At 39.9% G+C, this 72089-nt stretch overlaps 1 protein-coding gene across 2 annotated transcripts; it reads left to right on the top strand.

The window, feature by feature from the left end:
• The first annotated feature begins 17415 nt into the window (after window positions 1–17415).
• On the top strand, window positions 17416–58712 carry BEND4 (BEN domain containing 4). Of its 2 annotated transcripts, none has more exons than XM_037829699.1 (5): window positions 17416–18021; window positions 25803–26369; window positions 39472–39563; window positions 49044–49284; window positions 52510–58712. In XM_037829699.1, the coding sequence occupies exons 1-5, from the start codon at window positions 17529–17531 to the stop codon at window positions 52725–52727; spliced, it is 1611 nt and encodes a 536-aa protein (XP_037685627.1). In that variant the 5' UTR covers window positions 17416–17528; the 3' UTR covers window positions 52728–58712. The 2 variants fall into 2 exon arrangements, with proteins under 2 accessions (XP_037685627.1, XP_037685628.1); XM_037829700.1 differs by having other exon boundaries at window positions 49044–49213; window positions 52510–52653.
• The last annotated feature ends 13377 nt before the right edge of the window (window positions 58713–72089 follow it).

Here is a 72089-nt window from a genome sequence, read left to right as displayed (position 1 = left end):
AAAACTGGATGTGACATTAGGTTGTTTCCTTCACACAGTATGTGAGTGTGTTTGGGTTGAACATGGGACAGTTATATTATTACATTGTGATAAACAGATACATTCTTGTAACTGTATGCATATATACCAGGCAGCCACGGGATGGACTGTTGTGGACTCCTGTCACAACTACCTCATCCCTCTTCTCCTGGGAACGTACTCCCTCTTAGGTTTTTCGACTGGGAAGAGAAGAGACCAAAATTCAATCAGAGGAGCTTTATTGTGCGGCCATGAGCAGGCAGGCTGAAGCCTAAGATAGTGACAACCCCGAGCGAGGGGAGTGGTACGGCTTATATAGGATGGCTGGTGGGAAGTTCTTTGTCCAGGGACAGGGAGCTGGCAGGTCTAGGTTGGCAGTTTCTTAGTGGCTACTTTGGGAAGGGGGGTAGCTGGCAGGTTTCCACTGGCTGGCTTGAGAGAGAGAGCTTGGGAGCAGAAACTGGGGAGCGGGGACTTGGGAGAGGGAAAGTTTAAAATATTAAACATTCGCAAACTTACAGAATTCCTAAGGGTGGGGGGCGGGGGCTCATCACAGACTTGCGGAATTTCTAAGGGCAGGGGTGGGGTACTGCCTAACACTTTCTTCCCCTGACTACTGAGGTAAGCATTGGACCCAGGTCAACCAATCACACTATACACCCTTTGTCAACGGGGACTGGTCTAAGGGGTGGACATATGTCCCAAGACAGAGCAAATCGGTGTCCTTCCCTGAGATTTACGTACAAACCCAGGATAAAAGACACTGCCCCTTGCTAGGGTGCTAAACGGAGGCTGAGAGTGGCTTTTTTCCCTGCCATATGGACAGGGGACACTGAGTTCTTGGTTCTAGCTGCTGCAGCCCTGATTACTGTAGCCACTGTCTCCTTCCCAGCCATGTCAGTCAATACATTTTCTTTTCTCCTCAAGCTGATCTGAGTCGCGTTTATTGATGACACTTGCAACCAAGAGGATTCAGATACAAAGAGGCACTGGCTCCAAGCCCATGTTTCTTTGTCATAAAAGAAACCTAATGAGTTTATTTTCTTTCAACTTCATGCTGATCTTCCATAGTTTCCTGTTCTTAGTTTACCTTCAGTTTACCTTCAAGATTACAACCAAGCATCAAAGAAAGAATGTAAACATTTTGTCATCAGGCCAACCACTTAAACAACATTTCTCACAGCAACAATGGTTGTTAAGATAGACCCATGTTTCCCCTGTGGAATTCCCCGGCAACTGAACACAAATAAAGCAATCAGCCCTGGGAAGGGGGCCCTCCGCATCACGGGGCTACTGGAGTGGGAAGGGACGGAGCTCAAGGCTCAAATAGGAACAGCATTTCCTGTGCTACCTCTGAGACCCCACACTTGAGGGAGTGCAACCTTGACAAATATGCAGAGTGTAGTCTCTCACCCCAGGAATTACTAAAGAAGCTAAAAACAGAAACATGCACTGCATAATCTCTAACCTCAGGGGACAACAAAAACAGAGAATTGCTGTGTCTCATTTCCTTGTTAGGCACATTATCATAAGTGTGGGCCTTTCGCTCTAAACGCCACACTTCACTAACATTTACCCAGCACCCGCTTCTGACATATTGAATTCCACAGTAATTTTATTTTTTGCTTTTGATCTTTACTATTCTGCTCATTTATCCATAAACATGAGCTACTGAACCGGGTTTAAATTAAATAGCTAAGGTTAAAACCTGAGGCCATCCAGACAGGATTAAACCGGTAGCCCAAGGAGGACCTTGTTTGGGGGGAGTAATAATGATCAAATTAAAAATTCCTATCTTTGGATACCTCTATGTAAAATTATTTGATGATGATCCATGTCTTGATTGAACCTGATGCCCTGGTTTAGGAAGGGAAGAGACTACATTGCAGGGGGATTTTTATGGGTGTGGGTGGTAAAGGGAGTTCTTATGATGTGAATTTTATTAATCAGCTCCATATGTCAATACACTCCCTTACAGGATGGTTCTGTGAAGGGGAATCACTCTGCAAAGCAGAACTTTCTATGACCTGACTAATTTTTAAAGTAGCTCATTCAACCAATTTTGGCAACTAAACTATTTTCTGGAATCCAAAATAGGAAAGACTTGAGAGCGAGACAGGAACAAAACAGGAGACTTAAAGGCAAGTGACAGCATGGTGTAGGGTGTCTTCCATCTACTGAAACTTCACCAGTGGGTGTCGGGGGGTGAGTAGAGAATGGGGTGCAACTGAGATGGTGCTCTGTGGGTCCACCTGCCCTGTGGCCCCTCACTGAAGTGGAACCATGGACCCCGGGCAGCTGGCAAATGTGGTCTCTATAATCTGCATGCCCAGCTCAGCATGTGCTAAGTGTGATACTCCCAGTTTTATAAGTGAGGAAAATGGGGCTCAGAGGCACCTAATCTGCCCAGCGTGACACAACCTGCCCAGGGTATCACGGCCAGTAAGTGGTGGATCCTCAATTTGGTCCAGAGCTGCTGATTCCAAGGTCTGTGGTCTTCATGTGGCTTGAGGAGAGGGCAGCAGAGGAACCTAAACTTCAAAGACCTCTTCATGGGAAGTTGCCCATTTTGGATTAACATATACACAGAGGGTTGAATTTGGTTATATCTAATGAAGAGAAGCACAATGACAAGAGCTAGTTTATCTTGAGTATTCTGTGTACCAGGTACTACTAATTCCTGTAATCCCCAAAATAATTCGGCCAAATGGGCACCATTATTATCCCCCATTTTACCGATGAGGAAACCAAGGCACTAACTGGTGCAAAGACATACAGCTGGTAAGGGAAAGAGACAACATAAAACCTAGGTGTGGACTAGCTCCAGTGACCATGTTCCTCACCTCCACGGTCTCCTGCTTCTCAGTCCACAACAGCTTCATTCCAAATTGCACCACCTAGACTTTTATTCGGAAGAATACTCATGCTACTCTCCTACTGGCAAAAAATGAGCCACTTGGGACCTGGAGCAGCTTAAAAGTTTACCAAAGGAAAACTCTACAGGAAAACAAATCTATACTTGAAAACAGATCTGCATTCTTGGAAATTGGGAACACTTAGGGTGGTTTTAACAAGAGGAAAGTGCACGCCCCCACTGGTTCCAGGAAAGGACTCCTCAGGCAGGAGTAACTGATCATACCAATGGGTCCATCCTGCTCTTCTGAATTCATGGATGACTTTGCTTGCAAAGACTGGAGTCCCACTTATAAAAACAAACAAAAGCTAGGATCTTTTATTACAGGGAAAGTAACTTAAGTAACAGCAGTTGTTGTCATGCATATTACAGAAAATGCATTACTTGCTTTACAGAGCAGAGTATGTCAAGAGAGCATCAAGTCATTGTTTGTGCAGGTGTATCTCTCCATGAACAAACAAGTCCAGATCAGTCCTCCTAAATTCCACAGACTAGAAAAGAGAGATAGCAAAGCATAATAACATCCGATTACCACTTTTGACATTCAAGACACATGAAGATGGACTTCCTTTGTCCTTTTATTTTTCCTTTACAATTACAAACATGGTTTTTTACTTTATTTAGGGAACATTTTTATCCCAAAGAAATGGCTTTTTACTAAAGGTTGTAAGATGAGCTACTAGTTCACTCACTCTCAAAGATACAGTAGATTTTTGGATTATGATTTTGATGCTAGGAGAGGTCTAAGATCAAGATATCAACAAACTTGCTTTCTCCTGGAGTCTATATATTCTGGTGCTGGCTACTGGCAATACTTAAGCTTCCTTCCCTTGTATGCCTGCCTCCTGTCACATGGTGATGTCCTCTCTTTCTATATCCTCTGCTCTACTGGTTTCCACTGACTTCCTGGTTCTATATAAAGCCTCCAGTAATCCAGATTAAGGTCTGCCTCAGTTGGCCACACCTTAACTAAAAATAGCATCTTCATAGGTCCTATTTACAATGGGTTCACATCCACAGGGATGCAGATTAAGATTAAGAACATGTGTTTGTTAGAATATACATAATTCCACCTATGGCAGTGGTACATAAAATAACACTGCATCTTACAATATGTGATGTCTTAGATGGAAGGAAACAGTAGTCTGTTGGGTATAAGTATAAAGGAGGATAATATTTGAGATATTAATCTTTACTGAAAGTCAACCACATGCAAACGTATGTTGTCTCTTACATTAGTGATTATTTGAGGGGATTAAAAGAAATACGTGAAGAATTTCCTTAGTTTTTCCATCCCAAATTCCTTCTCTTCTGTGAACAGGGGCAAACCAGGGACAGACACCTGGGTTGCATAGTGCCGTTCGGGACAAATGGATCCCACCTGACTCTCAGGGTGGAACTACTGATGCTTTATCAGTTAGGGTTTGTTGGGGGATTGCATCATGTTCCCCACAAAAGACATGTTCAAGTCTTAATCCACATTCCTGTGGGTGTGAACACATTTGTAAATAAAACATTTGACCATGTTTTTATTAGTTAAAGTGTATACTCATTTGTGAAGAGAATTTTTGAAGATCCTATTTAGATGAGGCCAAACTGAATCAGGGTGGGCCTTAATCCATGAGGCTGGATCCTTATAAGCTAAGGAAACTGGAGACAGAAGTGTGGAAGTAGAAGCCAGGAGTCAGGGGAAATCAGAGGAACAGACACAAGGAGAGAGAGACGGCCATGTGACAGAGGATCACCTGAGCCCTACAGACTGGGAGAAAACAACCCTACTGATATCTTTTTTTTTTTAATTAAATTTTGTTTTATTGAGATATATTCACATACCATACAACCAACTGTTCATAGTACCATCATATATAAAAGTAAAAAAGAAAATCCAAGTCATCCCCCCCATCCCACCCTATTTTTCATTTAGTTTTTGTCCCCATTTTTCTACTTATCCATCCATATACTGGATAAAGGGAGTGTGAGCCACAAGGTTTTCACAATCACACTGTCACCCCTTGTAAGCTACATTGTTATACATACATCTTCAAGAGTCAAGGCTACTGGGTTGGAGTTTGATAGTTTCAGGTATTTACTTGTAGCTATTCCAATACATTAAAACCGAAAAAGGGTTACCTATGTAGTACATAAGACTGTCCACCAAAGTGACCTCTCAACTCCATCTGAAATCTCTCAGCCGGTGAAACTTTATTTCATTTCATTTCATTTCACATCCCCCTTTTGGTCTAGAAGATGTTCTCAATCCCATGATGCCGGGTCCAGATTCATCCCTGGGAGTCATACCCTGTGTTGCCAGCGAGATTTACACCACTGTGAGTCAGGTCCCATGTAGGGGGGAGGGCAGTGAGTTCACCTGCTGAATTGGCTTACTGGAGAGAGAGGGCCACATCTGAGCAACAAAGAGGTACTCAGCGGGAGACTCTAGGCACAATTATAAGCAGGTTTAGCCTTTCCTTTGCAGTAACGAGCTTCATAAGGGCAAGCCCCAAGATAGGGTGCTTGGCATACCAAACCATCAGTCCTCGATGTCCATGAGAAAATCAGCAACAATCCAGCCTACCAATATCTTGATGTTGGACTTCTGGCTTCCAAAAACTTGAGAAAATAAATTCCTGTCATCTAAGCCGTCTCATTTTGTGGTATTTGTCATAACAGCCCTGGCAAACTAAGACAGGACTGAAGTAGCAAAAACCCCCTTGGACTTAAGTAAATGGGGTTAATTAGAAGAATATTGGAAATTCACACAACAGTGAGAAGGCTGGAGAACCAGGATTAGAAACGGGCAAGATCCAAGACAACTTTAGCGAGCTAGGTGGCAGGGGCTACACACGTTATCCCAAAGTAGGAATGCTGTGGGGATGAATGAACTCCAACCATCCTCGCATCATTGCCTAAGATTCAGTTTGAGGGAGAGCACCCAATTGACCAAGCTTAAGTCACTCCCTGCCTGCACTTGGACCAGTGAGTGAAAGACTGATGAAAAGAGCCTATATTGTCCAACAGAGACCTACATCTAGTGTGGAAGAGAAAATTTCCCCTAAAGAAATGGATGCCGAGTGGCTACTAGGTGACCAAAACCCACCAAGTCCTTATAGAGTGAACAAAATCAGCATCCTGAGACAATTCTATCTTTAACAGTTCAGTGAGAATGGAGCACAAGGAAAAGTTCCCAGATACCCTGATTCTAGAACCCAGACCTTCTGATGCCAAGTCTATATCATCTTGAAGGAGTTACTGCACCTCTCTGAGCATCAGTTTTGGAGCAGCCCCTGGCCTGAGCAAAACAGGCCTGCAGAACTTGTTGCACCTGGGAAGCTAATGTTTAACCTATCATCTTTGTAAACCAGTAAAGAGAAAATGGTAAATTAACCTTAAAAATGTAACTTTAAAATGGGAAGCAGGCAGGAGGTGAGAAACTCTTGGTCTCACAAAAAAAAACAAGATGTAAATGTAAAGTCTTACACCCAGATTTGAATAAGCATTCATCTATGGTTCCCAGACCTCCGGCTGTCAAATGTTAATCTAGTTTACCTGCTTCCTGACTCCCTAAAATGTTATAACTCTTGTGGTTATCTACAAAGCCTCATCCTATGATCCTCCTCTCCTTCCTGCACCAACCCCCCTCCCCCATGTCACTAGACCCTGTTCCCGGGCTTTAGGAATGTCTTTGTCTCAAACCCTTATAACTAGCTCGGCCAGCTTCTTTAATTGCGTGGTCAACTTCGCTGCGAATGCGGTACCCGCCCAGCGTGAGAGAGCCCTTATGATCTCTACACCGACTTCCCACCCTGTAGGTAAGCCCTGAACAAAAGCCCATGTCTCAGAACATGTCCAGTGTCTTCTTTGGCCTCTGGACTGGCAAAGCTCTCAAGGGCTGCGACAAGTTTCATCATAGGAAAAGTGAGGAAACTGGACTTCCTCTAAGGTCCTTTACAGAAAAGGAAAGTATATGACTCTGTAGTCATTCATCTGGATGCTACTGTGATAGGAGGAAAGAGCCAGAAGTTTGAATGACCCCAAAATAATGTTAAAGAATCACTGCTGATCTTCATGAAATACATGAGATCTACTACCAGCTGCTTTTTGAAGACAAAGAAGAGAAAAAAATAACTTCCTCTTTCTTAGCCCAAAAGACAGCTTCAGAAAGCCCAGCTGCCTGGACATTATAGATGTCTGTTGGAAAATTATCACAATTTTTGCAGCAAAAAATATATATATATATTTCTATTGGTTTTCAAAAATACAAATGATCTGTTAGCAGGCTATGAAATACTCCAGGCAACAGGACACCCAAACATTTGCCTGGAGACAAATGGCATAGATTAATCTGTAAAATTCAAGCACAGTTTTATAATGCATGATGTTACAAAAACCTCAAGTTGCTGATATTTAAGATAGTAATTCACTGGCCTCATTTCTGAATCTTCTCTATGGAAGTTGGTCCCCCTGTAGAACTATGGAATAAAATCTTGACTTACACATTAATTAATATTATGAACTGGACATTTCCTTTTCCATGACAATGTCCTAATAGAAAAGTTAAGAGAGGACAGAATGGAAATTGATCTTACCGGTCAAGACTGCAAACTTCTAGAAACTAAATCACCCACAGTTTGACTTACTATTATTATTTCTTCTCAACTTTCTCTTAATGATCTTTTTTTTTCCTTTCCTTTCTACCCACTTGGCTTTTATTTCCAAATATACTATCTTAAAAATCTCAAGCTCATACATCTGCTCATGGTGTTTTCAGCTATTTTGGAGACATGTTCCTTTAGAAATTAGAGGAAAGTGAAGAATAAGGAATAAAAGATTAAATTTATTAAAACTGACAAGGTACATTCATTATTTGATTAAACAGAAGAATCCTGACTTGAGTTAAATTCTTCAGTGATTTACTTTACTTCTTTGGGGAAATTTCTTTAATTCTTCACTTTAAGAGAAATAGCATCAACATCATAATATTGGAAGGGTCAGTGAACAAATAAACTAATCCATTATCAAGACCCAATTAGTCCATGACAGTCAAAGACACTTTTGTTGGGGCCATTGGGAAAGAGGTGTTCTCTTCCCACTGCAGGTGACAACTGCTGGTGGCCAGACTGACATCATAAAGGAAAAGTCTGTCTGAGAATGAATCAATACAAAGAAAATTGTAGGAAAGAAATCGGGAGAGGTAGATTCCTCTTCAGATTAAATGAGCATCCATGCCTGTTAACACCAGATAAATCTCTAGTTTTCATGGTTACAGGAACCACTAAATTCTTCTTATGCTCAAGCCTATTTGACTTGGCTTCCATCACTTTCAACTAAAAGAGTCCTAATGAATATAAAATTCTAATAGTGAAAAAAAAGTAATTACATCAAAGATGACTGTCCTCTTTTACTCTTTAAAAAGACGGGTCCATTCCAAAAAGAGCAGCCAAGTCAGTAAAGGGTCTGGAAACTCTTGTAGGAAGGATAGAGAAAACTGTTGTTATTTCATTGCAAAGAGAAGATGGGGAGGGGATTAAACTTGCTCTGAACAGGCCCAAGGGCCAACAGGAAGAAGCAAAGTAGCATATTTGGGTTCAAGGCAAGGAAACACCTTCCACTGTTCAGAGTTGTACAAAATGGAATAGGCTGCCTTGTGAATAAATTCTGCATCTATCTACTTCCTTCCATTGTCACTATTGCTACACTAATCCAAGAAGCCTTAACTCTTACCTGGACTCAAGTTGCTGATATTTAAGCTGCCAGAGCCTCCTAAAGCCACCCATTCACTAAACAAATATTTATTGAGCCTCTACTATGTGCTAGGGACTATTCTAGGTGCTGTGGATTCAGCAGGGAACCAACAAACAAAACTCCTGCCCTTCAGGAGTTTACAAGATTCTAGTCGTGGGAAACAGACAGTAAGGAAAGTGATAAACACAATGTATAACATGACAGATAATGATAGGTGCTAGCGAGAAAAATAAATCAGGAAAGAAAATGGGGAGCATGTGGGTCGGGGGAGGGGATTGCAATTGTAAATAGGGTGATCAGGGAAGGCCTCACTGAGGTGGTAGTTGAGCAAGGACCTGGAGGAGATAATGGAGGGAGCTATGCAGATATCTGGAGAAAGAACATTTCAGACAGAAGGAATACTGAGAGCAAGAGTCCTGAGACAGGACCTTTCTGGCCTATTCAAGGAGACCGGTGAGGCTGCATTGGAGTGAGCAAGGGAGATGGGAGACGGAGAGTGGTCTGAGAGGAAAGGGATGGCTGCAGGTTTTTAAGTTGGCAAATGTATGGACTTTGGATTTTACTCTGAGGAGGGAAAGCTAATGGAGGGCAGAGAAGCAAATGATTATTCTTTTCAAGGATCACTCAGTTGCTATTTTAAAAATAAATTATCTCCCTGCTGCCAATCTTATCCTCTTTAGTCTATTGTCCACAACGTGGAACGAACCTTTTAAAACACTGTAGAAAGATCCAACAATCCACTCCTGGGCATTGATTCCTACAGAAATAAAAACTTATGTCCATATAAAAACCTATACATGACAGTTCCCAGTAGCTTTATTTGTAATAGCCCCAAACTAGAAACAACCAAAATGTCCTATAATAGGTGATTAGTTAAGTGAACCCTCATACATCTGAAGCATGGACTATTATTCAGCAATAAAAAGGAATGAACTATTGATACTGATACCGATCAAAACGTGGATATGCTGCCCAATGCGCACAATGTCCAATCCTGTGACTCTGGGGTTTTAAAGAGAGAAAGAACTTTTATTGCAAAGCACAATGCAAAGAGAACAGGAGGCATGTGAGCCTCAGATCTGTCTCCCCGAACCAGAGAGACTCTGAGAGTTGCATAACTTACTAACAAAGGCAGGCAGGTTTAGGATAATGAGTACAATGGTGCGAAATGAAGAAGTTAGAGATAGTCTAATTATTGAGCATGTGCAGACTGATTACATGCTTAGTCACAGAAGATATGTAAGAAAGTGGAGGCCTTAACATGATGATTTTAGTATTATAATTAGTTGTAGGTCACCTATAGTTTAAGGTTTAAGAGACTGTGCATGTCAGGCAGGCCAATTCTTGTTAGAACTAGCTTTGTCTATCAAGATAGCCTAGGTATTGGGGTGGGTTGGCTCTGAGTTGATTCAGGTTCCTTCATTAATAAACATTAAGGGGCTGCCTACGTGATCACAAGGCTTCCAAGTTGCAAAACAGGATAAGGAGTTACAAGTGGAGCCAGTCACGAGTTACCATGAGGCTTTATGGGTCACAAAGTAAAGATTATACAGTTACACAATAAAGCATCATCATCAAAGCATCAAGGTATCTGAGTGACAGTTCAGTGAGTTACGATCGTTACAGATATTTGCTTCTGGCTACATCAAAAGGTTAACAGACATGTGGGTTACAGTTCAGGGAGTTTCAGCAGTTTCAGGTATTTACTCGTGGCTATTCTACAATGTGCTAGAAAGTAAGAAAGTATCTATATAATGATTCAGTAACTGTAATCATTTGTTAATTCTAAATTCTTGGTTACAATACCTGCACAGTGAGGATGGACTTTAAGGACATTATACTAAGTGAAAAGTCTCAAAAGGTCACATACTGTATGATTCCACTTACATAACATTCTCAAGATGACACAATTATAGAGATGGAGGACAGATTAATGGGTGCCAGGATTAGGAATGGTGGAAGAGAGGGGAGCGGGTGTCACTATAAAGAGGTACCACAAGAGAGACCTTTGTGGTGATAGGGATAGTTCTGTATCTTGATTCCAATGGTGATTACACAAACCTACACATGTGCTCTGGACTGAATTGTTTCCCCAAAAAAGATATGTTGAAGTCCTAATCCTCAGAACTTCAGATATTTGGTTACAGATGGAATTAGGGTCATTACAGATGGAATTAGGCAAATTAACAAGAGGTCATACCTTAATCCAGTATGACTCATATCCCTCTAGGAAGAGGAATTTGAATACGAGAGACAAATAGTGGCAGAGGAGAAGACGCCATGGATTGCTGGCAACACAAAAGAAGGCTTGGAATAGATTCTTCCCTACAGGAAGCATGATCCTGCAGACTCCTTGATTTCTAACTTTTAGAACTATGAGAAAATAGATTTCTTTTGTTTTAAGTCATCCAGTTTGTGGCACTTTGTTATGGCAATCCTAGGACTGCCTGGCTTCGATATAGTACCATAGTTATATAAGATATAACCATTGGTGGAAACTAGGTGATGGGTACCAGGACTTCCCTGTACTATCTTTGTAACTTCCTGTGACTATCTAATTACTTCAAAATAAATAAATAAATAAATAATTGTAGAAAAGAAATTGTGTTTCAATGAAAAAACTATACCTTGTCTGCATGTAGCACATCTTCCCTTCAGAGTTATCTGATTCTATCCTTTCATTGTCTTTGAGCTATTTTACAACCCTGAAAGTTTAGATGACCGAGAGAGATGCAAACTGTCCTGTCTGGCAGAGTTTCCCTCCTCCCGCCCCTACCCCAACCATTCGCATCCACCCCCTCCTTATCCCCCATGGAAAAACCAGTTTTGCTTCCATCTGCACATTCAACATTCCTTTATTCCATAACAATTTGTACTTTTTTGACTCTTCCTTGAGGGCACTGAGTAAGTTCAGTAAAATCCTTAACATGTATTCATTTCTATATCCATAAGTGAGCCATGATTTTACCTTTCCTGAAAATTATCTTTTAAGAACATAAATCCAGTCCTGTCATTCCTGGGTTTAACAGCTTCTGAAGGCTTCCCATTGCATTCAGAATAAATCCCAAACTCTTCACATTGGTGTCCAAGGCCTGGCCCCAGCCTGCCTTTTGGGCGTCATCTCCTCCTGCCACCCCTTACCAGGCCACTCCAACTAGACGCCCTTCTTTCAGCTCCTTGAGAATATCAGGCTTGTTCCTGTCTTCTGGTTCTTGCTCTGTCTAGTCTGGACTGCCTTTCTCAGGGCTGGCTCTTTCTCATGAGTCAACTCTCAGCTCCAATATTCCTCCTCAGAGAGATCTTCTCTGACAACTCCATCAAAAATAATAACCCCATATAAGCCATCCAAAGTATACAATCAATGGCTCCCAGCATCATATAGTTGTGCATTCATCACCACAATTAGTTTAAAATTACATTTCCATTACTCCAAATAAATAAATAAAGCCCCCATGCTGATTTTAACTTCATCATCCTTACTATCTGAAATGATCTTGTTCAGTTACTTACTAGTTTATTTACTTATTATCCACCCCTTTTCCCACCAAAAAGCAAATTCCATAATAGTAGGACCTTGAAATCTGCTTCATCATTAAATCTCCCAGTACTTCGAAGGGTACTACCTAGCACATAGTAGGCACTGAATAGATACTTCTTGAATAAATAACTGTGTGAATGATGTTTCTGTAGATAGTGAGGTTCCCATCTCTGCAGGCATTTAAGTATGATTTGTACAGCCACTTGAAAGAGTCGTAGAAAAGCTATGGGTATAGGCTCAGTCACAAGAATAAAAGGCCACTAAGGTCCCTTCCAGCGCTATGAGTCTATGATTTTGTGGCCACCACACCACTTATGTCATGCAATGGGAAAAGCAAAGGAATATTCCTCAGTCATTTTCCACCAAATGATAGTATGCACACCCCTGTTCCTGCTGCAATATCATCTCAGCATTAAAATGTTGAAGCTAATCAGACATTTAATTTCAAAGTGGAAGGTCATTATCTTGTCACAAAATTTTATTCCAATTACTTTTTTTTTCTATTATACGAAATGAATTAAAAGTAGCACAAAACATTGGGAGATCAAACAGTCAATCAGAAGCTCATTAAATATCATTGAAATTGGTGCAATAAAAAGCATTTCCCATGGCTGCATTATTATTGAAAAGCTATATTCTGGATGGCCAAGGAACTGACATGCTGCCAATCAAAAAAAATCACCCTGTCCAAAAATAGCCACCTGACTTTAAAAGTTCACTATCATTTTTTTTAAAAAATAAGAGCAAATATCTTAAAAAGATTTAAACCATGGGTGTAATTACCATCTGATCAGCCCCTAAGAGACCCCCAAGAGCAGAAGGCAAGTCACCATCTGATAATTTAGACTATAATTTAGAAAAAAATGCTTATAGAGTGCTACCAGCAATTTTATAAACATTTCAACACAGAACATTTATGTACAATGCTCAGCTAAGTACAATCCTAGGCAAGGATTAGTAGTCAGTTACAATTTTAAAATTGAGTTCAATGCTACACTTGGAGTAAATGCTCATTTTCTGAAGACTGATTACCAAGTACTACATTTTTCTATGGACCCAGACATAGGTGACTGCCATAATGAGAATTTGAAAGCTGTTCATTTTTAATTTCTAATATTTTTCTTCTAGAAGTCCTCTTCTTTTTTTGTTTCTGTTTGTTTGCTTATTTTTAGGCAAACCACTAATTTGAGTGTTCAGTTGCACAGAAATGACCACTCTTTGATGTACAGAAAGGCGTTGATAAAATATAATAGCAGAAGTACTGTTCCCAGGCTCTTCAGGTGTTTAAGTGATGAAGATGATGCAAATTAAAAATACATAAGCAGAAGGGAAACCCCTCAGATATAGGAAATTACTTTTTCAGTGCAAGGGCTGAGGGTTTCTACCCCTAAGCCCTCCCTCTCCACCACCACCACACTGCCTTTTCAAAAGCCAGGACTTATTGGCAAATTATCTGAGAGTTAAGTGGGAAGGAAACATTTCAATGCAAAATTCAGAACTGCTTTATAGAAAGGAAAGTGTGAGGAGGTTTGTTATCATTTATTTCCTCCAATATATCATTCAATTTCAGCTGTCTCCCATCTCAGAAGTAGCTACCCCATTTCTCACTTATGTGCCTAAGAAACATCTCCCTGGCATCTCATTCTTTCTGTCTTTCAGCAGCATTTCATTATTTCTTAACTGTCCCTCTCATGCTTTCTCCCTTTCTCTCAGTGATCCACGTGTCCTCATTTAGCAGTTTTCAGAAGCCAGGGAGAAACGTTGCAAATAATGTTAAATATGATTAATATCTTGAATTCCTTGAAATATGACATGCATGAGTTACAATGAAACCTCTTTTATTTCCCCATGAAATGCTTTTGCATAATGAGAAAGAAAATGTCCTCTATGCCCTAATCAGCCCTGACAGTTCCTGGACTCCCAAATACTTTTATTTATGGCATTATTTATTTCATCTCTAATAAATGGAGGTGGGGGGAGCCACAGCATGATCTGAGGAGGCTGCAAGGGAGAGGGAGACAATCTAGGGAGGAAGAACACAGAAGCTGAAGCAGCAAAGAAGAAAAAGAAGGTTTCCAAAGGAAGGGAGATCTGGGCAAAGAGAGGCCAAGGAACTGAACCCCCAGCAAAAGAAAATGGGTTACTTTCCCAAGACTAAAAGGAAAGCTCTGAAAAGGAGACTAACTTCAGAGTAGAAACACGAAGGTTATGCATTAAGGAAGAGAGATGTAACCAGAACTCCAACAGGCCAAATGAAGACTGGAGGCAGTAATCTGGGAGGGATTATATATGCTGGTATTGGCCTTGACCTAGTGGGGGGTGGGGGTGGGGGTGACTCCAGATAGAAGGAAGAATAATCTCTAAAGAGTGGCTGGGAAAGGCCCAGATACTCCTCTAGGTTGAAGATATCGCTACCCCCTGAGGATCCTCCTCCAAACCATGGAGACCCTTCTCTCATTCAAACAGCTACTGAAATTGTGTGTCCTCCAGAAACCCTTGCCTAGTGGCCCTGATAACAACAAACACAGCTTTTTTCCAATAGAAGGGCCCGCCGGATCTGGCGCTACAAAGGAGAAACATGTCTCTCAGTGAGAAGGTGATTTATTGACAGTGTGCAAGCAAGGAACTGGAGGAATCTTTCCCAAACCAGTTGGAAGTAAGGATGTGAGTTAGGGTATTTATAGGTAAAGGAATAGCAGGTAGGGGTCAAAAACTAAGTAATGGCCGCATGATACATTCTTGTTAGGTCAGCAATAATGTTGGATCTTTGTGAGGAAGACACAGGTAAATTTCTCAATCCTGTGCTGTCTCAAGCATGTCTTGTTGCTCCAGCTTCAGTGATTAGATATAGATATTGATGTGCAAGCTCTTATATGCAGGGTCTTCATGACTCTTTTCTTAGCTGACCACTTAGGAATGTCAAACTTTTGTCTTTTGAGGAGGAAGTCACCAATTCACTGGACCACAGGGTGTTCTTGACACTACTGTGTTATCTATTCCTTAAGCAGAATTGGTTAACGTCTGGTTAATGTCCTTCTGAGAACTAAGTACAAAGAGTAGACTGCTAAGACTGGATTAATAGAAAACCAGCCCAGCTAGTGTATTAGAAGATCCAGAGCTGCTTAAGTGAAGGAATTTTTAATAAGCATATTTTCCAGCTACCAGTCCCAGCTGCAGTAAGGAGATGGCTGGGACCTGCAGCAAATGAGAGCTCTCAGGCCATCTTAGTCCTGCAATTATGCTTACAAATATATAAAATGGCATTGTTGAAAGTATCTGTCTTCATTTGCCAGGGGTACTATGACAAATACCACACATGGCTTGGATTAACAACAGGAATGGCTTTCAGTTTGGGAGGCTAGAAGTCCAAAATCAAAGTGTTGACAAGGCCACGCTTTCTCCCTGTAGTCTGTAGGGTTCTGGTGCTGGCTTGCCACCATTTTTGGGGGTTCCTTGGCTTGCATCTCTGCCTCCCAATGCATGGCAATCTCTCTCTTCTTGTGTCTTCTCTTCTGGTTTCTAATTCCTGGCTTATTCATGTGTCTTTTTCTGACTTCTGCATCTTCTGGCTTCTCTTAATAAAGCCTCCAGTAAAAGGGATTAAGGCCCAGCATGATTCAGTTTAGCTACTCCTAAACAGGATCTTAGAAGATCCTATTCACAAATGAGTCCACACCTTAACTGATCATACATCTTCAAAGGGTTCCAATTACATATGTGTTTACCCCTACAGGAACATGGATTAAGATTAAGAACATGTCTTTTATTGGGGTACATGATTCAATCTACCACAGTATCTGTGGTGGTTCACTTCATGTGTCAACTTTGCTAAGTTATGGTGTCCAGTTGTTTGGTCAAGCACTGGCCTGCTTGTTAATGTGAGTGTACTTCCAGATTGGATTTGTATCTATAATCAGTTGATTGTGTCCATAATCAACAAAGGAAATCTCAGCAGTGTGGGGAGTCACCCAATCTAAACAGATAGAGAGAGGTCTTAAAAGCCAGAACTGAGGATTTCAGAGGTCAGAAGAGGAATTCCAATTCAATTTCATCATTAGTTCTTGCCAGAATTTCCAATATACCAGCTTCCCCTGGGGAGCATCACCTTTATCCAAGTTTCCAACTTGCAGCCTTCTCTACAGAGTTCACCAGTCCCCACCATGTAAGCCAATTCGTGTGAGTGTGTGTGTGTATGTAATATAATTTTTTGGTTGTTTCTCTGGAGATCTCTGATACAGTATTTAATCAGCATCCCCATCCCCAAGGGAGAGGTCAGGTCAATTTTTCCCCCTCAATTGCACAGAGTTTACTTGCTATGAGAAGAATGGGAACCCAAATGACCTGGATACATCCGTGCGGCTCAACCACACATTCCTGACAGTCTGTCTTAGGGCTAGTCTCTTCAATCCCCGAGAACCTCGATTTTTTTATCTGTGGAATGGGGATAATGAAGCCGTTAGACAGTTCCTAAGCGTCCCTATAGGCAACAAATAAAACAATGTCAAAATCTGATGCCCTGTCCTCTTTTAGGATCTGAGCTCCAAGGCCACAAGCTCAGTGAGCGCAGGGCCCCGCAGCCTGGAGAACACCGCGCGGCCACCTGAGCCAAGACCTTCAAAGTGTTCTTTTCAGAAGGTTGCGAGAGCAATTCCCGCTTGGCAGAATTCGCTGCAATGCCTTCCAAAGGCACACCTCACGACCTCACCCGGCCTTAACTACTACCACTCCTTCTGTGCAAGCCGGAGAGTTGGGGTCACGCGGGGCGAGGGGGGGCGCAAAGAACTCGCTCCCTAACTGGACCCCGCCCCAACAGCAGAAGCCGCAAGTCCACATCTGAGGCTCCAAAGTGTCTCCAAACCCGGGAGGTCCGGGGAGCCACCTCTCCCTGCCCGGAACCCCGAGTTCCCACCCTTTTCACCTGTTAGCGGGACGCACCGCTCCCCGCCCCATCCCTAGTCCCGGGTTCCCCTTTCCCTCCCTCTGTCCGAGGCGCAAACCCGGCGGGTAGACCCCGCGGGCCGCGGCGGCGCCAGGCCCCGCCCCTGCCCCCATTATCATTAGCAGATATTACCCTAAACACTTGCTCTTTACCTCCTTTCTCCCTCCAGGCATTGGCGAGGCGGCCTGTCAATCAGCGGTCGGGCGGCAGCCCCCCGCGCTGGGGCTCGGCGGTGCCAGCCTTAGCGACAGGCGGCGGCGGCGGCGGCCACGGCACAGACACACATTCTCCGACACGCGCGCACACTGGAAGAACCGGCGAGCGGGCGACCGGGTGGGGAGAGGACGTCTGAAGGGGCACCGGCCGGGAGGCGCAGGATGGAAGAGGAGATGCAGCCGGCGGAGGAGGGGCCCAGCGTCCCCAAAATCTACAAGCAGCGCAGCCCCTACAGCGTCCTCAAGACGTTCCCCAGTAAGAGACCGGCGCTGGCCAAGCGCTACGAGAGACCCACCCTGGTGGAGCTGCCGCACGTCCGGGCGCCCCCGCCGCCCCCGCCGCCCTTCGCGCCGCACGCCGCGGTCTCCATCAGCAGCAGCGAGCCGCCGCCGCAGCAGCAGCAGCAGTTCCAGGCGCAGAGCTCCTACCCCGCCGGGCCCGGCCGAGCCGCCGCCGCCGCCTCCTCGTCGTCGCCGTCCTGTACGCCCGCAGCGTCCCAGGGACACCTGAGGACTCCCGCCCCGCCGCCTGCGTCCCCCGCCGCTTCCTCGTCCTCCTCCTTCGCCGCAGTCGTCAGGTATGGCCCGGGCCCAGCGGCGGCCGCGGGCAGCAGCAGTGCGGGCAGCGACGGCGGCAGCCTGGAGCTCAGCGCAGGTACCAACTCGGGCGCAACTTTCCTTCCTGCCACGCTGGGGGGAGGGGGCACGGAATCCGGGAAGCAGAAACTGGGGCCTGGGGACTCCCTCCCGCGCGCCCGGCCTTGGCGGGAGGAACGCTGGGGGAGTACAGAGGGAGCTTACACGCGGCAGAGAGAATCCGGGCATCGGAGCGCACCCCGAAGTCCTCCCCGCGCGGGCACCAACTTCTAGCGGATTTCCCCACACTGCAACCGCGTCCCGGGCTTTCGACGGCGCGTGCGTCTCCTAACAGGTGGCGCCGCCGCTGGGATCCCGTGCCCGGGAAGCGCAGCGGTGGCGGATTGGGGGCCGGGACTCTCGGGTGGGGGCCGGGGAGGCAGCGCTTGGTTAGGTGGCTGCGGCTGGGGTTGAGGGACCAGCGCCCTAGGGTGACAGCCGCGGCCTCTCCGAGATATCGGCGGTTTCTCGGGGACACCCTCCGTTAATCCTCCACTGCTTTACTTGTTTCCTTACACTTCTTCATTTTCCCCTCCCTTCCTCCCTTCTCCCTTTCTTCTTCCTGCACTTGTTTTTCTCTCTACTTCTCTGCCTTCTAGTGCTCGTTTTCTCTACCCCTTTGATGCACTCTCACGCTGCTCTGGTCCACTCTTGCTCGCTCTCGGGCTCTCTCTCTTTCTTTTTCTCTTCTTTCTGGGAGCTTAATGTGTTTCTTGTGCGCGCGCTGTCTCTTTCTGTCTTCCCCTCTCTCTCCCCATCCACCCCTAGTCCCAGTCTGCACTGGCCCGGTGGAATTGGCCCTCGCTTTTGCCGCTGACTTCTGGGGAGGAACAGACATACCCGCCCCTCCTCCTAACCCTGAGACCGCGCGCCACCTCGGGCCACGCCGCCCCTGCCCTCCGGTGAGACGCTAACTGCCACGCTGCGATCTCAGTCCGGCCCCTCCCGGTGCATCTGGGACCCATAGGTCCGAGACTCCTCTCCTTTTACCGGAGCCTGCAGGCGGCCCCGTGGAGAAAGTCAGCTCTCCCTGTCCACCGACCGGGAGAGAGAGATGGGCTGGTGGAGAGGCTACAGTCTGGGGCCTGTTCCTAAGGGCGCGCTCTCCGCAAGCTGGGGAAGCGCATCCACGTTTATCCCGCTCATCAGAACTAAAAGTTCCTATTCATGCCTTTTAAGGCTCTTTGGAGACCCTCAAATTACATATATGGGTGGATTCACGGCCCTTTTTTACTACTGAAAATATAACAGCATTGTTTCTAAGTGAGTTGTAGATGCCTAAGCTGATGTTCTGTTGTTTGTCAATATTTTGACACATAAAGGATCTGTTTTGAGAAAGATAATCTAATTACAGGTTATAGTGAAAACTTGTTCTGTCACATCCCTCACTGATTTGAAGATGTTTGAAGGCTTTAGTGGGTTCTTATGTGGGTGTCCTTATTTATGGGTTTTTTGTTTTGTTTTTTTTTCCACTTGTTCTTGTCCCAATATTCTAATGTGTTTTTATATTCATTGTTAGGCTATACAACCACTTCCACTTTCCTCCTTATTTTTCTTGTTTGCCCCCCTTCTTAGTGAGGTTCCCATTCTTGTGCTCTGGGAATAGGACCTTTCTTCTGTACCACTTCTTAACCATGCTCATGTTTATTCTCAGACTCTGCTTTATCTTTTTTAATTTTTATTTTTTCCAGCAATTTCAGGTCCTTTTCTTTCCCATTTTTCTGTTTTGCATTCTCCTTTGGGTAGCTTCAGTTCCATCGTGCTCATTGGTTTTTGATAATGTATTTGGTTTTTTTTTTTCCCCTTCTTTTTCTTTGAACTTTTAAGATTCTTCCCTTCCATTTTGTATTCTCTTTTTAGTCTTTGCTGACTGCTCTTCAATCTTTGACTTCCCTTTCATACACTATAAATGCCACTCCCCTATTCACATCTTCATCCACAGTTTTAACCTTTCTTTTCCCTGCTATTTTTCTGAACCAGTCACTTCTTATCCATTCCATGGTCCCTTCTCTGGCATTTTCTTTCTGCTTTCTTTTACATAGAGTTTTGTTTGTCTTTTTTTTCCCCTCTTTCTCACCTTGTTCTGAATGTTCTCTTTCAATGTTTCTTCAGATGTCCTGTTTTTCTTGTCTCTGTCCCCAGGTAGAAATCACAACTCTGCTGAATCTAAAGGAGAGAAAGAGGGCTTTGTTGATACCCTTCAAACTTCTCAAGGCTGCTTCCTTTAATTTTTTATTTTATTTTATTTTAAAAAGAGGTTATAGAGAGACGAGCTTCATAGCACTAAGGGCAGGGAGACATGTTACTGGAAAGATAGGAATTGGATGGTAGGTTTCTTCCATGCAGGGAGGAAAATGGTCTGGGAGCAAAAAAAGGCCTCAGTACTAGCCATCGTGAATTGTGGTCATAATATCAATCACTGAAGGACAAAGCCGTCTCCTAAAAGACACAGTGATGTGAGTGGCCATCAGACAGACAGTCACCTGAAGAGCTGATTGGTTCCTTGAGGGACTAGTGGTTCCACTTTGAACCAATGAACGTGTGCACAGGCCATTTAAGCACACTGGATGGTAATGATGGTGGAGGTGGAGATTGCCTGTTGCACCCTTGCAAAAGCATTATTGCAATGTCTCAAGCCACCTAGTAAACTGAAAATAGTAATAAACATTGATGTGATAAAATGAGTCACGGATAGCAGTAGAGGCATAAGCCCATGACCAGAGTAAAAGCAACAAAAAGATGGAAAGGGTTGAATTGAATCTTATTTGCCATTAAGGGACATAACCCATTGAGAAGAGACATGTGATTAAAAATAGATTTTTTCAACATTCTTATAAAATCTTGTGAAGAGTATAATTTTCCTTAAAAGGGCTAATATACCATGGTTTTAAAAGCATATTTTTCCTCTGTGGGAGGCTTAGAGTTAAAACCCACGTAGATCTTGATATGCAGCCTAAATTTGGCATCAGGAAATGGGAAATTGCATCTTTAAGCAGAGTACAATCAAAAATGAATTACAATAAATCCTATATAATTGCATAGGTCATTCTCTTTAATGAGATTTTACTAACCTGACTGTCAAGCTTTTGAGTCAGGCAGATATTTTATCTTCTTCAACTGATAAAAGTGTCAGCTATAAACCACCATATAAATATTCATAAATCTACACATCTGTGGCAGCCTATCAGCATCATTCTTTTGGACATTAAAAGCATTCTAATTACTTTCTGTCTAGCAGAGCTGAAATGCTGCCTGTTATAGTATGTGCTTGGCAGGCATGATTGCTTTTGTTTGCCATCACAAATAGCAGCATCCTATTTTATATACCGATGGTCCAGAAAATATTCAGGGATTGACTGAGCAGGATGAATATTAGGAAGCACCATCTGGTTTTGATAGCACCAAGTATATTAACTCATCTGTTAATTTTTGACACATCATTGATTTATTTATTTAGAAAAATTGCATCCTGTTTTGCTGTGTTGATGTTTGCCATTATGAAAAAAAAAATTGGATGGCATTATTTTGAAAAAGAAATAGTTCATTGATTTAAGACAAGTGAGGCTTCCAAAGATGCTTTTATTTTCTAACTTCTATTTTTTATGCCACAAAGTCCTCTCTCATAAAAGGAAGTGTTAAATTAATGTTTGAAAGAAATCTATTTTGAACTAGTTGGAAATTCTTTTGGTAGATATAATACATGGATACGTGGTAATGGTGGGTGTCAAAAAGATTTCTGCTTCTGCATTTTTAATATTAATATATTTCACCCTTCGGTAGGCAAAAATCAAAAGGTTACCACCAATTTTGACTACTGTGATCTCCTTCATAGAAACAGAATACTCTTGGGGATGTACTGTGATGGGCAAATTCCATTCAAGGCTTTACTTATAAAGAAGGACTTTAAAGTTGGAAGCCTGTGTTGATTGCAGAGTTCCCATCCCTGTTCTAGTCACTTATCAGATTTACGATGGATTAAGCCAGTTAAATTTATAAGAATTTCTAGAAATGAATTTTTTAATTAAAAAAAAATCATGGTTTCATATTTTGGAATCACACTAGGCACAATTTGCAGCATGATATTATCTCCCAATAGACTACACAATAAAACAAAATAAATTAGAAGTAGTCATTTTAGAGGGCTTTGTGATTTTGATTTATTAACCTTTTATGGTGTTTATCTTTCGGAAGTTAGGGATAGAGTAGAATAATTTTAAAGCTCCTTTGTAAACTGTTGATTTTGTACTTCCCTGTTATCACTCGAGTGGAAACTCTTTGAGTAGGAAAAAAAATAGTTAAAAAAAGCAAAATACATGTTCACACTTTGCCCAATTAAGAATCATGGATCAGTGGCCATTCAGTTGTGTTCCTATGAAAACAGAACTTTTCTCCTTTTCTTAGTAATAACGGGCATCACAGAGAACTTGCATTTCTAATTACATTCTGTCTGGAAAGCTAAAGTATTGCTGCCTGCAATATGTATTAAGTGGAAAGATTTGCTGTTTTCCACCAAGTATAATAATATTTTTCATCACTCTCTCCAATGTATCAATGTTAAAATGCTATTCAAATGTTTCAAGGTATTGAAAAGGGGAAAAATTCAACTTTAAGGGTTTGCAGTTGCTCTTTTTGTTTGTCACTTCTGAGAACAAATTCAGAATGAAGCATTTTAAAGACTGACGATAAGAACTATTTTATGTTTGTAAGTATTTGCTGATACTCTGAATGCATTTTAATACATTGTCATAATGTAGTATGCTATGTAACGATTTTTCCCAGCATATTATGAGTTTACCCATCAATTAGGACAACAAATCATGTTGTCCCTAAGTTGGATTTTTTCCCATCAAAATCTATACCCTAATCTATACACTAATGTGATTTATCAATGTGATTAAGATACTGAGTGTTCTTTAGGACATTGGACAAATACACCTGATGAGTTCTTTCTAAGCAATTCTGTTTTAGCCTTCCTTCATATTTTGTCTCTTTCATCAAGGTTATGTTAAAAGTTTATATGCTGAAAATCAGTTGGAGCTATGCTGATTAAAATGCAAACAGTAAATACAATTCAGGTCTAGACTGGGATTATAGGATTAAAATGAATGGAAACTGCTGTTGTGCTTGGATTGGGAATTCCTAATCAGTTTCATCTTTGATTTTACTAATAAAAGAACAAAAGCCAAGGAATAAAGAAATGAGAGTACAGCATCTAAACCTTCCACTTGTTTGTTTTTGTCATTGTAAAGAGATGACGCCCAAATATTTGGGGTCTTTCCGCATTAAGTTTGGATTTAGAACATGAGCTCAGTTCTTCACTTCCTCCTGGGAGGTGTAACAATTCCAGCCTTAGGTATGTAAAAGATATTCTCCATATCCACTTCATCTGTTCTCCAAGGTAGCAAGCAGACTATCTCAGCTGCCTCTTCAGCCAAGTTCTGGGAGTTTCATCAATCATGATAGTTTCTAGCCTGAAATTATACCTGGAATTTGGCTCTTTCTCAGCACTCAAAATTGTGCAAAAAACAGGCTTTCATCTTACATTTGCAAGACTCAGGACAAGAAGTACAAACGCAGGCCCACATGCCAAATACCTAAGTAACTAAAAGGCATGAATCAAACTAATTGTTTAAAGGATTGTTTAAATTGTTAAATATGTTCTATCCACCTACCTTGACAAATACACCTTCCTAATGATCTGGAATGCCAGATTTGACTTTGGAATTTACAGACTCCTAAGAAGTGGACGGGAAAAGCCAGCCCATGGCCTTCTCTTCTCACTCCAAGCTTCCTCTGTCCCCAGGAGTCTCACATCCTCATGTTTTGGATGTGCCAGTCCAAACTTCCAATCTCGGGCATTATGGTGTGTCTGGAGGAGGATGGCTCAGGAGAAAGATGGCACGGGCCCTAGAAGCAGTCTGAGCAGGGAATTCATGCATCCTGGGTACCTCACCATGGGGAGAGGGTAGGCCGGAGGAGGAGGGTCAGAGCATGGGTCCAGGCCAGGGGTTCTCGTGCTTGGATCTGAGGTCAGTACTGCTCCTAAGGGTGAGGAAACACTATCCAAAGAGGAACATATTCCTATGGACTCTCAATCTCCCGAGGGTGGTCTTGCCATCCCCACCTTTAAGCAACTAAATCCAAAAATGCAATAAACTAAAGTTTATACATATTTACAAAAGTCCACCCCTATGTTCAATAGGTATTTCTTGAGGCTTGTGCTGGTCTTCAAACCCCAGTGGTGTGGTCACTGACTTCATGGAACATAACAGTCTATGCTCAGCTCCTGAAAGGAAGAGACCTGACCTCTGCTGGGCCTTGTGAGACTTTTAGAGAGATGCAGGCACAATAGCATTTTATAGGTTTTGGGCTTCATGCACATATTCGTATTTGATGGTTGGAAAGGGGGACTTGGAGCTCCCCAATACCTTAGTTACATCATAAAAGAATAGTGAGAGAAAGGAGACAGTGGAGCATTGAGTACTGCATGAAGGTTTCTTGAAATGTTTCAATGGTCGTAATTCCACGGTTTTCTAGATTTCTTATTGCAGTTGTACTGGCTTGTTGTCCCCACAGAAGCCCTCAAGCAATTCACCATTCTTCATTTTAAACGATTTCTTTTCCTCAGAAAGAAATGCAGCTTGTTAAAATTTCCAGAAGGAGCAGATAGCTAGTTACTTTTCTATCATAAACAGCAATTATTGGTATCCAAAGTCTACAGTGTTCTATTTATTGGTATTATTCTAGGTAGAGGGGAGAGGAAGTGGCGAGGCATCCTCATACCACCATGAAAACCCTATAAGTGCCCCTGTCTGTATTTCCAGTACACATTCTGGGTGGTGGTCAGGAAAAAAGAGAATCTACCTTGTGACATTTACATTTGGAATGAAATTTCAAGACTCTTAGACTGATAAAGTTAAATCATGTTGTCACTTTTTTATTTTGTTTTGTTTTTTCTTTGTTTTTGCAATTTTCTGCCTGCTTGCTTTTGCAGTTCACAAATTGATAAGCAATATGCTTTTGAAGTCATGTATGTGAATTAACTTTGGTTCCCACACCACATCCCATTTGGGGAGATTTGGCAAGCTAATCGGAGAGGCTCTAAGATGAGGCACTCTGCTGATTTTCAAATGATACTGAAGTAGGTCAGCCTAAACATTGGCCTTGACAAGAAACCCAAGTTAGCAGATGAATTAAAATTTAAGTCAGAAGGAATAATGGAACACAGATGTTGGATGACATGCAGTTTTGCTTTGGGCTCATCCTTTGACTTCCAAGGCTACCCTTTGTTTTACCTTAGATGTCTAGTGAGATCTTCAAAACACCTTATCTTTCTTATCCCACTTGCATCTGGGAGCAACATACACTTGGCAAGGATTCTATCAGTTGATTAATACAAGGGCATGAGGGCACTCCAGAAATAGACGTAATGATTGCTTTAAGTCCTCCTATCAGTGAGGAATTGAGTCTGCAGTGACTGGCTCGATTCATTAGAGGAAGGGCATTAATGAAGCCAACGGCGTCAGTTCAGACCTGTGCAGGCCAGTTAGCGCCAGAGAGAAAGGTGTGACCCAGCCATTTCCCAGGGAAAGGGACTGCGAGTGACTCATCAGGCACCCACCAGCCTCAGAACAGAAAGCTGTACGTTCTAATAGTGAATTCACCATGTCCTCTTGGTTCATCGCAGCAAGAGTGGGAATACATATGTTAATACTTTTCATTGTTAAGCTGGAAATAACAGAGGACCTTACCCCTTGCCCTTGACTGTCAGTTTGTGATGTGACTTTTCATTTGTTTCAGAGAGTCGTATGATCCTGGATGCCTTTGCCCAGCAGTGCAGTCGAGTTCTTAGCCTCTTAAATTGTGGAGGAAAACTGCTGGACTCCAGCCATTCTCAATCCATGATTTCTTGTGTAAAGCAGGAAAGCTCAAGTTATAACGAACGACAGGAGCAGTGTCACATCGGGAAAGGAGTCCACAGTCAGACCTCAGACAATGTGGACATAGAGATGCAATATATGCAAAGGAAACAACAAACTTCTGCCTTTTTGAGGGTTTTCACTGACTCCCTACAAAATTACCTGCTCTCCGGGAGCTTCCCGACTCCGAACACCTCTTCAGTCAGTGAGTATGGCCACCTGGCCGACGTGGATCCTCTGTCAACCTCACCCGTGCACACACTTGGCGGCTGGACGTCCCCAGCGACATCTGAATCCCATGGTCACCCGTCGTCTTCCACGCTTCCGGAGGAGGAGGAGGAGGAGGAGGAGGAAGGTTACTGTCCTCGCTGCCAAGAGCTAGAACAAGAGGTCATTTCACTGCAACAAGAAAATGAAGAGCTCAGAAGAAAATTAGAGAGCATCCCAGGTATCTCCCCATTTTATTTACAAGCAACTGCAACTCCTACTCCTACCAGTTGTCTTGTTTGTATGTATGTATGTATGTATGTATGTATGTATGTGTGTGTGTGTATGTGTGTATGTGTTATTTTTGGCTAGCAATGTAGAAAAGTTGAAAAAACTGGCAAGCACAAGGGGTCCTTAGCTTGTCCAGTGCCAATCAGGGATTTCAGAATGAGCCACTGGCTTTGCCCTGTCTGTGTTTAAGCTACAGTGTTCTTGGGTTTAGGCCTGAAAACCATAGTCCTATTAAAAGATGTCTCTATCATTATAAAAATAATTCCTAGGTGTGGTGCAATGAGATTGAAATTGCCAAGTGCTGTGATCCTGAGTTTCCTTCTAAAAGTGGTCCTGTTCCTTTACAATGGTTTCTGTATTTTAAAGGCTTTGATGTATGTGTTTTATTAATTAGTAAGTGATAGAAATTAAAATGAAATGATACTGTCAGAGGCAGGACTTGAGTTGTACTGAACAAATGGCCTCTTCTATTCCATTAATTTCCTTCATCTTTCTTGTTAGATTTAATCAGGCATAATGTCTTTTTAGCATGTAAAATTTCCCTTGAGATTAATAAAAAACTGTAAACAAAAACTAATTGGTTGAAGACAGACCAGTAATTAAGCTGGCCCAAAACCTTGTGTGCCCTGGCTAAATATGAGGTATTTTCTGCCTCTTAGAGACACTAGATTAGAGCAGTAAAGTTATCTTTTTGTTAAGATCTTCTCTGAGTCCGAATCTGTATCAGTCAGGGTTCTCCAGAGAAAGAGAATTAATGGTGTGTGTGTGTGTGTGTGTGTGTGTGTGTGTGTGTGTGTGTACATGAGTGATTTATTATAACTAATTGGCACACATGGGGGTGAGGGGGCTGGTAAGTCCCAACTCCATGGGGCAAATCACAAGCTCCAATAAAGGATGTTGACATCCTTAGTCCAAATTCCGAAGCCAGAAGTCTGGCAATTCTGGCAAGAGCCAATGTTGAAGCAGAGACAGAAAGTCTCCTTTTAACCTCTGAAACTCAGTTTTGGCTTTTCAGACTTCCCGCTGATTGGATGAGGAGATTACCCACGTTGTTGAGGGCAGTCTCCTTTGCTGATTGTAGAAGCAATCAACTGATTGTACATGCAGATCCCATTTTCACAGTAACAAAAAGGACAGTGATTGACCATAAACAACTGGACACCATTACCTAGCAAATTAATACGTGAAATCAATGATCACATGAGTCATTTTTTTCACCATTTGGAAAGGTACTGATATATCTTCTAGCTTTGAATTTGTTCCTGCATGTCTGTGGCTTTTAAAGATATTTAAGACTATTAACAAGACAATATATTCAAGCCTTTTAATCATCCAGCTTGTTGATAAAAATTTTTCAAGTATGCGTCTTCGGGAGTCTACACATTTCTTGATTGAAAAATTACATGCATGTACTACTATACAAAATATACTAAATACAAAAAAGCATATATAATAAATTTAAACATTTTTAGGCAGAAAAAACAGAAGTTAGGTTTTTTCCTAGCTCTGTCTTTGTACCATCCAGTTTGGTAGCTGATCTAGAAAGAAAGAAATGAAGAAAGTTACCAACTTGTTTATTAGTACATATAGGAGACAAAAACAAAAACAAGGGTTAAGAATTGCCAAGTCAGAAATTAGCCTTCTTCCTTCCTTTCTTTTAAAAGCATTCCCCAAACAGAGCCCTACAGATACTTCACAAATTAAAAGGTGGGGGGTATGACTTCCAGGAGTGGTGAAGGATTTTTTTTTTTGCTTTTTTTTCAATTTTATTAAGGTATATTCACATACCACACAAACCATCCAAAGTATACAGACACTGGCTCACAGTATCATCACATAGTTGTGTATACATCCCCATTACTCCAAAACAGAAATAAGAATAAGAAATAAAACCCAAATCCTCCAATACTTCTTATCCCCCCCATTGTTGGCCCGTAGTATTGGTGTAGTAAATTTGTTACTATTGATGAAAGAATATTAAAATATTACTATTAACTATAGTCCATAGATTGCAATAGCTATGTTTTTCCCCTTATACTCCTCCAACATTTTTTTTAATTTGTAGTAGTTCATGTAAGAACTTATTTATTTTTGTATTGTTAATCAGTGACATATATAACTTTAAACAATCACTTTCAATCAAATTCACCTACAATATGACTCTATTACTTATAATCCCAATAATGAGCTACCATCATCTCTATTCATTCCCAAACACTTAAGTTCAACTTTGTTAACAATTCTGTACATTAGGTAACCATTACCCCTTCTCTAGCTTCTGTATGTCTCTAGGTACCCATATTCTACATTTTAAGACTCTGAGTTACCTGTTCTAATTAGTTTATGTTAGTGAAACCATATAACATCTGTTCTTTTGTGTCTGGCTTATTTCACTTGGCATTATGTCTCCAAGGTTCATCCATGTTGTCACGTGCTTCAGGACCTCATTCTTTCTTACTGCTGCATAATATTTCATCGTATGTATATACCACATTTTGTTTATCCACTCATCTGTTGATGGACTCTTGGATTGTTTCCATCTTTTGGCAATTGTTGAATAATGCCGCTATGACCATCAGTATGCTATTGTCTGTTTGTGTCCCTACTTTGAGATCTTCTTGGGTATATGCCAAGTAGCAGAATTGCTGAGTCATAGGGCATCTCAATATTTAGTTTTCTGAGGAACCACCAAACTGCCTTCCACAGTGGCTGTACTGTTTTACATTCCCACCAGCAGTGGATAAGCGTTCCTGTTTCTCCATATCCTCTCCAACATTTGTGGTTTCCTGTTTCTTTAATAGCAGCCATTCTTATAGGTGTCAGATGATATCTCACTGTGGTTTTGATTTGCATTTCCCTAATAGCTAATGAAGATGAACATCTTTTCATGTGCTTTTTTAGCCTTTTGTATTTCCTCATTGGAAAAATGTCTAGTCATATCTTTTGTCCATTTTATAATTGAGTTTGTCCTTTTATTGTTGAGTTGTAGGATTTATTTATGTATACTGGATATCAAACCGTTATCAGATATATGGGCACCAAATATTCTTTTCCATTGAGTTGGCTGCTGCTTCACCTTTTTGACAAAGTCCTTTGAAGCACAGAAGTGCTCAATCATGAGGAGTTCCCATTTATCTTTTTTTCTTTCATTGCTTGTGCTTTGGGTATAAGGTCTAAGAAGCTGCCTCCTATCACTAGGTCTTGAAGATGTTTCTCGTTATTTTCTTCTAGGACTTTTATGGTACTGGCTCTTCTATTCCTGTCTTTTCTCCATTTTGAGGTGATTTTCATATAGGGTGTGTAATTTTTGTATATTGTATGAGATCGGGGTCCTTTTTCAATCTTTGGATATGGATATCCAATTCTCCCAGCCCCATTTATTGAAGACACTATTTTGTTCCAGTTCAGTGGATTTGGGGGCCTTACCAAAAACCAGTTGACCATAGATCTGAGAGTTTATTTTTGCACTTTCAATTCATTTCCAGGGATCAATATGTCTATCTTTGTGCCAGTACCATGCTGTTTTAACCACTGTGGCTTTATAATAGGCTTTGAAGTCAGGAAGTGTAAGTCATCCCACTTCATTCTTTTTTAGGGTGCTTTTGGCTATTCGAGGCCACTTTCCTCAAAGGAACTTCTGACATGAATTTAGAACAACTACAAATTAACAAACAACATCTATTGGTACTGAGATTTACGTGTACTTTTGGTGATAAACATTCATTATATTTTTTGTCAGATAATACTTGTGACAGACACCCTTCACCTTTTCCAGTTATTCTTCACCATTTTCTCAGCATTGCCAAGCCTTAATCTCTTCATTCTTGATGCAGTTCCTCATCCACTCCCTTGTTCTTTTCCTGTGGCACTGATAGTTTTTTTCTTTTCCGTAGGTTTGGCCACCTCCTTTTTTGGGTACCTACCTCCTCCCACTTCTAGAAGAATCATTAGCTCTTTTGCACTGTCCTCTGGAAAATCAATATTGTTTTCAAAATCAAAGTCTATCAAATTAAATACTGGTAAAAAGTATTATGTTCATCCTAGTAAAAACAGGAGACCTTTGACTTGGTCCCAAGGTAAAAAGAACATTAGTGTATTTACAAAGAAAATATAAGTATTATAAACATTTCAGTCTCTTCAGAGGTTTAGAATTAGATTATGTTCAGTTGTCTTGCAGGGAAAAAGCAAGAGGTGAAGTAAATCCATTCTCTTTTCCTGGGCTTGAGCCCTGGGGTTAGATGCAGAGTCATGGTGCTTGCCCTAGCCAGGAATGGACTGCACGGGAGACACTGGGTGAAAACACAAAGAATGCCCTAGAACTGGAGCGCTACTGGTTTTCCCAAGTCAGGGAGGTATGGGTTCAGCTAACACACAGTGCTATTTTACAACTCTCACAGCTCCATAAATTATGGTTGATTTATGCTACACACTATGAGTTTTACCCCAAAGGGAAATTTTCCATTCTTATTTCTCTTTCATGGGAGTTGAAGATAGTGTCTTGGAAATTAGTGGGCTTCACAGAGACTTACACCAACTCCTGAAGAGCTGAGCAGTACTCCTTAAGAGCCTTCTGTGGTTGAGCGTTCCAGAATGCAAAAACAGGTGACCCAAATATCCAGAGTTATTACTGTCAAATTCCTAATTCTAAATATTTGACAAGCTGTCTGTCCTTGATGTGTCCTAAGCAAATTTGGGGTTCAGTCCCATCCCATTACTTGAACATCTGTCTGTGAAGTGTCTGTTCAGAAATAACCCAGCATTGGCCTGCCATCAATCATTGTCCTTCGGTACTTCCTAAGAAGATGATCCTCTGCAAGTTCTTGAGCCCTCTTGATGATCAGACATTGAATGACACTGGTTGAAATTAGGCTAATGGTCTCCACGGTTACTATAAACATTGCAGCCCTGTTGACAATCCCTGCCATAAAACGAAAGAAACTGCACACAGAGAACTGTTAGTTACTTTAAGGAAGCCATACAAAACCCAGCAATATGATGAAATCAGTTTATCAATTATGAATAGAAAAAAATTAGTGTGAAATAAAGGAAAATAACAGCTCATTTGTGATCATCACAAGTGCTCATTCCCTTGGGACACCTTAGTAACGGGAATCAGGTTGAATGTGCCACTTGGAACTGAAAGCTTGAATCAAAGGAGATACTACTGCCTTCTCACCCTCACTTCCCAATTCCCATCTCTGGCTAAACAACAAGCCAGAATGTGGCTAATCACATAACAACCCACACCTCTATTGGCTATGTATTTGGTGAGGGAGTGGGGTGGGGGGGTGGTAATCTTCTTTTTAGACACCCATTTGAAGAAAAGTACAATAAGTAATACTCTGGTTTTGCATGTACAGAGTATTTTTTAAGCCATGACTCTCCTATATAATTTGGTATCGGTTTTCCATAAGCAGTGTCACTGCATCCCTATGGTCCCATCCATTTCCATGGAAGAACCTGGGGCTCTCTTCTAGATCCCCTCCCACTTTTTTTTTACATCCAAGCAGGATGGATGTATGCAAAGGAAAAAGTAGAACTCAATGGTCAGCAGAGGAAATAAGATTAAAAAGGAGATGGGGACACCAGCCACAGGCCAGAATCTGGACAGTGTTCCTCAGCCCCTGGTCTCCTCCACAGAGGAGAGCTGGGAGCAGCTCCAAGATTCTTGATTCATTTTTTTTTTTCCCCCTGAAATAAAGCCTTATACCTGGGAGCAGTTCTTGAAGTGAGAGTTTAAAAGAAATGAGCCTATTAGTCTATAGGAAAAAATGATTGCAGCTCGGCATCTAGGAAAGGGAAGAAGGAAGGGGTTAGACATCACCAAAAAGAAAGGGGTTGGGGAGAGGTATGGTTTCTGGCACCACCTGAGAGGGCCTGTGTTATTGTTTTAGGGAGACAAGTGGAATATTCAACAGAGTCTTACTGATCATCAACTACGTGCAAGGCAAAGGGCTTCTAAAGAGAACTCTTTAACTTAGTTTGCAGGTAGAGAACCAGTAATTAAATATATTGTCCCAAGGAAGTCACATTAGCACATTTTCCTTTTTATTAGGTTAGTACACTATGAATTTAAAAGTCTGTTACAAAGTTAAAATTTGGAAAAGAATGAAAATTGATTAAAAGGAAAAGCTGCAAAAGGAAAAGATACTGGATTAATAATATTGAGAACCGAAAGGATGTTAAAAGAAGGAAGATGAGGGGTGGAACTTCTCAATGGAAAGAGTGTCAGATGAAGTGGTCACATTTATTTAGAAAGCTTATAGTCAATACTAACTTAAGAATCATAAGGGAGAAAGGATATTGTCTGAGTTTTTCTAGGCTACCATCACAAATGCCACAAACTGGTTTTGACTTCAACAGAAATTAATTGGCCTCACAGTTTCGGAGGCTAGAAGGCTTGCTTCTTCCTGGGGTCAGTGGCATTCGGGGTTCCTTGGCTTTCCCATCACCTAATTACTAACTCAAAAGGCTAAAAACTAGAGAACTAACCTTGGAGTCTACAATTCCAGTCCTATTAGTCCACGGTTGTCCTTTTCTAAGTAGGAAGGTTTTTTAAAGATAAATTAATAGCATTAGTTTTTGGATAATGGAGATTTAAAGCAGATGCAGTGCAAATTGTTTGTACCCTCCAGCTCAGTGCCTTCACTGCCCTCCAAACTCACATATGCACAGAAGTACTTGTGGAAAAATCTCAGGTAGATTAGAGCAAGTGATAGAAACAGAGAGGAATAAAGAATTGAGCTCTTTTTATTGTGAATTTAGCAAAAGTCCTCACAACTCTTGGCTTGAGTTAAGTTGAGGGAGACAGAACAATGTGAGGTAAAGAAAATGGACTTTTGAGTCAAACCTGGGTGTGAATTTTGCCCCTGCTACTTACTAGCTGTGATTTTGGCAGATCACTTAACCATTCTAAGCCTCAGCTTCCCTTGCTGTAAGGTGAGGTTAATACTTTAGGGATGTTGAAAATACTGAATTCCAAAAAGCTCCTGCGAGCCTACTAGGTCTTCTAATAAGACCTCAATAAATGGCAACTCTTAAGAAAGTGAGAAAGGAAAAATACTGTGTTTCAGAAATGCAAAAATTTTAGATTGTTTTCTTAGATTATAAATGGTAGTCTTACCATTCAATTAGTTACCCAAGTTAGGAACCTCAGATCTATCCATAACTCATCCCTCTCCCCCACTTCCAAGCTGCCTCCAGCTCCCGGATTTCACCCCTTACATAGGTGTCAGCTCTGTCTCCTTCTTTTTCTCCCCACTGTTTTCACCCAGGTCTATCTCACAACCTGAGATATTTCAATAGCCACCCAGCTCCTCTCCCAGATTCTGGTCTCCCAACTGAAAAGCTCAGAGTCACCGCTGCTAAAAAGCCTCAAAGGACTTCACACAGTCTAAGGAATAAAGTCAAGTGCCCTAAGTGATACACAAGGTCCTTCCCTACCTGATTCTTCCTGTCCATTTTGGAGATATGACCCTCAGTTCCCACCATACGCTAACTATTCCAACCCCACTGGACAATTTGTAATTCCCAACTTTCAAACCCCTTGGGCACTCATATACTTTTAATGTCTCTGATATTTCTTTACACTTGCCATTCCTTCCAACCTAAGAACATATTCTTTTCTTCCCTACTTGAGAAACTCCTACTTATCCTTCAGGACCCAATTCAAGTGATGCTTTCCTCTGTAACAAAACCTTCCCCCAATTCTCAGGCAAAAGTCACCACTTTCTATAGCGTGTGATGCATGTCTCTGTTCAAGCTGTTATTAAGGAAAGTTTTCACTCTTGGTGTGTCTGTCTCTCCTGATGTCCTGATGTGAAGAGAGACAAACCACGCTAGGTCATTGAGGGCCAAAACTAAGCCAAAGTCACCTTCATATCCCCAATTTTTAGCAATGCAAAGCATATTGTAGCATCTACACATATTAATTGGATTGAATTAAATGGAGACATGTTGCCATTATCTAAAGTGTAATCATGCACCTGTAGGTGGAGAGTGCTTTAACATCATTTATTTCTGGGTATTTACAGTTTAGGAACTTAAACTTTACAGAGACGATGTGAATAGAACACTTGTTTAAAGATGATATAAGCACACGGATAGCTGTGGCCATTAGGAGGTAGTAAATAATTTCAATTTCCCTGTAAAATTGTCTGCAGTATATTTGGAGATAAATGTTTTGGATCTTTAAAAACCACTATATAACAAGGTAGATTAGATAATCCTAGAGAAATGAAAAAGAGAAACTCAGATCAAGATTTTAATATGATGATCTGCAATGAAAATTAGGAAACAGCGACCCAAGTAGCCTTAATATACACAAGTACAGTCTTACTTAACAGTTGCTCAGACATTACAAGAGCCAAGTAGGCTCTGTCAACAGTCATTTAAATGGCATCTATGAGGAATTTACTAGATTCTTAGTCTTAAAATAACAATAGCTTACATTAGCCAATATTTATTGGGTGCTTCTACCTTACACATACTGTTTCAATGAATCCTCATAATAATCTATGTAACAAGTAGTTATACCTGTTTTGCAGATGAGTAAACAGAGGCTTAAAGAGGTTAAGTAACTTGCCCAGGATCATATAGTTAATAAGAGCCAGATATCAAGTCAGTACATTAAACAAACAAAAAAGCACCCAAGAATTAATTTTTAGGACAAATTCCTGCCCCTTTTGTCAGTTAACTGTTATGTACTAGTATCAGTTTAGGATGTTTTAAAGACAATGTCTGTGGATTTAACTAACTTAGGCTGCCACACAGGCTAGGAGAAGTCTTCATTTTTAAGAGCAGCACGTTAATCTAGAAGGCATAGACACCTAATGGAATATTTGTAACCCATTCCTCTTAATTTTATTTTGTTGACACAAAATATCTTCCTACTTACCTTTTTTCCTCCCAGACATTTTACTCTTCCAGGATTATCTGATAGGCATTTTAAAATGCTGTTACATAGAGGAAAAAGGATTATGACTATCAATATCAATATTAGAATCGGTATAACATACATTTTAGGTACCTTTAATAGCCTCTCTTCCTTTTAAGAGAAGTTTATACAGTTTTTGGTTCCTCATTTATTTTGTCATTAAACCTACTAGATTCATCTGACTTTTTTCTGTAGGATGAATCAATAAATAAGTGAATGAATGAAACCTTCCCAATGGGTCTAAGTAGTAGCTTTTCCATCAGCGAGAGTGACTTTGCTTAAAATTCATAATTTGCATCAGGAGGCTTTTGCTGCTGTTATAAACACTGACCTCACCCTCTCTTCCCTTGAAGGCCAAAGGACAGTGGGGTAGCCTGGGCTTCAGAGAACTGTACATGAAGCACAGGCTTATTATGCCGATCTGTGCGGGCCATGTCCTCACTCAGAAATTTCATGACACGTCCACAGAACTATATATGTTAACAGAACAAAGAGAAAAGAAGATAGGCAGTTTTCCAGATTCCGTTTTCAGTGCCACTTGATTCTCCCTGGCAGGCAGCATGGTGTAGCTGTGGGTAGGGAAAATGTATTTCCTTTCCCTTCCATCCCCAGTAGACACTCACATCTCCATTTTCCAGATGGACAGTGTTGCAGTTTGCCAGGGCTGCTATGACAAATAGCACAAGCTGGGTGGCTTAAACAACAGGAATTTTTTGGCTCTTAGTTTGGAGGTAGAAGTCCAAAACAGGGGTATCTGCAGGCCTTGCTTTCTCCCAGAGTCTGTAGTGTTCTGGGGATGGCTTGCCAGCAATCCTTGGTGTTCCTTGGTGTGTAGCTGCATCTCTGCCTCTAACACATGGTGTTCTCTCTCTCCTTCTCTGGCTTCTCTTACCTGATGGCATCTGAATTTCCTCTTAGCAGAATTGCCTCTATTAAGAAGGACTTTGGTCATCCTTCCGTTTGGGCTCACCTTAACTAATAACATCTTCAAAGGTCCTGTTCACAAATGGGTTCACACCCATAGGACTGGGGGTTACAACTTGAACATGCCTTTTGTTGGTGATGTGATTCAATCCCCAACACACAGTGATTTTTTTTTTCTTCACAGGAACTATTTCATGTGCATATACAGCTCTCCCCTGTACACCTAGGCATGTCCTCTCAGTCGGGAGTGATGTCCTAAATCTCTTGCTTTGGGGATGGAGAAGAGGTCTGAAGGCTCTGCCTTATCAGCTTTCATCATGAGGCTCAAGGTGTGGGATAAAGGGCTGCTCAGAAGCCCAAGGCAGTGGCTATTTCAGATTTTTAGCAATTGATTAAATATGAGGCTTATCTTCAGTCTTCCTGGCCTTCAGCATTGTGCCCACATGTCAGCCTAAAGGACCCACTTGTCTTAATTAGAGCCCCTACAACCAGTAAATGCACGTGAAATTCAGTTTTATTCCTACACGTATGAATCAGCTGGCCTTGCTCACAGATTAGTACCGCTGCCTGCAATTCGGGGATATAGAGAATTGGAGAGGCAGCCTCAACCCTTCCAGGGCTAAGATATCAATATCGAAGGTATTATATAGCAAAGGAAGGGGAGACAACAGTTTTGTGGACAATTGATATTTTTTTTCCTAAAACAATGTTTAAATTATAGAAATAGTACATGCCCACTGTAGACATTTTTGACAACACTGATTTTATAAGGATGATAAAGGATAAAGATAAGAAAAACTACCCTTAATCCCACTACTAAAACATAACCACTGTTAATTATTATCATTAGCACTTTGGTTCATTTCCTTCCAATCTGCTTTCTATGCACATAATTATTTTTAACATGGTTGAGGTCATACTGATCATTCCACTTTGTATGCTGCCTTGGAAGTATTTTTGTACTTCATTTAATAATTTTTTCATAAACATCTTAATGACTGTAAAATATGGATAAGAGATCAAAAGAAATTACTGAAGCCCTAATCAGTCAACAAGTAGTTATAAATTTGATTCAAACTCCCAAACTAAATCTAGGGTAATAATTTGCACACATCACTTTGGAAAACAGAAACGTATCTACAGTCTGACCACAAACTGAAAGACACAGGTTGCTATTAGGATCCTCTTAGTCAGCCCTGTGTGTAAGAGACAGAGACATAGGAACTAAAAGTTGTCCCAAAAGCCAAATGATTAGTGGAAAAAACAGAACTCAAATGCAGAAATGTCCCTTGTTACAATTCATTTCTCACATGGTCTTCTTTTTCCTGTAATTAATGCCCAGTGCCTAAAGATGTGTTCTCACTTACTACGGCATCACTAAAGTGGATTTGGACTTTTATCAGGCTGGTAAAATTAGGGAGATTTGCAGGTTTTATTTAACATCGGTAAGACCTACTTCAAACTGATACATGTAAGCTTTCTTTTGGTTGACTTTTGTGGTTGTTCAGCAAATGCTTCTTCAATTTGAAGAATATATTCAAATGGTTATTAAAGAGTGGCTCATGACACAGGTCTATAATTATGGTTATTTAAAAAAAATGCTTTTGGGAGAGAAGAAACATTTCCCAGTCTACTTAAGCGTCATACCATTCAGATTCTTCAATAGGATGTTGTGATGGTTAGTTCCATGTGTCAGCTTGGCCAGGTTATGATGTCCAGTTGTTTGGTCAAGCAAGCACTGGTCTGATTGTTACTGTGAGGGTCTTTCAGAGATGGGTTTGCGTCTATAATCAGTTGATTGCATCAAGAGCTAATGGCATCAACAATCAACAAAGGAGATTGCCCTCAGCAGTGTGGGAGTCTTCTCATCCAGTTGGAGGTCTTAAAAGTCAGAACTGAGGATTTCAGGAATCAGAAAGAATTTCTGCCTCAACCTCAGACAGCCAGGAAATTCAGCATCACTTCAGCATCACCTTTAGCAGAGTTTTTACTTTGTGGCCAGCCCTGTGAAGTTCAGACTTGCCAGATCCCACAATTGCATGAACAATTCCTTATAATAATTCTCTCTCCAAAATATATATCCTGTCAGTTCTGTTTCTCTGAAGAATGCTGACTAATACAGATGTTCATGTAGTTTTTGATTTGTTATGTTACAATGTGATGTCAATTGAAAAATCCAAAGCTATTAGCAGGAGAATAAGGATGATAACCTCTGTTTGCAATTGAAAAAAGAAAAAAACTGGTGAGAAAAACAAGGTGAAGAACGTTCAGTGGTGATACTTTAAAATTGGGGCTTAGGTTAAATATTTATTATTTTCTTTAATGTGACAAAACTTCTTAAGAAAACACACAGCTAAGACAGATTGTGGCAATAATTTGTATAAATTAGATATCAACTGAGCTACCATGACCTTTAAAAGCAATTAGTTAATACTCCTGAAAGGGCTCTAATATAAATCTTAGGATGTAGGAATTCTTTATGCAGTGGTACAAAAAGTCAGGCTTTATTTTGGGTTAATATCTGTTCAGTTTCAATGTAGTTATTCAATGAGTCTAGAAGACTATGGTTCAAAAGATAGTGCAGTAGTTAACCAACTACATGATAGTGAAATCTGAATTGGACCAAACCAACTGAACTTCTTGAGAGGAATAAGAATGAGATATTTAGCCTAAGAACTGCAAGCTCAGGTGTATTTGTGCAGTGAGACAAGTCTAAATTGCATGGAATTTCTGTTCACTGAAGAATTTAGGAATGAATCTGTCATTAAAAATGAATATTACGTTATTGTTTTGAAACTAGCGAAGCATTAATTTTCAGTACTTTAAAAAAGCATTTTCAGGTGCTAATTCTACAATTTGAATCAAAGAAGACAAGACACGTCTCTCCTGTGAGCTGTTCTTGATCATTATTGTTGACCCAAATTCATCTTAGAGTAATTTTTGACTTGAAAATTCTCAGTGAATTGTGCTGAGCCTATGAGAAACCTAAAAATTCTTCTCAAACCCTAGCATCTGTTCTGGATTAACAAACTGAAATAACTACGGATGTCAAGTGAAAGAAGATCCTATTTCCTTTAGAAAATAAGTATTTTTTTTTTAGAAGTTTACATCAAAAATTTTTTTAGACTTAAAGTTTTTTATTTTCATGTTGCAGGATAGCTAATGTGTAATCATTGCTATTTGTTCCAACCAGTGCCCTGCCAGACTGTTTTAGATTACTTGAAGTCAGTTCTACAGCACCACAACCAACTCATGATACCTCAGCCAGCTGACCAACCAACTGAGGTAGGTCCCTAGTAAAAAGATAAATGTTGCTCCATTTGGAATTTCCTTAAGATGAAGCCTCTTGGTGACTTACCAAAATATTCCAGAGCAAATTGGATAGTAAAATATATTTTTTTATTGTCAGAAGTTTATGTTTCTTGTGAGTAAGTGCTATGGGGTTATAAAGGGATGTATTTAATTCTTGAAGATCCAACTCTGCACTCCAAGGGGAAAAGAGAAGAAATGGAAATTTAAATGGTGTGGGCAATTCTTCCACCATTCTCAGGCACGAAGGGACCTTGAAATGGGAGACACCAACCTGTCGTTCCCTCGGGAAGAGCCAGGTTTCCTGGATGCCCCTCGTTGTGGGATGTCTCTCACACTGAGAGACATCCCACATGTTTAGATATGCGTTTTGCAGACATCAGGGTCCCTGAAGACAAGCAGTTTCCTCCTCTGGTTCTCAGTGGAAGAAACAGCAGTCTCCTCCACTGTGCAGGGAAAACGGTCTGTTTTGATGATAACGGTATGTCACTTTAAACGTGGTATCTTTTCATAAGACTTTCAAGGCTCAGTTTTGAATATTTGTTATTTTCATTGTACTGACTTCAGAACCCAAATCCAGTGGAAGAAGTACCTCCACTGTACCTTACCAGGTCACTAAATGTCTTGGATTGATAATGATGGATAGTGTTCTGTTTAAGTAGTTAAATTTTCTTCATTTGGTAAGTTGCTCGTGTTTGTAATGAGGATGTTGACCCTCTCACTCATCCTGTGGTTACATATTCATTGACATTCCTGTTTTTAGGCTAAAATCCTCTAATGCCATCCACATGCTTACTGTTTTAGTAGATCTTACTGTGCACTTGTGGTTCTCTCCCTGCGGACTTGGGGTGCTGAACACACCTCTTTCCAGTCTCTGCATGTAAAAGATACCAGAAGATGAAAAATGGAAAGTCAGTCTAGTGCAGTTTGAAACTCACCTTTGCATGTAGCCTGAAACTTGCTTTTCAGTTTTTCACTTTTCTTGTCACCTAGAGGGGCTCTTTCAAAGGTTTGCTCCTCTCCTTCAGTCACCAGCCTGCCCGTTGTCCACCATCCTCTCTCTCTTGAATGAAGCAAGAAAGAAACACCAAGTCAAATTTATCCTGTTCCCCCAATTCCCATCTACCACCACACTTCTCTTCTCCTCCATATAGCACCCTATCCCCCATCCCAACTGGAGGCAGTGTCTTTCCCCTTTGCCAGGCTGAGTGCTCCATCTGGCTCTGTCTCCCTTTTTTTGGGTGCTGTGCCATCAGTTATTCCTTGTCTCTTGCATCTATTTCTCCCTTGCTATTGGTCCTTTCCCACAAATACAAACACGCTCAAGTCTCCCCACCCTAAAAATAAGCCTCCCTTTGATGCCCCGCCCTGTCCTTTTTCTCTCTTCGGTCATGGAATGCTCCCATAGCATCACTGTCTGTGCACTTTCCATTCTGCATTGTAACACAATCCCTCTTTGAAGGCTGGGCTCAGGTATCGTCCCAACCCCTTTAGCATCTCCAGTACCAGTCACACAGAAGGCACTCGATGCATGCTTACTGAAAGGTTCCCTCATTTTTTTTTAATTGTATTGAGATTGTTCACATACCACACAATTATCCAAAGATCCAAAGGGTACAATCAGTTGCCCATGGTACCATCAAACAGCTGTGCATCCATCATCACAATTTTTTTTCAATTTTTAGAACGTTTTCATTACTCCAATAAAGAGATAAAGACAAAAAAAGAAAACTGAATTCCTCCCTTACCCCTAACCACCCCCCCTCCATTATTGATTCTTAGTATTGGTATAGTACATTTCTTACTGTTGATGAAAGAATGTTAAAATACTACTGACTGTAGTATATAGTTTGCAATAGGTATATTTTTTATCTATATGCCCCTCTAATATTAACTTCTGGTTATAGTGTCATACACTTGTTCTAGTTCATGAAAGAGATTTCTACTATTTGTACAGTTAATCATGGACATTGTCCACCACAAGATTCACTGTTTAATACATTCCTATCTTTTAACCTCCAACTTTCCTTCTGGTAATATACGGGACTCTAAGCTTCCCCTTTCCACCACATTCACACACCATTCAGCACTGTTAGTTATTCTCACAATAATGTGCTACTGTCACCTCTGTCCATTTCCAAACACTTAAGTTCAACCTAGTTGAACATTCTGCTCATAATAAGCAACCGTTCCCCATTCTTTAGCCTCGTTCTGTATCCTGGTAACTTATATTTCATGTCTATGAGTTTACATATTATAATTAGTTCATATCAGTGAGACCATGCAATATTTTTCCTTATGTGTCTGACTTATTTCACTCAATATAGTGCCCTCAAGGTTTCTTCATCAACCCATTTTTTTTAAAAAGACGGTTTTGTTCACTCACCATACATTCTGACCTAAGTTAACAATTGATGGTTCCCTGTATAGTCACGTATTTATGTATTCACCACCATCACCACTCTCTATATAAGGATATCTCCATTTTTACCACAAAGAAGGAGAAAGAGTCAAAGAAGGTAGAGAGACAAAAGAAAAAGAAAAAGAAAGAAAAAAAGCATGAAAGCTAAAAAGCAACAAAAGGAAAGAGAGAATTAAACTAAAGTAGAATAAAAGAGTCAGACAGCATCACCAGTGCCAAGAGTCCTCTATCCCTCTCTTATGTCCCCATCTTATAGGCATTTAGCTTTGGTATATTGCCTTTGTTACATTAAAGGAAGCATAATACAATGTTTCTGTTAACTATAGTCTGTAGTTCGCATTGATTGTATTTTTTCCCCAATACCACCCTATTTTTAACACCTTGCAAGGCTGACATTCATGTGTTCTCCATCATGTAAAAACATATTCATACATTTTATCACAGTTGTTGAGCACTCTAGGTTTCACTGGGTTATACAGTCCCAATCTTTGTCTTTCCTCTTTCCTTCTCGTGCCCCATATGCTCCTAACCTTCCTCTTTCAACCATACTCACAGTCATCTTTGTTCAGTTTACTTACATTGCTGTGCTACCATCACCTAAAATTGTGTTCCAAACTTCTCACTCCTGTCTTTTCCTATAGGTCTGTAGTGTTCCCTTTAGTATTTCCTGTAAGCAGGTATCTTGTTCGCAAACTCTCTCATTGTCTGTTTGTCACAGAATATTTTGAACTCTCCCTCATATTTGAAGGACAGTTTTGCCAGATATAAGATTCTTGGTTGGCATTTTTTCTCTTTCAGTATCTTAAATATGTCACACCACTTCCTTCTTGCCTCCATGGTTTCTACTGAGAAATCTGTACATAGTCTTATCAAGCTTCCTTTGTATGTGATGGATCGCTTTTCTCTTACTGCTTTCAAGATTCTCTCTTTGTATTTGATGTTTGATAATCTGATTATTAAGTGACTTGGTGTAGGTCTATTCAGATCTGTTCTGTTTGGGGTACGCTGCACTTCTTGGGTCTGTAATTTTATGTCTTTCATAAGAGATGGGAAATTTTCATTGATTATTTCCTCTATTATTCCTTCTGCCCCTTTTTCCTTCTCTTCTCCTTTTGGGACACCCATGACATGTACATTTGTGTGCTTCATGTTGTCATTCAGTTCCCTGAGACATTGCTCATATTTTTCCATTCTTTTCCCTATCTGTTCTTTTGTGTATAGGATTTCAGGTGTCTTGTCCTCCAGTTCCTGAGTGTTTTCTTCTGCCTCTTGAGATCTGCTGTTGTATATCTCCATTGTGTTTTTCATCTCTTGTGTTGTGCCTTTCATTTTCATAGATTCCGCCAGTTGCTTTTTCAAATTTTTTATTTCTACCTTGTGTTCACCCAGTGTTTTCTTTATATCCTTCATCTCTTTTGCCAAACCTTCCCTGAACTCACTGATTTGTTTTTTGATTTGATTTAGCATATTTCTTTGAAAATCTTTAATTGAAAATCAACTGTATCTTGATTGAGGTGTAAGTTTGTTCCTTTGAATGGGCCATGTCTTCGTTTTTCCTAGTGTAGACTGTAGTTTTCCATTGTCTAGCCATCTGGTTTACTTGGTTACCCCAATCAGATTTTCCCAGACCAGAATGGGTTCAGATCTCAGAATGGGGTTATATTTAGTTTCAGGTCTCACTGCGGGTGTGTCTTAGAGATTGACAGTCTTTCCTGTAAGGTCTCTAGCCGCTGTGCTTTCCTAACCTGCCCAGCAGGTGGCACCTGTCAGCCTGTTACTCCCAACTGGTGTAAGGAGGTGTGGCCCCTTTAGTTCCAATTTGGCTGTTTTCCCCCAGGCTGGTTCTGAAGGGAAAGTGAGGTATTAGAATTGGGCCCCACCTCCTTCCTCTTAGGAAAGATACACCCCCTAGGGAGTTATCATCTGCATTTGAATAGCTCTTTTTGTCTCTCTGACTCTGCTATCTCCACCCCTGTCTGAGTCAGAGCACTGCAAACTGAAAATTGCTGAGGCTTTCTCCACTTAGCTGCCCAGGTTGAGAGAGAGAAAAAGGGACAGAAAGTCCCCTTTCAGAGCCAGTCCACAGCCCCCCAATTTCACCTGTCGGCCAAAGGTAACACCTGATCTTCTGGGCTCCCCCTCCCGGACAGAGGAGTCCTCTGGCTCTTTAAGGTCAGTTGTCACCAAAAGCTTCTGTCTGCTTGTTGGGGGGTTGTAGCTTGTATTCAGCAGTCCACATTTGTTAATTAAAACCTCAGTTGGAGCTCCGTTGAGCTATATTCACTTGCTGGGAGAGTGCTGATTTCTACCACAGCAAGGTTTTGCAGCTCAGCCTGCCATGGGGGGAGGGGGTTTTCAGCACAGTTCCACAGTTTTTACTTACAGATTCTATGCTGTGATCTCAGGTATTCCTCCCAGTCCAGGTTGGTTCATGATATGTGGTCAGTAACAGTTGTCCCCTAGCAGTTATTCCAGATTATTTACTAGTTGTTCCTGGTTGTTCACTAGTTGCTCCAGGGGACTAACAAGATTCCACTCCTCTCTATGGCACCATCTTGCTCCCCTCCCCTCATTTTTTTAATGATTAAACACTTGCAGGACTGATCCATATTGGCTATTTCCATTCCTTCATTTCCATTTGCTCTTTCACCTCCTGTAATCTGTCCCCACCAGAATGCAAGAGGCCACCAATGACTTCCCCCATTGTCCAGTCCAGGGGCTCCTTTTCCAGTCCTAGTCATCCTTAGGTTCTCAGCCCTCCTGCCCATGCTGTCTTCCTGTGGCCTGTGTCAGTTCTTGCCCCTGGTTCCCTGTCCTTTTTTATTATGTTCTCGTGTGTTTGCCATTCACTCTTCTCTCGAGTTTCAGCTTTAACCTTCTTCTCTTGCTCCCTACTCTCCCAGGGCAGTTGTGTTCCCACCTATAATTTCAACTCTATGTGTAGATTAACTAGTTTTAAATCTGTATCGAGAGCTCCAGTCCCCATGGCTCCACCCAAGACCCGCGTGCCCAGCAGTCTGACCAACAGTGGGCTGCCCATACACCCCCCGAACTCATCACACCTACTCTGAATACCCGCCCTTACTCCTGTTTTCTCTTCAATAAAGGCAGCGCCAGCCCCCCAGGAACCCCAGGTAGAAATGTCTGAGACATCACTGACACTTCTCTCTTCCTCTTCCCCAACATCCAATCATTCTACAGCCCATGTTAAATTCTCTCTTCTCCCTAGTTCACTCTCATTACTTTTTACTTGGTCTGATGCAGCCAATTCTTTCTTTCCAATCTCCACACTGGAAAGTTATTTTTCTAAAGTACGGATTGATTCAAACTAAATGTCACATGCTTAAAATCCTTTAATTGTTCTCTAGAACAAAGTCCACATTTCATAATTGGACATTTCCATCCTACAACAAGCACATCTGCAAAGCCCACTTCCTCCAAGAAGCACTCCCTGATTGCCACACCCCTGCTTTGTGCTCATGTAGCACATTGTTCCCAAGTTTCATTTAGAACTAGCTGTTGCTTTATAGCTAATATACACTTAGCTTTTCCATTTGGTTATAAGTCTATATGGACATTAAGTGTTGTTCATATTGTTTTTTCAAAGTGACCCACCAATAGGGCAGAGTTTAATTAAGTGTTGGTGGCTAATTAAGTTGAATATATAATCAGAATTCCATAAAAACAGGGAAATATCTACATTGCCCCTGGATAGCACTATTTAAACATTTATTGTCTGTCATCATCATTACTACCTATACCGTTTTTACTGTCATTTCTGGCATATGAGCATTTTCTTACTTTTATTATTACATTTAAGAATGCTAAAACAGGATTATAAATCTCATCCATAACACAGAGAACATTCTGAATTGTGTTTTGGGTGGTAATTTACTTTTTTTCTCTGTTTTCCTTTTTCTTGAAGAAAATGACCTCCAAGTGGCACATCTCCATTTTATGAGAGCTATTGAGCTCTTCTGTATGTGGAATGTTTAAGGGTTTGAGAAAGCTCCTTGCCTGGATTGTTAGCTCCCTAATCACAAGTACCTCTCATCTTGAAATAGACTCAGCTCCGGCTGGAGGGGCACACAATCGTGGACTAAGCCCTGAACTTGGGGACAGGGTTCCCCAGCTCTGCCTTTTTGAGTTGTGAGGACTTGGGAAAGGCTTTAGCCTCCTTTGCAAAACAGATATGGTAATAGTAACCCTAGTTTGCTGGGTGAGCTCGCCAGTCTGAGGGAAATCAGTTTTAAAAATTGCACAATGTTAAATAAATAAATGGTTTAAAAATAGCCACAGACTCTCTTTTTCCGAGACTGACAAGTGTGCCTGAATATCTGCTTACAGGGACTATAACAAAGAGATGACTTTAAATTCACCCAGAATTCTCTTTTTAATGGTCCCTTATCTATGTTGCTCTCCTTAAAGTTCTTTAAGGTAAGGCAGCAGTTGACCTTTAACCTTGCCAATTTATGTTCATCAGAAGCTCTTCAAGTGTCCCAGGGCCCCAGTGGTTTAAAAAAAAAAAAATTAAGAACTCTCTCAATTGTAGCCGCTATTATTGAGGTTTTGCTCTGTACCAGGCACAGGATTAGATGCTGTACTGCATCAGTCATTCAGCAAATATTTATTGCACCTCCTGGGTGCCAGCACTGTCCTCAGCCCTGGGAGTATGGCATTAAATAAAACAAATAAAAGACCCAGCCCTGATGGGTTTCTCTTCCAGTGGGAAGATGGACTCCTCACCACAAACCCACAAGCTGGGATGATTTTTCCCCCCACTTTTTAGAAATTGAAATATAATTCACATATTATAAAATTCATTCTTTTAAAGTGTACAATTCAGTGTTTTCTTAGTTTAGTCACAAGCTTATGCAACAAGTATCACCACTATCTAATTCCAGAAATTTTTCATCCTCCAAACTGAGAGTATGATTCCTCTTTTACATGGAAAGAAGCTGAAGTTTAGAGAAGTTAAGTCTCCTGCTCGAGGCCTAACCCAGAGCCTAGCTCTGGAATCTCGTTGGTAGCATTGCCTGTGAGGAGAGGAACGAGGCAGGTGTAGAGCGCTTGGGGCAAGCCCTTCAGGCTGGTAATGATCGCTCAATCCAGTTGTTACTGACAGTTACTATTAAGGTTCTTATACAAAAATACTTTTGACACAATTATTGGTTTTAAGGATACTGTTTCTTCTCCATTTACTTTTGGATTTGGCTTTTTAAAACAGGGTAGAGATTACTGTATCTAATCAGCAAGTCTTCCCATTTTCTCTTCTTGGAAATAGACAAATCTGCTAAGACAACCAGCCTGGGGATTCCATCCAGCCCAGACCTTACCCAGCTGCCCTGAGGGCTAAGGGGCAACCAGTAAAATTTTTGTGACCCCTTCCCTCCCTGTACATGAAAATAATGGAATTATTTTCCCCTTCGCCTGCCTTCTCCTCCTTTATTCCTTTTCTTTGCGAAAGGCACCACCATTTCACCTGGAAATCGTCTTGACTCCTCAGTGTCTCATACCGTTGCTCATTGAATTGGCTGTCTGGCCGCCTTGAATCTACATCTTTCATCCCTGTCTCCCCATCTGCACTGCCCCAGATTCGATTCATGCCTCCAGCATCTCTAATTCCTACCATGGAATGGCCTCCTGGGATGAGGAAACCTTTTCACCCTCTGGGCTTCCACTCATCATCAGTCATCCTTTGTACACAGTGTCATCTGTTGTAAGTTTATGGTTTATGCGTCTAAATGTTCACCTCTTAAACCCAAAATAATTTACATCTTCCCATTTTACATTTGATCCAACAAGGCAAAGTAACTTACTCAAGAAACACATCAACTAAGACATAGAACCAGGATTCCATTCAAACCCAGGCTGACTCTAAATTCAGTGCACAAACCACGTCTCAACTGTCACCTTTAAAATAGAAATTGTCACACCATTGCTAGTTCAAGAAAGTATGAATGCTGTAGTGATGAGTTTCAGTGTGTGTTATTCAACAATAGTTTCATAGCTAAATCTGGCTGTCTCTTTCCTGTTGGCTCCTATGTCATTTACCCATCTCAGTGTTTAGCAGAACAGAGCATTCTTTGAAATAAAACCCTATCAGATCCAAACAGTGCCAAATTTATAACTTGTAGTAAATTTGCATAGTTGTAAAACTGAATGAGTTTTCCCTTTTTTATTTTGTACACCTTAATTACTGAGGAAGGAGTACATTAAAACTGAGATCATGGGTTAATTAATTTGTCCTGGACTGTAGAATTTTATGGACATCCAGAACTAAAGTAATGGTTGTGTAGGTGCAGTTGACTAAACATGGCTTATAAATGTTACAGAAATTCCTATAATTAGTCCCGCTGCAGCTATTTAGCCTGGGAATTTTATAGCAGACATAAATTACAAAGGTGAAAAGTAAGAAAAATTTTGAGTTGACATGGTGGCATTTGCAGAAGCTGTAATTTGTAGAAACCTGTTTTGCATTATTATTATTGATTTTTTTCCAGTTTCCAAAACTCCCCCTCTTTAAATTCACTTTTGTATGCGTTTTCCACTGTAACGCAATGGCTATCAGGTGTTAGGTACCCTAAACACAAGTAATATCTCACAGAAACAGACCTCTAGCATAAAGAACTTAATTGTCAACCAAAGGAGGAAAAGACCCATTTGATCATACCCCTCAAAGTCATTTTTGCATATTCTAATAGATTGAAAAGGAAAGTTACAGGTTATATTTAAATAGTGTTCCCTGTCATTGGATCTTGACACATTTTAACCTACCTGTTAAAACGCAAGTTATAAATAGCTCTTCTTTCAAAGGTGTTCATTATACCTCATTGGCTCTTGTTATAGAAAATGCAAATGTAATTTTAAAAGTGCCCGTTCTGAGTGTGAGCAATTACTTGTGCTCTTCAGTACCTGGTTCATTGTTGGCAGAGCCACTTGGTTAAAAAGCAGATTTCCCTTTGACATGGAGATCGCCTCAGCTTCTGGCTGGCTGGCTAAGTAGGTAATGAGAAAATATTTCGCTTTTCCAGGGAAGCAAGCAGCTGTTGAACAACTATCCTGTCTACATAACGAGCAAACAGTGGGACGAGGCTGTAAATTCTTCAAAGAAAGATGGGAGACGACTCCTTCGATACCTCATCAGATTTGTTTTCACAACTGATGAGCTTAAGTACTCATGCGGCCTTGGGAAAAGGAAAAGGTCAGTGCAGTCAGGAGAGACAGGTCCTGAGAGACGCCCTCTGGATCCAGTTAAAGTAACATGCCTCCGAGGTACTGCATCCTTCCGCTCAGTGTCCGCCATCTGTGATCTCATTTCACCGCATTGGCTGTGGCTCCCCCGTGCGAGTGTTCAGCCTGACTGTATTTTGATTTATTTTTTTCCCCTCTGAGACCTTATAGGCTTCATGTGGCCCATCTACTTGGCAATGAGGAGTTCTTTAAAAATTCGTCGTTTGCTTTAGCCTTGGTGTTTTCACTTAGTGGTACATCAGCATTGCCTAGCACCTCATGTTTCACGCTTGAGATTCAGATTTTCTTTGCTGCCAGAAAGGGCCGTCTCCAGCAAAACTGGAGAATTGGGGAATACACAGACCAAGGGAAGATGTGGAATTAAAAAAAAAAAAAAGCAACCACATTTGATCCAATGATACCCCATTTCCTCTCCTAGTCCGTGGCCCCCTTCTAGCTACATTCTCAAGAATACTGGGTCTCAACTCCTTATATTTGTTTAGAATTAATTTTCCTTAGCGCCTATAGTATACCTGCCCAGTCAAATTTTCTTCTATTAGTTAAAAAAAAAAAGCTTCAGTATAAAAATACTGTTTAGATACTACATCATCAGTATTAAAGCTGATTCCTTTGCAGCTGATCTGCACTATTGTAGGCCAGCCAGAGATGCTTAGGCACGTGTAGGTTTTGTTAGCAGTGGAGATTGCCTGGGCCCACCCACAGAGACTTCTGATTCAGCAGCCCATGCATTGCTGCTCTCACATGCATCCCAGGTGATTCGGATACAGGTGGCCCATACTTGAGAAAACTAGGCAAAATGAAAAACTAGGCACAGGAGCTCCAGAGCACTCCCTCTTTCTAGTCTGAAAATTCTGCTTATTCGGTGACTAGATGATGGAAATTTCCAGGGTCTGTCTTAGCAAACCGGTCATAGTTTTCTTTATTATCCAGCATCATGATGAGAAGTCACAATGACAGAGCTATTGCCAAGAAGCACCGGTGAACTCAGGGGCTCTACCATATTTACTCATGAAGTTGCTCTTAGGCTCCTGATGGAGCAAGACAAAGGGTCCCACAACTATATGGCATCCCAGAAATTCTTATTACATATTTTACATTCTATCTAGCAAGTCAGTGAAACTGAGCAATTAAAATACATCCCAAGCACCAGTGCTGCTGCCTGAGAATGTCACCAGGCCCACTCAGACTTCTATTCCGCTTTCAGGTACAGAATACATAGGCCAGAAATGGTGGTTGTCTGTGTTGTGAGGCAGTGGGGCTGACATCCTAGGCCCTTCCTGTGAACTAGATATGATTCCCTTCCCAAAGGTAGATGGCATGGCAGCCTGCTGGGTAGGCCTGGTGACTCCCACGGTGGCCATCCTTGCTGCGGTGAGCAAGATTAGGATGGCCAAAGAAGCCCTCAGACTGATACTTTAAGGATGGAAAACAGGGTGCCATGGGGAATGGAATCAAATTCCAGCTGACTGCTCCTGGTGGTGGTTTGACCCAGGAGGAAAGAGGAAGTAGCTTGCATCCTCCTGGCAGAGCCTATGAAGACGCTTCATATTTGTATAACAGAATGATCTCTGCTTTTAGCTCTTAACAGTCTTTGCCACAATTCAGGAAAGTCCTGTTGTGGTAATGGATATTGAGGTGGGGGACATGGGGGTGTCATTGAGCAGCCCATTCTTGCAGAGCTGCAGTGTTGCAGCTGACTTTTGCATGACAGACACTCTCGTCTCATCCATTAGCCTCTGTTTCCTCTAGATGATCTTTTAGTCTCTTGTTTTCTTGTGTTCATGAGAATGGGAGAATTCAGAAGGGACTTGAGGAAGACAAAACAGGAATAGATGATAGAATCCCTTCTGGATTCTTCTGGAGCTTATGGTCTAGCTGGAGAAAGAGACTGTTTGAGGACAATTGTGAACAGCATATGAAGACAAGGAAAAGAATTGGGAGTGGGCTAAATATGTGAGCCTCAGATGTTCCAGAATACCTCCTTTCTCTCTGCTCCCCATTGTTGTGACCAGGACCTAGGTTCGAGAATTAGCCTTCAGTGTTTCCCAGGCCTGCACCGCTAGGATAAGCCACCTGATGCCTGGTGATTTTGCCAAGTGAGGAGATGAATAAACATGGTTCTTCCCCCAAGGAAGGCAACCAAGGTTGGAACTAGCAGGAAGCCAGTCAGGCTCTTTTCTCAGGTGCAAAAGTTAAGGAAAAAACTAATGCCCCCATGCTACTTCTCTGGTAAAGGAGACTCTACTGCCATGTGCACAGTTCAGTTCATGAGGATTAGGGCCAGGTATTTCAAAAATAAAATTCAGACAAATGATATCCTACAATCAAAATATTGTTATCGTGGAGGGAGTAGTCTTGGAGAAGAAAAAGTGCATAAATAATAGTTACCTTGAATTTTTAATCAGCTGTGTAAGGAACAAGGTATGACTTTGAACTTTTTCCAGATTACTCACCTCAGTTTACAAGTGTTCAACAGCTGCTTAAGAGTTATCTCTGTGCCATACCTTCTTTGAGAAAACAGAGTGGGGGCTCATTTGAGGTCAAGCTGAGGTAGGCATCTTTCCTTCACTGAAGGCTTAGGTGGCTATTCTTTATATTTTTACTCTTCAGTGGCTTTTTTTAAAAAATATATACACTCTTCCGGGCTTGCTAATTGCTAGTGCAATTAAATATTTAGAAAATATCTGTCAGTAAATGTATAGATATCACAATTAGAGAAACAAGTATAGCCTATAATGCAACATTTTAAGAACATGGAAACCTTTTCTGAAACTAAAAATTAGGCACCTTCTCACTCATTGAGACTTTGCTATTTTATTGTACCCAATCCTTGAGTTAGTAGCTGGTTAAAAAATTCCATGCTAATGATATTTGTATGCATCTGGAAATAGTTAACATTCTAAAAATATGAGCAGGTAACCACTTGGGTTTTGAAATATACCCCATAACTTGTATCAAGCATTGTGCATACCATGTTTTACAAATCAAATTTACCTTTCATTTCCACAGCAAATATTTCTCAAAGGGATCACTCTCTTGTTTATGTGATTTTTGCTTTTGCACATGAGAGGAAAATTTAATATGGAATAAGCTAGGTCTGAGTGACATCATCGTGGCATTACATTTGATTTCCCTTAAAGCTTTTCTTATAGAGCTTATGTTTAAGTTTAAGCAGCCTGTCCTGTTACCTTCTGCAAAAACCAGCTGTTTCTCTCTTTTTTTTTATTGTTGTGTATATTCCCACAGAATTCATTAGGATGCACTGTACCTCCAACCCCGACTGGTGGATGCCCTCAGAGGAACAAATAAACAAAGTGTTCAGCGACGCTGTGGGTCACGCCCGGCAGGGACGGGCAGTGGGTACGTTTCTGCACAACGGCGGCTCATTTTATGAAGGGATCGATCACCAAGCTTCACAGGATGAAGTCTTCAATAAAAATTCCCAGGATGGGTCTGGGGATTAGACACTGTGTCAGCCGGTCCTCTCAAGAGTTCCAATTGTGAATGTTCTGTTAACATCACTTTAGAGTCCAAAGCATGTCATACTGTCATACTTTACACATCCTAAACCTTAATTCTCTTGACCTACTGCCACAATTCCCAAATCCAAATCCATGCCAGGGTCGTTTGGGAAGTCTTTGGAGCCTACAATAGACTTCTGGAATATTATTTTATAAAAAGAAAAAGAAACTACAATTGATTTTAAATGATTACAAGCTAGACAGCAAGGGTGGAAGAATGAGCTCCTGGTCCCCTGTCCAAAATCTTTAGGTGAGCTCAGCTTCCTGAGCAAATCTACTCCCCAAGGAGGAATGGGTTAGTGTTCTGTCCATGGGAGAAGGCAGAAACATGCTGTTATTTTAAGGGACAAGGAACAAGCATTCTCCTTATCCCTTAAAAAATTGAATTGTTTTAATTCAATTATGTTGTCTTTATGTTTTCCAAAGACTTTTGAATTCAGAGTTCTCAGCTAAGACATAGGATAAGTGACATTGTGTGTTATCCCAAAATTGACAAAGTCTGTTATGAGAAGAGAAACCAGAGAACAGAGGCCACCTCTACAGATAATAATTAATTGAAAGTCAGCTATTTTTCTTAGTTAATTTTTACAAAAATTCCACTGTGTTGATCAAGAATGCGCTATGTGGTCTCCGGCATTTACAAACAGTGATAGTCTTCATTATGTCAGTCAAGAATCATCCAAAGATCCAAAACCATTTTCAAATGCTTGATGTCATAGTTTCATAGATCCACAGTTTCCTTACCCTAAAATCATGCTTTGTTGACATAGTGCCAAAGTGATGGGTTGAACAATGAGAATTTCAATCAGTTAGTTGTTTGGTGCACTCAGAACCAAACAACTGGTGTGTCCAATGGTATTCATTGAATTGACCAGATGTTCTGACATTGTATACACACAGCTTCAAGCCCATTCTAAGCACTGTGCAATGGCTTGTCTGTAATTTCTCTGAAAGTTGAGAAGCCTTCTGTCCTGAATTGATCTTTAGAATTTACATAAAACTTCATGTGCCATTGTCATTGATGAAAACGTTTCACCCCAACTGTTTATGCTTCTTTCTCCCCAAAATTCCCCTGACTAAGCTCTGAATAAGTTAACACTGTACTTAACACTGTACCACTCCCACCCACTCTCCCCTGTGTTTCATTTGTTGAGCTCTACATGTTAATTCCTTATAAACAAGTGACTTGGAGATGCTAGAGTAGTTATGCCTGAGGGCTTCAGGTTTGGATGTCAGAAAGGCTTCTTTATAATCAAACTAGTCAATATTACTACATTCTTTGTAGAGCAAATGTGCAGCACTTATTGATTCATGTGATCCAGAAACATGCTAAAGAGTTTTGAAAATTGGTTGGAAAGTCATTTAAAGTTTATGAGCATCCATATATAAATTCTTTTTGCCACTTTTTCGAAGCAAAATCATAACTTATCCTTTCCATTTAACAATTAGCACCTACTATGTATATATAGCAAAGCCCTGTAGCTTTTGCTATGACTATTAGCTTTCATTCATTGAAAAGCTTAATGGTTATGAAGATGGTCATTTGTCAGATCTGTTGTATGGTATAGGAAAAACTAGTATTCCTGCAAACTTGTGGATTCTTCTTTTACCTTCAGTTTCCAATCGCCATCTTGCCCTGGGTCATGCTGGTTTTTACTGAGGGTAACGAGAGCACTTTCCACACTCCTTTCCTTAGCCGTAAGTCGTGCTTAAGGATGAAGTCCTTGCACCACTGCTTTGGCTGCAATTATCACAGCTCTGCCTCCCAAGCTGTATGGTTGCACACCACCTTTGCTCCAAAGGCCCCTTGGTCCCTTCCGCACCCTCCCTCTCCTATTCCAGATGAGTTATTTCTCTATCAGCTATTTTCCAGTACTCCACAAATTCCAAAATGTTGGAACATGTTAGCATCCCTTTTGCACACAAGGAAGCTAATGCCCAGAAAGATGAACTGCTGTACTCAGCATCACACAAGCAGTTTTAATGCCTCTCCTGAGCCTAGGACTTCAAATCTCCTGCACTCCAGTAAGATGTGTTTGTTCCATTACACATTTCCCTGTTTGTGCAATTGCTGTATTCTTCTAACTTAGTTCACTACCTGACCCAGGTGCTAACAGCCACTTAGGCTGTATAATAGCATATATTTAAATATTCTGCTGCCACCTCTCCTTAATACGTGTCCTGTTCTGCCTGCCCTTTGAGCCTCACTTTTAAGGCTGGTATGTTACCTTCCATGGCTGACAAAAATTGTTCATTTATTTTTTGTTATGAACAGTGTGGCTTCTATGTAGCAAGGTTAAAAATCTCACCACTAAGAAAACTGGATGCTTTCATTGCTTTGTCAGCCCTGAAGATGTTACTTATTTTCTTGACTTTATTTTCTACATCTTTGGCAGCTGGACAAACTGCTTGTCATGACAAAAAAATTAGTCTCATGTCAGTTTTCAGAATCCTCCTTGAGTCTGTTTGGTGTTGGTACAAAATAGACTAAGTTATAAAATGAGCTAGGATGCAGCTATGCTCAACTCCATTGGTGAGAGAAGGAAGTCACAGGGCTGACCTGACGCCAAAGACTAAACTTACCGTTTTTGTCAGAGACTAGGTATGATCCATGATTCCAGCTAGCAGAGGCATCTGTAACACCAACAGTGATGATGTCTTGATGTCCTGTGTTTTCCCAAATGTAAGCCCAGGTCACAAAAACCATGTCTGCTCTTCACAGTGAACTAAGCCTCAAGCACACTTCCAGCCAGACTCAGGATAACTCTTCACTGATCTCTGTAATAGGAGGACTTAGGCCAGGAACTTGAAGAGGGAAGCAGTATTCTTTAGGCAGTAGCTAAAATCACATTCTCACTGTCTCTTTTGAAGGCTTATTGTTCAGAATCTCATAAGTTGCCCTCAGTCTTAAATGCTTTGGAGAAAAACAGTGTAGACATTTAAGATTGTATCTTCCCCCTTTGACTTGAAAATATTTCATCAAGCCCCTGAGCTTGGATATCACTCTCTCAGGATTCCTCGTTTCCACCACACCATTTGTGTTCCATAGGCTTCACAAGAAATGAAGAGGATAATATCCATTAGGCATCTGCAGAAAATTGTTGCCATCTCCTTTGGTAGGGAAATTCAGAGATAAATATAGATGTTTCAAAGCAGTCGAACAACTGGGTGATTTTATATTCTAGATCTTTTCTTATCCTTTTATCAGTCATAAACACAGTAACATAAGAGATTCCTTCATCAGGATTCTAAGATATAAATTATAATAATGTATTATTTGATCCAGCTAGTCCATCTGGTATCAACTAACAATGACAGGTTGATGTTTCCCCAAATGTAGACAATAACCCAAACTTAGAAATCTACAAGTTCATTATCCCTGCATTTCCCTGCCTCCTCTAATGACTTGTGCCTCCCTTCCATTGATATCAGAAAATACTTACATGATGGAGCATCATGTAAAATGAAACATGCACTATTTTCAGAAAAACATTCTTTGCCCTCATATAGATTCTAGCTCATTCAATATATGCTCTAGAACCTAAAACGTATACCCATTAACTACCTCCTTTGTTTCTTCTTAGATTTTTATTGTTAAAAATCTCATTCTTGGGTAACTTAATATATAAAAGAGATTTAAATGTATAACTTTTTCCTCAAGTCAGTGCTATGTCATTTCATAGTAGAGATCTGTGTTCATTCTTGACAGTTTTTATATTCAGATTCTTAGAAATGTAATAGAAAATGATTTTGCACATATGGTGTAAGTCTTGCTGGTGTATGTTTAATGTGGTGACACTTGCCAAAACTGCTTGGCAAAACATGTCAAATAGGATGCTTAAGTCAGAACTCTTAATGTAAATGTGTCTTAGCAGTATGTATCATTATGATATATTTTTGTAAACATTGTGATGGCTTCTTTCAGTCCTTGTAAGTCCTGGATAAAAATAACCTCTCCACTTGGAATAATGTAAGAAAATGTCACCCAACTGATGGCCCTCTGCAAAGTTACTGAATTGTCAGCCGATGGCACTGGTTCTTTTATTTGTGTTGTTTTTCAGAGGACAGTGAAGAATTGACATCAGAGGACAACACAGAGTGCAAAAATAACAACCCTTCAGTACTCGTCTTCAAATGTGTAATATTCAAAACTGTAACTGACATATTTACACATTAGAGACCACTCTTATCCTCCACAGTATATTCTATTGCAAAAAACATTGACGGGACTGGACATTGCTCATCCAGTGACCATCTTGGTCAGTTTGACTGCTAAAAGCACTAAATTACGAGATCTTTGAGGTAACAGTGACCAAATTAATTTTCCTTTTGACCATACATGGCTGGTTAATATAAGGGCTATGTTTTCATTGACTCACAGTTCCCCAAATTGCAATGAAAATACATCTACTAATTAATAAGACTCATTTGAAAACTGGTTCATTTTCAAAATAATTGTACTAGTTCAAGTGGCCAGATGGACTTGGCCATGCTGGAAAACTGTTTAGGCCCATCCAAACCCATTAACAACAATAGCAACTATAGCTGATATTGTTTGGGTTTTTGAGTGTCAGGTAATTTGCTCAGCACTTTAATGCATCTCTGATTTTAATCCTCACACAATCCTATGAGGTTGTCACTGTTAATATCCCCATTTAACAGATAAGAAAACTGCCCAAGGTACTTAGCTAGTAAGAGGCTTGCTTTGGGCTTAGTAAACAGAATGACTAGTTCAGTTTTTCCCATTTGTCCTAGTGAAGTTCTCAAAGCCCACTAATACTTTGGAATGGATTTGTTGTTTTATTTGTGCCGTCGAGGGAAAGTTGATATTTGAGTTATTAAAAAAAAAATTAAATTATACTGACATTTCAGTAGGAGTTTATAAACCGTATATCCTCTGGGAACTGCCCAGGTTTCTGCATAAGACTTGACCTTTGTAAGATCTTATGATAAAGACCAGAATTATTTTTTTAAGTGGGTAAAGTCATAAATTTGTTCACATTTCATAGGTTCCTAGTACAAAAACGCAGGGATATAAAAACAAAAATTTGAACTCAGTGAAGTGATGGTCTTTGGGAATTCCTAGAGATTAGGAATGGCACCGGGTAGGAATTAGACAATATTTCATTCACTTTTCACATTTGCCGACTTTGTATTCTTAGAATTGATGAGTCTGGTTTGGAAGAGAGGGTTTTCATTTATGATGTCACTGTGAGAACTGGTTGTGAAGATTTTGTAACAAAATATAGTAATCCTTTCTGTTGATCCTTTTCTGTAGTGTTGGCTTTAACATCCCTTTGGCTGTGCTTAAGTTCAAGAGCATGCCAAGGCCATGGGGGTCCTAGCTCAGGCTTCTTGGGAACAGGGCCTGCCAGGCCAAAAGGTGGGGCATGAAACTTTCTAACGGTCACTGGTCCAGCCTGACCCTGCCCAATTAAGGAATTGCCTTTATGCCTCTCCTCTCTGGAACTTCATGTAGCAGCCTAACACTGGGGCCAACTTGCCTTTACTCTCTTTTCTATGATGAATACTTGTGGAGAAACTGTGACAAATCCATTGATCCTAATATTTTTATTGTTGGAGTCTTGTTGCTTCTTTATGAATAATTTCTACTTGATTGTACTATGTAGAGTTAATACCCACTAGGGATACGCTAATAAAAGTACAAACTCATAGTGTAATATAGAATAGCAAGATTTTTTGTGAACAATTTATATAGAAGAGTAAGTTGTTTTTTAAGTGTTAGGCACATTTCTTTTAGGAACTTAAAATGTTATAAGAGTTTTTTAAACATTCAATATTTTTAATTATAAGAGACATTTGTTACTAGAGCCAATTATTTCAGGTGTTCTAATTGGAGTATTGATTTTATTACCTCATATACCTCTAGAATGCCACATGTTCTGTTGGGGATAAAATTGCACAATAAATGTCAAGTCTCTGTTAAATGTTTTAGCTTGCTTTTTGCATCTTTCTGCAATTCATTGAAGACACTTTTCTGGTCTTTTTTAGATAGAGAACTTTTCCCCCCAAAGTTAAGGCATTTCTGCTTGTCTCTGAATATCAAGAAGATGTTATATGCATAAAACCCAAATAAAAGGTACTCAGTTACTCAGGGAACTGACCATAAATCATCCAAAAATTCATCTGATCTAGTCTATGAAAGGGACAACCAATGATGATGTAGAATCCAAGCAGATTTCCACGCAATTCAGTATCTTTCATATCCACACATAAACACGCAGGCTTCCTGCTCACAGTGCCATTCTATAAGGGAGAGAAAAATCCCATACCTGCTACCCATGACCTTTAAAAATGAGCAAATATTGATTGTTTATGGCTTTTGAACAGTGATCTGAGTACAAAAGCAAAGTAGCTATGGCTAAGTAAGGTGGCATGGTCATGGATTCCCACTTTTAGTTATTGCATAAAATCTAAATCTGATGTATCCACAGGAGAAAGTGCATAAATATTATTTCACAGATAAGATTAGGTAAGAACTAAAATAAAAGCACTTGTTTCATCTTAGGGAAAATATAAAGGTGTTTTATTTTTGCCTAACATGATGCAAAGTTTTAACCAGTGGTTTTAGATGTAAAAACAATAATCTAGTCCAAATAATCTCAGTTGGAATACCAAAAATGAAATTAAAGTTATTTTATTATTCTAAAGTTTGTTTAAAGAGGATTAATAAGTAATTTGGTTGTTGAGTATATTGTAGCAGGCACATGAGGTAAAGACACAAATCAAAGAAAAGCTTCAAGGGAAGATGATTTGGTAGTTCCTCAATAAGTTAAACATAGAATTACCATATGACCCAGTAGTTTCACTTCTATGTGCATACCCCAAAGGATTGAAAACAGGTGTTCAACAAACCTTGTACATAAATGTTCATAGTAGCAGTATTCACAATAGCCAAAAGATGGAGACAACTCAAATGTACATCAATAGATAAAAATATGAACACAATGTGATATATACATACAATGGATTATTCATCTATAAAAAAGAATGAACTACGTATACATACTACAACATGGCTGAACCTAGAAAACATTATGCTAAGTGATAAAAGCCAGACACAAAAGGCCATGTATCAAACGATTCCATTTATATGAAATATCCAGAATAGGCATCTCCATAGAAAAAGTAAATTAGTGGCTTCAGGGAGCTGGGAGGTGGGAGGAATGTGGAAAGACTGCTTACTTGGGTACACAGTTTCCTTTAGAGGTAATAAAAATATACTGGAAGTAGAGAGTGGTTATGGTTGCACAATATTGTGAATGTACTAAATGCCACTGAATTGTACAGTTTAAAATGGTTAAAATGTTGAACTTCATGTTATGTGAATTTTATCACAATAAAAATGTATGAGGTATAAGTTCAGCAAGTTGCAGTATACAAAATCAACATACAAAAATCAATTGTATTTCTATACACTGGCAATGAACAATACAAAAATAAGGTTAAAGACACAATTTCATTTACAATAACCTCAAAAAGAATAAAACACTTAGGAATAAATTTAACAAAAGTGCAAGACATGTACATTGAAAACCAAAAAACATTGTTGAAAGAAACTAAAGACCTAAATAAAGGAAAACCATCCCATGCTAATGGATTGGAAGACTTAATATTGTTAAGATGGCATATTCCCCATATTGGTATGGAGGTTCAATGCAACTCCCATTAAAATCCCAGCTGTTTTCTTTAAAGAAATTGACAATTTTGATCCTAAAATTCATATAGAAATGCAAGGAGCCCAGAATAGCCAAAATAATCTTTAAAAAGAACAAAGTTGGATGACTCACACTTCCCTATTTCAAAACTTATTACGGTGCTGTAGTAATTAAGATAATGTTACTGGCATAAGGACAGATACATAGCTCAGTGGAATGGAATTGGGAATCAAGAAATGAACCTTGATTTTTGACAAGTGTGCTGAGACAATTCAGTGAAGAAGGCAATCTTTTCAACAAATAGTACTGGTACAACTGGATATCCACATATAAAAAAGAATGAAATTGGACCCCTACCTCAATACCATATGCAAAATTAACTCAAAGTGGATCAGAGACCTAAATGTCAGGGCTAAAACTATACAACTTAGACTAAAACGAGTAAATCTTCATGGCTTTGGATTAGACAATAGTTTCTTAGCTATCATGCCAAAAACAAACAACAAGAGAAAAAATAGATAAATTGGACTTCATCAAAATTTAAAACTTTTATACTTTAAGAGGATGCCAAGGAGAAAGTGAAAAGACAACTCACAAAGTGGGAGAAAATATTTGCAAGCCATATATCTGATAAGGGAATTGTAGCCAGAATATGTAAAGAACTCTTACAATTCAACAATAAAAAGACGAATAGCCCTATTAAAAATGGGCAAAGGATCTGAATAGACATTTCTCCAAATAAGAGATATAAATGACCAATAAGCACATGAGACGATGCTAAACATCATTAGTCATTAGTTAAATGTGTAATGAGATAGTACTTCACAAGGAAAACTAAAGAAAAAAGAGGCAATAATAAGTCCTAGAAAGGATGCAGAGAAAATGAAACCCTCATATATAGCTGCTGGGAATGTAAAATGGTCCAATTGCTTTGGAAAAGGGTTTGGCAGTTCCTAAAACTGTTAAACATAGAGTTACCATATGACTCAGCAATTCCACTCCTAGGTATATAACCAAGAGAATTGAAAATATATGTCTACACAAAAATTTGTACATGAATGCATAGCAGCATTACTCATAATAGCCAAAACTTGGAAACAACCCAAATGTCCATCAGTTGATAAATGGTTAAACAAATTTAGTATATCCATACAATGGGGTGTTATTCAGCCATTTAAAAAATGAAGTTTTAATACATGCTACAATATACACGATCCTTGAAAACATTATGCTAAGTGAAAGTAGCCAGACACAAACAGTCACATATTGTATGGTTCCCTTCCTGTGAAAGTCCAGAATAGTCAAATTTATAGGGATAGAAAGATTATTCATTGCCAGGACCTGGGGGGGAGTGGAGAATGAGGAGGGACTCATAGTGGGTACAGGGTTTCTTTTTGGGGTGATGTTCTGGAATTAGATCATGGTGATAGTTGCACAATTCTGTGAATATACCAAAAACACTGCATTGTATACTTTAAAAGGGTGAACTTGATGGGGTGTGAATTATATCTCAAAAAAGCTGTTATTAAAAAACAAGTATTACAGTGTGATTGTGAAAGCCTTGTGGATCACACTCCCTTTATCCAGTGTATGATGAATGAGTAGAAAAATGGGGACAAAAACTAAATTCAAAATAGGGTGGGATGGGGGCCATGATTTGGGCATCCTTTTTTACATTTATTTTTTATTCTTATTTTTACTTTTTCTGGTATAAGGAAAATGTTAAAAAAATAGATTGGGGTGATGAATGCCCAAATGTATGATGGTACTGTGAACAGCTGACTATACACCATGGATGATTGTATGATATGTGAACATATCTCAATAAAAGTGAATTTTTAAAAAAAATGACACCAAAAAAAAAAAAAAGCAAGTCTAAGGCATTAACAAGAGGTAGAACAAGGGTCAGGAGGGGAGAGAAGGTGGAAAGAGAGGAGGCTTAAAATACTAAGTAGCATTTTAGAGAATGCTGCTTAGTACACGGTTTATATTATTAAGGAACCAAGCATATAAAGATATAATCCCTTTTAAGGCAGCTATACATTTACGCAAAATATTTACCAAAAGTCTGATGTGCCAGGCACCGTGTCCCAAAGATGAATAGAAGAACTGAAGGAACACAGCCAATTCCAGGTAACTATTAGGAGAAAAATGACAAAGACCTATTAATTATGAAAAAATCTCCAGTTCTGCTGGGCAACTTTTTCCCCAAAATGCAGATGACTTGCTAAAAATAAGCTGAATCAAGCAAAAAACAAGAGTGTCTGTGTCTCTATCATAACAGGACAGTTAAATTTGACCTTCGCAACCAAAGCACTTGTCAGTTTAGAGAAAGAACTATTCATATGTGATTTGGTGTGCTCCCAAATCCCAATTGAACCATTTTTTTTTAATTCTTTTTTTTTTTCCTTTTTATTCCCTTCCACTTTTCGGGCTATTGTTCAGACCTCACATAAATACAATACATACCTGGTGTTTCAGTTGGAGTCTGTCAGGAAAAACAGAAGGCACACTCAAGTTGAGAGGAGTTGAAGAAAGAGACTTGGTACAACGGCATAGGCAGAGTGGATGGAGAGTCCAAGAGAGAGCATTGCCACCAGACCTGTTAGCAGCAAGCTGCAGTCATTAGCCTGAAGAGGTGAGCTGAGGGAATGGTAGCTGGCACTGGAATTAGAGAGGGCTCCTTGCTGGTAAATGTCATCTCATGTCGGGGGCATGGTCAGTCTTTGCAGACCCTCCAGCTGAGAGCCAAGGGAATCAGTATGCTGATTCCCTCATCCCTCCCATCTCCTGGTGCTCCCCTCCAAGCGAACTCAACTGGAAACCAGAAGGCAGAAGAACCCATAGATATAGCCCATCACCATCAGCCTCCTGGGACACAGAGAAAAGTGGAGAAGAGATAAAGGGAAGATCTGTCTGCTCAATTGTAATGCGGATGATTCAAATAGTTCAAAGATCTTTAAGATTCAACCTTAGTGAAATCCTGCAAGGTGACATCTTTATGTAAATGACCTCTTAATTCTTAATAATTCGAGTTGTTAACATGTATTTAGTCAGAGCGAAGCACTTTGCTGCCATCTTATTGAATCTTCTTAATGGGCTTATGAAGTAAGCGCTACTATCATCTCCACTCTGCAGCTGATGCTTAGAGAGATAGAGCAGTGTGCCCAAAGTAACAGAGCTGGTAAATGATGAAGCCAAGCTGTTATGTACCCAGAAAAGGCCATGTTCTTTTAATCCATTCTTGGGTGCAGACCTATTGTGGGTGGGACCTTTTGGTTAGATTATTTCAATTTGAGATGTGAACCCCCATTCAAGGTGGGTCTTAATTCTGTTACTGGAGTCCTTTACTAGAGGAAAAAGGACAGAAAAAGCAGAGAGAACAGGAGAGACAATGCCCCCAGAGGAGCTGAGAGAGGAAGCCACTGAAGCCAGAAACTGAAAGCAATGGAACTAGAGAGAAGGACAAGCAGACACCGGCCATGTGCCTTCCGATGTGACAGAAGTGTCCTAGATGCCAGTGGCCTTTCTTCAGAGAAGGTATCTTCCTGTTGATGCTTTAATTTGGACACTATCATGACCTTAGAATTTTAAATTTGTGAGTTAATGAATCTCCATTGTAAAAGCCAACCCATTTTGGGCATATTGCATTCTGGCAGCTTTAGTAAACTGAAACACCAAGATTCTCATCCAGATTGGTCTGACCCTAGATAAGAAGTCCATGTTTTCACCCATACCAATAAAACTGATTTTGGAAGGTAGTATCTATAAGAATTTCAAGACTGAGAATACAATTTGCCAACAGTTAGGCTGATGCAAGAGAGTAACTATCTCTTAATCCACCCAGCTTTGGCTGATCAAACTATAATTCATCTCTCAATTTGGCCTGAGAAGACTGCTGCTCAAAATTCTGAAAAAAAAATGCACAGATAAATCTTGGTGCAATTCCTAGGTCCCAGTGAGAGCTCTTGGTTTTGACTTTGTCTTGAAGCTCTGCAGAGACACAGACTCAACCTCTGTACCAAACCAACAATTTTCGGAATAACCTACATATAGCATATTGCTGCTACCCTTTCCTTGAAGGTAAAAAAAATGGTGCAATAGCCCTTTAACCACTGGTCTTAATGTTTAAGAAACATGTTTGCTTCTTCAAAAAAAAAAAAAAATGGTGAATAGTAGGGTGAGACAAAATATACTTATCAATTGTCAATGTTTAGTAAATTGTGTCAAACCGTGGTTTGAAGTTACGGCTTTAAGATAAACATTCATTCTTTATTTTAGAAAAAGTTTATGGACCAAATTAATCATGATTTTTATTTTACCTTTTTTAGTATGAAAAAGTAAAAATCATCATTGCACAAAGATGTTTAAGGATACTACCAATGAAAAGTAGGCTGCACGGTTGCATAGAAGCAGAGAAATGTAACTATACATAAAGGCATTTTTTTAAAAACCCAGAGCTCTCTTCCAAATTTACCTAACAATGAGTGAGACTTTTAACAGTGACTCTTCACTCTCTACCAGGTTCTGGGGAGAAACACAGGCCCTGACTAAATATGAGGAACAGAGCATTAAAGATATCTTCTAGTCTGTCTCTTTTTTTGTACCAATGACAACATTCCTTTCTCCTTCCTGGAAACACAGAAGCATTTTCAATTCATTTGAAAAAAATAATAATAATTGCATTTGATTGTGGTTTGTGTTGTGTTTTCTATTAACATTTTGTGCTAAATAATTACCCTTTCAGTTTCTGGCGTATTTTTGGATAGACTTTTTTCTGCAATTGCAGAAGCATGTCAAAACCAAAAGTAGGCACGTGAAGGGTGAAATATACGGTAGCTTTGAAACCGGTGAGATTGGGAATTTTCCTAATTCCTTCATATTTCTCATCTTTACATAATGGAGAAAATCATTATGAATCTACTGGGAATTGTAAACACTTATTTAAGAGAATATATAATCCTGGTGAGAAGAATAAAGGATGTCATTTTCTTTGAAGTATCATTAGTATTAAGAAGTTAGGGATAGAAAGAACTTAGAGGTCTTTAAATTCAGCAGGAAATTACCATCACTTATGAGAAAGTAAGGCCAAGAAAATTCTAGTATCCTTCTCAAGTTCATGCAGCTTTTTACTAGCAGTGCCTCAATGAATATCAAAATAATAAAGTCCCCTAAAACCATGGAGATTTTACAACCACTTTCCCAAATTTCTTACTGGTGTTTCCTTTTCTCCTTGGCTGCCAAAAAGCCCAAAGTTACGTTTTATGTTATATGTGCAGTTGCAGCTTCTGTTAGCTCAGCTTTTCTGGTATGCTTATTTTCCACCAGTCAACCAAATTTTTATGTTCTTGTTCTTGCATTTATTTTTTAAATTTTATTGGTCCTGCTTTTTATTATAAATAGATGAATTATAGATAACAAGTATATGAGACTCATCCTAGAACATGAACTGTAGTGGTCAAACTCCTAAGCTAACCTCAGAAATGAGACATCGCCCCACACCACCTCCTCCATTGCCACCCTGTTTCCCACCACTTACCCTCCAACTTTAACAAAACACTTCAAACTATTTCTTCCAACTTATCCATCTGGAACCTATCTTCTCAACCATGCAGTGACATCCCCAACAGGGTCCCATCCCCTCTTTGCCTGCAATGAGGGTAAGAGTCTGAATGGAAAATGAAAAGTGAGGAACTTGCTCAAAGATGAGGACCTGTAGTATCCAGGGGACCTGGCCCTGCCCTCTCTGGGGTCCTAGCCAGGAGCCTTTGAGCAGAACAAGCACTGAACAAATATCTGCATTGACTGACAGGAGTTGGAAAGGGATGTAACTTGAGAGAAATAAAGCACCAAGGTATTAAGCCGTTAAGTTCTTAGGGTTAATTTGTTACTGTAGCATAACCTAGTCTCTCTTGACTAATATTAAAAGAATGAGTCTAACTCTTTTGGGTCAAGATCACTCTGAGAATCTTATGAAAACTAGGGATCATCTCCCCATATGAACATACACTCAGGATTTTCCAGGAAATTCTGAGGGGTTATTGAATCCCCTAAAGCTTATAAATGGTCCCCATGTTAAGAACATCTAATCCAGAACCTTCTCCCCTGCTCAGGATCATTTTCTTCCTGATGGTTTATTTTACAGCTTTTCATTCCTTCTTATAGCACTTGTTGGCCACATAGTAAGGCATTCGAGTAAAATACACCACCCTAAAATGTTGAAATGAAATGGCCAAATTATTAGTCTAGAAAGAGTTTATCCAAAAGACAAATGGAAGGGCCTGTTCCAAAAATGGAAATTCCACTATTAAAAAAGCATCGTGCTACAATCCTCATTGAAATGAAGCAGCTTTGCTCCCCCAAATACCTATGACCTAATATACATACCTTCTCAAAATTACACCAAGCCTCAATTTTGTGGATTCTTTAATATTTAAAACTCTGGTTTATAATAAAAATATTTACAAGGAAACATTTTTAAGGACAATATTCTACACTAGAAACCATCCTTCCTATTTTGTTAGCCAGACGAGCTTGCCCATTTATATTGCAAGCAGGCACACACTGCAGACTCAGCTACCGACATCATTCCCTGCATGTTCCTGCCCTCCCCTCCCTCCTCTTTGCCTTAATCAGAAAAGCAAATGGAGTTGTTTGAATGCTGTTTCTCTGTGCAATGATATCTGTTCAGCAAGCAGATGTCTTTATTGCCTAGGTAATAAGAGTCAACCATGAAAATTACTTGGGGAGAATATTTCAAATCTGGCCATTTAAATTTGCTCCTAAAATGAAGCTTTTGTTAAAAGCAAGTACCATATAATGATCCATTGCTTTTGTAAAGTACTTTTAAAAACATTGTTTCTTGTCTATTCCTGCTCTGATCCTGACTCAAAATTAACAGAAATTTAAGTTCTATCTTCCTTCTGAGCTATTTGAAGCCAAACATCCATTGTATTTTATATTTCTTTTTCTTCTTGTCTCTTCTTTTTTAAACATTTATTGAATGTTTACTATGGGCTAGGTGCTATGCAAGTGGTCAGGCCTGGACCCTGCTCCTGGGTTCCCTGTCACTGGGAGAAAGAGGGGATATGGAGCTCAGATCAGGGCTCTGTTTTGAGACAATCAGAAATAGCCCCTGCAAAATCTGGTCCTGCTGAGACAGGAAGGGGGCATTGTCCTGGTACCACACCAAGCTCAGCTTCTCCCAAGATGCTGCTTGTGGTGAATTCAGTATGATCTGAGTGTGCCCTTATACGCTGTAGTTTACATTGGGTATGTCCACACCTATTTTTAAATGGAATGCATGAAGTGAAGAGTTTTCCTCTGAAGTCCCATGGTTAAAGTCAGTGACGTAATGAAAATTTCTAATTAAATCTTCGTTCTTAAAAATCATCATTCTGAGGTGGAAGAACTCACGCTTACTCACTTTAGAGCATCATACAAAGCCACAGTGGTAAAAACAGCACAGTACTGGCCTAAAGATAGATATATTGATCAATGGAATCAAATTGAGAGTGCAGAAATAGATCCGCAAATCTAAGGTCAACTGATTTTGGACAAGGCTCCCAAGTCCACTCAACTGGGACAGAACAGTCTCTTCAATAAACGGTGTTGGTGGAACTGGATATCCACTTCCAAAAGAATGGACGAAGACCCACTACCTCATACCCTATATCAAAATGGATCAAAAACCTAAATATAAGAGCCGGTGTCATAAAACTCCTAGAAGAAAATGTAGGGAAGCCTTTTCAAGATCTTGTGGTAGGCAATGGTTTCTTAGACCTTACTCTCAAAGCAAAAGCAATGAAATAAAATATAGATAAATGGAAACTTCTCAAAATTAAATACTTCAGAGCTTTAAAAGACTCTGTCAAAAGGATGAAAAGGCTGCTGACTCAATGGGAGAAAATATTTGAAAAACCATACATCTGATAAGGGTTTGGTATCCAGAATATATAAAGAAATCCTACAACTCAACAATAAAAAGACAAACAACCCAATATAAAAATGGGCAAAGATATGAATAGACATTTTTCCAAAAGAGAAAATACAAATGGCTAAAAAAACACATGTAAAGATGCCCAGCTTCACTAGCTACTAGAGAAATTCAAATCAAAACCATAGTGAGCTATCATTTCACACCTATAATTATGGCTGCTATTAAACAAACAGGAAACTAAAAATGTTAGAGAGAATGTGGAGAAATAGGAACACTTATTCATTGCCAGTGAGAATGGAAAATAGTATAGCCACTGTGGAGGACTGTTTGGTGGTTCCTCAGAAAGCTAAGTGTGGAGGTGCAATACTGCCCCTTGGTATGTACCCAGAAGATCTGAAAGCAGGGACATGAACAGACACTTGCACACCAATGTTCATAGCAGCATTATTCACAATTGCCAGAAGACGGAAACAACCTGAGTGCCCATCAACAGATGAAGGATAAATAAGATGTGGTATATACATACAATGGAATATTATTCAGCAGTAAGAAGAAATGTCCCGAAGCACACAACAACATGGATGAACCCTGAGGACATTATTTTGAGTGAAATAAGTCAGGCACAAAAGGACAAATATTGTATGTTCTCACTAATATGAACTAATTGAATGTAAACTCATAGACATAAAATCTAGAATATAGGTTACCACGAGATAGAATGGGGCTAGAGAAAGAGGAGCGGTGTTTTAATACATGCAGAATTTTTAACTAGGTTGAACTTAATTGTTTGGATATGGATAGAGGTGATGACCACACGTTATTGTGAGAATAATTAACAGTGCTGACTTGTGGGTGAATATGGTAGAAAGGGGAACTTTAGAATCACATATGTCCCCGCAAGGAAAGTTAGAGGTTAAATTATGGGAATGTATAACACAGTGAATTTTGTGGTGGATGATAATTGTGATTAACAGTACAAATATTAAAAAGTTCTTTCATGAAGTAGAACAAATATGCAACACTATTACAAGTAGTCAATAATAGAGGGGTGTATGGGAAAAATGTACCTATTGCAAAGTATGGATTATAGTTAACAGTAATATTTAATATTCTTTCATCAACAGTAACAAATGTTTCACATCAATACCAGGGGTCAATAATGGGGGGGTTGGCGGTAAGAGTATGGGATGTTTTGAATTTTCTTTTTTCTTTTTCTTTTTTATTTTTTTGAGTAATAAAAATGTTCTAAAATTGAGTATGGTAATGAATGTACAACTATGGGACGATAACTGTGAACCACTGATCTTATACTTTGGATGGACTGTATGGTATGTGAATATATCTCAATAAAATTGCATTTGAAAACAAAGAGCCTTAAGAGATGTATTAAGCAATTGCAATGAGCCTTATTTGTACCATGATTTAATAATAAAACTATAAAAATTATGACATTTATGAGATAATCAGACATTTAAACACTGACTGAATATTTAATAATATTAAAGAATTGCTTTTTTTCTTTTACTAAAAGAAATCATCCTTTTTTTAACAGTGTGGAAAGGGTGAATAACTTTCAGAATAATTACAGGCAACAGCCCTTCCTATTCAAGAAAATACATATCTTAGTTTCCCAGCTATGATCACAAATACCACAAAATGGCTTGAACAATGGGAATTAATTTATTGGCTCATGGTTTTGAGGCTAGGAAAAGCCTAAAATTGAGCATCAGCAAGACAGTGTTTTCTCTTAGAAGACTGTGGCATTCTGGGGCTGGCTGATGACATTCTCCTGGTTCTTGGCTTTTCTATTCCATGGCAAAGCACATGGTGATGTCCTCTCCTTCCTTTCTCTGATGGGTTCTGTTAACTTTCAGCTTCTGACCCCTCCCTGTGGCCTTCTCTCTATGTAACTGAATGTCTTCTGCTTATAAAGGACTCCAGTAATCCAGATTAAAACCCAACCTCACTCAGCTGGGCCACCCCTTAACTAAAAATAACATCTTCAAGATGTCCTATTTACAATGGATTCAAACCCACTGGAATGTGAATTAAAACCAAGAACGTGTTTAAACTTGGTGTGCATAACTCAAGCTACCACAATACAATAGAAACATCTTGGGAAAAACAAATCACTTGAGTTCAAGTGTGCAAAAACTGAAGAATTGTTTTATTACTAAACTGTATTGCTTAATGTCAGTTTCTGGCTTGACTTTGTATAGTTTCTAAATTTTAAATTTAAGTGCTCTTAATGAAAGAATAATCCCATTGAATTTGTGGATAACAATGAATAATCACAGGAGTATTCTCAAAATTTGAAAGGAAAACAAGCAATGTTACCATGGTAACAATTCTCTCAAGGAAAGGGAGGGGTACCATTTCTCCTCCAGTTGTTCCAAATAGGTCATTCTGTTATCTATCATGCGATCCTGTTTCTTTCACAGTACTTATCACAATATTCAAATGACACGTTTGTGTGATTTTCTTTTGTATAAATTCTTTATTCCCCTTTAGCTACATGAAGTTAGGGGACATAATTTTTTTTTCACCGTTTTATATCTTTTGCCTAGCACAGTACCTCATGGAGCATCAAAAATATTTTAAAAATCATTTTCATAGTGTACTGTGCTAACACGTGTATATATATAGATGAGGAATACAGCAAAAAGCTTTAAACGATGTGCAGAGATTTGTGGGAAATGATTTAGGTTGTGCTCACTGTGAGACAACGCAGTACACAATGTTTCTGGTTGCCAACACCATCTCATCTCATACCCTCAATTGTAGACAATATAGGCAATATCATGGCCTATCGGAGGTAGCAAAGATAGATGGGAAAACATTCAACAAATATTTCCCTTACATAGCTTCTCTGTGATTTTAAAAGTGAGAATACATTTCAGTTATGTAGTTACATGGAATTTAAATGTCAAACATATGCACAACTGATGAAGATATAGGTTTAGTTCTCCAATTATTCCACACAAGTAGCTATAATGCACCTATGCACATATGCACACAATACCATGACTTCTATAAAGTGCATAGACCTTGGGAGCCACATGGAATCTAAATTCAAATCCCAGCCCCAATACATACTGTATTTGTCACTTTGGGCAAGTTATTTGAAATCTCTGAGTCTCAATTTCCTTATTTCTTAATATTAATATAAGATTTAATTCTAACAGCTTGCTATTTGTTTTTTATTCACCTCATCTTTTCTTTGTTCTCCTTTTCCTTATATTTTGCCCTGTTGTATTTATTATGATTCTATTTTATCTCCACTATTTGATTATTAGCTATACCTCTGTCTGTGAGTGTTTTAGTATTCTATGATTTACAATATACATCTTTAACTTATCACAGTCTTCCTTGAAATATTGTTAAACAACTTCATATATAGTGTAAAAATCTTACAACAATGCAACAATCTTACAACAATGCTTGTCTTTTGTGCTATTGTTGTCATACACTTAATTTCTAAATATGTTCTAGATTTTTAATTCAATTCCATTGGGGTCAAAGAAAATACTTCATATGACTTGAATCCTTTTAACTTTTTTGAGACTTGTTTCATGGCCCAGCATATGGTTTTTATTGGTTAATATTCTGAGCACACCTCAAGAGAAAGTGAATTCTCTGTTGTAAGGTGAAATGTTCTAAGTCAAATAGATCGAGTTGGTTGATAGT

Source organism: Choloepus didactylus, chromosome 3 (genome assembly GCF_015220235.1).
Source record: "Choloepus didactylus isolate mChoDid1 chromosome 3, mChoDid1.pri, whole genome shotgun sequence".
Taxonomy (NCBI): domain Eukaryota; kingdom Metazoa; phylum Chordata; class Mammalia; order Pilosa; family Megalonychidae; genus Choloepus; species Choloepus didactylus.
Note: the sequence above shows the minus strand (reverse complement) of the source record. Positions and strands in the feature narration are given on the sequence as shown.

What these genes read in the sequence shown, in the direction of transcription:
- BEND4 (XM_037829699.1), top strand. Translation starts at nt 17,529, where the DNA reads ATGGAAGAGGAGATGCAGCCGGCGGAGGAGGGGCCCAGCGTCCCCAAA. An exon ending in CAGCCTGGAGCTCAGCGCAG is followed by an intron (nt 18,022 to 25,802) that starts GTACCAACTCGG and finishes CATTTGTTTCAG; the next exon opens with AGAGTCGTATGATCCTGGAT. An exon ending in TAAAGTAACATGCCTCCGAG is followed by an intron (nt 49,285 to 52,509) that starts GTACTGCATCCT and finishes ATATTCCCACAG; the next exon opens with AATTCATTAGGATGCACTGT.